General features: G+C 40.2%; 1 protein-coding gene across 1 annotated transcript; it reads left to right on the top strand.

The window, feature by feature from the left end:
* Window positions 1-14,865: 14,865 nt before the first annotated feature.
* Window positions 14,866-57,585, top strand: ITGB1 (integrin subunit beta 1). Its single transcript, XM_058821224.1, has 16 exons — window positions 14,866-15,027; window positions 34,997-35,066; window positions 35,304-35,389; window positions 36,863-37,085; window positions 39,068-39,238; window positions 39,549-39,787; window positions 40,993-41,148; window positions 42,154-42,249; window positions 43,015-43,104; window positions 43,744-43,884; window positions 44,004-44,206; window positions 45,206-45,444; window positions 46,917-47,139; window positions 47,879-48,111; window positions 50,188-50,354; window positions 57,402-57,585. The coding sequence occupies exons 1-16, from the start codon at window positions 15,019-15,021 to the stop codon at window positions 57,465-57,467; spliced, it is 2,412 nt and encodes an 803-aa protein (XP_058677207.1). The 5' UTR covers window positions 14,866-15,018; the 3' UTR covers window positions 57,468-57,585.
* The last annotated feature ends 14,504 nt before the right edge of the window (window positions 57,586-72,089 follow it).

The following is a 72,089-nucleotide window of genomic DNA, read 5'->3' on the forward strand; positions in this document are numbered from 1 at the left end:
AGGGCAGTTTCTTCTCTACTCACAGATCGGATTAGTCAGGCAGACAAGTCCATTCTAGTATCATGTAAGGATGTCTGAACACGCACCAGCAGCTTGTGTAGCTGATCCTGGGCTGGGGAGCACTCTCTGGAACTGCTGGGATTCCCTTTTACCAGCAAAGAGGCATCTCTGCCACTTTTTAGAACAGAACAGAGACATTGAATAGGAAAGATGGGTGATTTTCATCAGCAATTAAATTCCCTAGAGCTCCAGATCAAACAGCTGAACACCCAGGATGGTGCTGCCTGCACACTCAGGGCATACAAGCTGAAGCTGGGTGTCTAGGCACAGATCCTACTCTGCAGCCAGATAAGTGACTATGCAGAGCCCTCCAGGCACTGCAATTCCACAGTCTTATGTCTCCAGGGTTCATCTCTACAGACCCAACAGCAGATCAGATCCTTAGTCTACAATTCTCTCAGGGCATGGGCGAGCCTTTCCCTTCCGTCTTATTTTCTGTCTGTAGACTGTCATCATATCAATGACACCAATAACAAATTTGTTTCTTCCTAGAAAACTTCAGTCGTGACTCTTGGGTCACCTTTTCCATCCTTCTACTGCATGCTTCTATCCACAGAATTCCAGAGAACTTTATTAATGATGAGACAAAAGAGTTTTATTTCTGGAGTCTCGTCCACAAAGCAGTAAACCTTGGAGGTTTTTTCCTTGTACTTGTCCAAAAATACATTTTTGCTCTGGTTTTAGTTATTCTTGAGTCTAGAATAAAGTCTTGGATACTCCTAACAAATTCCTCTCCTTCCCTGATGTCAGTGTCCTTTGAATACTTAGAGGTTAATCCTCCTCTGTCCTTTTGCCAATGAAATTCTGAATATTTAGATTGTTTAATTTTCTTACATAGATTGAAAAAAAACTCAGCAGAGAGACAGAAATTTCTTCAGAAAATTAAGTGCAGATGAGAGAAATCTGTCAAATGCCCTCACAGACACAAAGGCTCCAAAATCAGCTGAGGTTGTGGTAAGCAGCAGAAAATGTATCTGGAAGCAAGTCTACAGGAAGAGGGAATACTTTATTGCTCAATAGCAGAAGAGGCTTCAGTAAGGCTTGCACACCTTGTACACTAAAAAAGAATGGTCATAGCACAGCCACTTGATCAATTTTGTGTGTCCAGCAATGACCAATAGCCTTGGGAAGAACCACAGCAAGAGCAGGCACTGTCACTTCCCTCAAAGTCCTGCTCCAGAGCCATCTGGCCCAGGGTCACAGTTCCTGCTCCTACTCCTGCCAGGGAAAGGATGCTAGCGAGTTCCAGCAAGCTGATACCTGCATCACAAATTTTGTGAAGGGTCAGAAAAGTGAAACTCTGCTTAAAAGCTCCATTAAAATTATTATTTAAGCTAAAACTAGTCCAAGGTCACACTACAAGGTAGTATCTCCTATCTCCATGCTTGGTGCCATAGCCAAAGATCAGACAGAGCTATTTATAAGATCACTTCTGCAACCAAGTTTTGCCAAAAAATAAAAAAATCTGCATTATTGAATGTGAAATGGTCTGTCTGGAATATCTCTTACTTGGCAGGAGTTTCTGAGGAAGCCCAGCAGATGTGGGCTGGACAACAGCAGAGGCAGCAGAACTTTACAGCCCTGAGATCAGGTACGGCTCTGAGCTGGCAGACAGGCAGGTCCAGCAACTTCTGGCTCACAAAAATGTTTTTAGCTGAGGGAACCGAGGGAAAAAAAAGCTGTTTTTTTTATTAATTTGTTTGGTTTTTGTTGGTTTGTTTTGTTGTTTTGTTTTTTTGGTTTTTTTTTTTAATACAGATGCATTGCAAATGGAAAGTCTTCTTTTTAATAAGTTGCAGTAAACTCAGTTGATGCTCAGCCCTGAAGTACATTTCTCCATTACTGGACTCGATTTAATGCAGCAATGATGAAAAATACTAGAGTTTCAGGTCTGTTGGTACTATTTCAATTTTCTTTCATGGTTTTATTAGAAAACTATGGGAGAAACATAATTCCTTTCTTCTTGCTCAAGAAAACAACAGACTGAGGACAGTCCATGCCAGCCATGCCTTTTCCCTATTCTTCAGTGGAAGATTAGCATTTTTGTATACTAAACTCAAGCGTTTTAATTTCTTTTCAAAAAGTTCCTGCCCTTTTTCCTTAATTATTTGTGTGTGACAAAGTCTGACCTGTTTTAATGAAATCCTGTTTTAAAAATATTTTGGCAATATTTAGTGGGAAAAGAGATCATAATGTAGCCACTCTTTTAACAGTCTTAAAATGAGACAATCCCACATGAAGCAATGCTGCCCTGCCTTGCAGAATCATTACCCAGAGGAAAAGCACACCACACCTATTGTACAGTTTATATCTTCAGAAGACTCTGCCTGGACCTTCAGGGTCTTATTTTCTCTCACTGTCTATAGAACTGAGGAACACAAAAAATAAGAAACTAGTTCTATGTTATGAAAATAGAAACTCAAAACAAAATATAACACAGAATAATGTATTTAAGGTAGTAGAAAAAAATCGGGTTTGTCATGTGAAATAGAATGGTTCTAAAGTACTCACATTTATCTTCTTTTTTCTTTATATTGGTATTATATTAATACATACTCTGACTAAGACACCAAACCTCACAGTGGACTCTAGGTTTAGGAGCTCAGAATAAAATGAGCCCATCATTTGCAAAAAGAGCTGCACAGGATATCTTGAAAACATCAAAACCATTCTTGATTTTGACTAATTTCCCTTTCTAGTATTGCAATTTTAGTGAGTCTATGAGGCCAATGGACTCTAGATTAACCAAACTATTACAACCAAATTGGTAATTACTAATGGTCATCCCTTCTGGATAAAGTTTGTGGACTTGTAAAAGAGCTAATGAAAACTGTCCACACAGTAGAAATGTGAAGGGAAAAGCTTGGAAGTCTGTCAGGGAGGAAACCACAAGATTTACACTTTAATAGATCCACTGGTTACAATGGAGAAGTGGATGAGGACAACAGCTGGAATCAGAGCTGACAACCTCGCAGTTTCCATGGAGTTTCCACCACATCCTATTATTTATTCAGAAGCTATTTTCCAGGAAAACAGCCAGCCAGCTCGTGAAAGTGTTTTCAACAAAATAATTTTCAAAGGATGGTGGAACAATAGAATAAGGAGGCCACAGAGAACAGGTGGCCAGGCTTTTCTTTTGGGTTATCCGAATTTGCATGTTTGAATAATAATTTCAAGTGGGTGGTAGTATACTAGAAAGTGGTAAATATGAAGTGTCTCAATTTTGCACAGCCAAATTACATTTTTACACTACTGGCTCATTTTTTAGCCCAGTTAACATGGAAACATGAAAGGTTTTTCATCTCATCACTACCAACTGGTGTACCTATGTGTGCCTCATAGTGTTTGGACCACATTAGTGGATCTCTAGCAAATGCAGAAGGAGATGAGACATGAATATTTTTGGTTGCCTGAGAAATATTTTTAACAGAGGAATGTATTTTGAAGTGGAGTTGGCCAGCAGCACCAGTAGCCAAAAGCACAGCAGCAGCTGAGCATCTGGAAAAACACTCAAGGACAGGCACCAAGTTTAGAGCAGCAGCAAGGCTGACAGCAGCAGCCTGGGATGAGGTTTGTGGGGAGACTGACCTGGGGTGGGGACTTGGGGCACCAGTAGAAAAGGGGTTGTGAAACAAAAAGCTTTGGCAGTTACCATGGGACAGTTCCTCGCTGAGATATCTCAAGCCAGGGGCCCAACATGAAGCAAATGGCACAAGGCCAGGGCTGCTGAGCCACGCCGGCAGCACAGCACCATCCCTCGTGCTCTCGGGAACAAGGTGCAGCCACCACAAGCACTGCAGTCTGCATGCTGCTGCCCAAACACACCACAGGAGAAGGGAAGAACAGTTTGGTTGCACAATGAATTTTGATATCAAACTGAAATGTTGCCATAGCTCATTTAAAAAGCAAACAAACCATAAAGATACAAGCACTAAGCAAAAGAGGCTTCACTGGTTTCTCATGAACTCACGTGCTCACTAAGGTTCATGTATTCCCTGGAAAAGTCACGAACAGCAGTGGCATCTCAGGGTCATATAGCAGCATAGTTCCAAAATAAAGAGTGACAAAATCCAAAATATCCAAAATAAAGGGTGACAAATTTTACTTATTCCTAGAACAAACACCAGTGGGGGTATGAAACATGGGAACTTAAATGCTAATAAGAAATTTGTTACTCTTCTCAGAGAATATTGCAATAACACTGCTAAAGAAATCAAAAGCAGATATATTTTTGTCCTGAATTTAGCCCATACAATTTGGCCTATAAAGTTTTAAGAAATAAGTAAATAGCTACATCATCTAGATGAGTTATTCAAATGTTCTCAACAAGTATTAAAACCAGAGAGTATAGAGAATTACCACTCTGATACAGTTTATAAAAAGATTTTTAGTGCAGAAGAGAAAAACCTTTATAAATCAGATACATACACACATATGTATTTGCATCTATGGGTATGTATATATATGTACAGACATAAATAGATCAAGATTCAGATTCCACTTACACAGTAATTAATCTTTTTTCCCCTCACTTCAATAAATGAATAAATTTCAATAAATTATATAATTTTTTTACTTTTATTTACCGGTACTGGAAAGAAAAGAAGATGCCAGTGGGTGACATCTAAAATTCAAGGAGCCAGACACCAGAATTCACATTCCTTGCTCAGCCAGGAAAGCACTCTGTATCATTGAGGGGACACTCCACCACTATAAGTGATAGATATAAGTGTAAGAATATGAAACCCTAAATATATTATACAAGAGAGTGCCATGTGAGTAAACTGGCAATGAACTCCTATATGAAATTAACTGCATATTTTGTAGTTGGTGGATGACTTCTCCTCTGTCGTACAGCAAGACATTTAATACAAGCACCCTGGGTTTTTCTTTTAGACATAAATTATCTCATAACTGACTATTTCTTTTACTAAGTGATTAAATGACTTCTGTGAGAAGAAAAATTATAAAAATTACCTAGTGGAAAAAAAAACTCTTTTAAATTTTAAATTAATTTTTTTGTATTCCAGGAAAAACTTATTTCCAGAAGTACCACAGTGCTCTGAAGACAGTAAGTCCAGTAAGATAAAGAAAGTAGAGGGGTACAAGTAGTTCAGTTTATGGATTTATCAGTGCTGTGTCATTTGGTTTTACTTCAACAACTGAATAAGAGCAAAGGACAAACCTTCTCCTGCAGGTGAAGTGTCGCAAACAAGTCTGCACCTTTTCCCACAAGTGACTCAAGTTCCTGTGTGCACTTAGAAGTCAAGGCTGAGAGTATGACTAAAGCAAAAATGTCCAGACAACAAGAATGACAACCTTCATTTTCACTTCAGTCCCTTCCTTTCCCAACAGAAAATAAAAATGCCTCCAAACAAAAATTTCAGCACTTGTACTCAGTTTACCTCCAGTAAAAGGATGAGGTGCAGCAGATAAAATTGTTACATAAATACCTAAGGCTTGCCTGGTATAAAATTAAATTTTAAATAAGGAAGAACAAGCAAGTCACTTGAAAGCCTTAAGCCTGTTGTATAAATAACCTGCAATGCTATCTAGAATCAGCTGAGCTGTAAGCATCATCTGCGCCAACCATGAGTCAGCTTGAGTCAGTTCACTGTACTTTTATGGTACTTTCAAAGGCAGAAAATGCATCTCCCAGCAGCATGAAAGAACTCTCTGAAATGTGAAATGAGTATTTGGTGGGAAGGTGTTCTCTACTATAAGATGGCAGTGAAATTAGTGGAATAAATAAAATGCCAGTGTACTTAACATTTCTGTCTCCTTATTTTTAGCCCAAAGAGAGGACTGAAATCAAAGCATGAAATGAAAAGCAAATCATGTGGTCTTAAGGCCAAGAATTTTAAACTCTTTGTGAACTGCTCCTTCTGCACAGCAATTCTCCAACTGTGCAAAGCAGCACTGTGGCAATATGGATTCAGCAAACAGGGAATGCTTCCAGCTGTTTGCATCCCTCCCACTCCCAGTATGCATAACATCCTGCCTGGTAGAAGTTTTATTTGTGTTTAAACATGATAAGGCTGATTTACATTAGAGGAATGTTTCTGATCAATCATTTGTGCTGAACAGCCAGTGACTAAGTGGAAATGTTTCACAGAGAAGAACTGAGTTAGAAGTTTATAAAACTCCAGGACGTGGTTTCTAATCTATTTAGCAGAGAGCTCACAACTTCCTGTGGCCGCCTGCACAGGACTCTCACACACTTCTGCCAGTGCTCAGATCCATTATCCACAACCGTGAGACATAAAAGGAGAGAGGGAGTGCTCTCCACACCCCACTTTGCCCATGGAAAGTGAAGTGCCAAGTTCAAACTGGTTGTTACAGTCAAGGAAGAGAGATGCAAGACTTTTCAGGCACTAATCTTCAGGCAGCATGAATCGGTGTCCACTGTTTGGGGTCAGCCTGGAATCTAAGGAGCTGCCTCTGGCTGGGATGGATCTCAGGGGAGGTTTGGGGCTGGCTGCTTGCAGGATGGATCGTGGCCTGGGCTCCTCTGTCAAACCTGGGAAGGTTTGGTGCTGGCTGCTTGCAGGATGGATCACGGGCTGAGCTCTTTTTTAAGCTGTCAATAGTGATGAGGCCAGTGCAGGTGTGGAAACCAGCAGAGGTGAAGAGCTGCTCTTATTTTAGCAAGCTGAGAACCCACTGGCCTGAGTACAGCAGATGTGTTCTTGAGGACGCCTTGCAGAATAGTTTCATAGTCCACAAATAGATATTGACACTAGTAAAACATTTTTGCTTTGATGTTTGAAAAATAATTAAAGTAAACTAACTTAAAATAAGGTGTTAGGCTTTTATGATGCTTTCATAAAGGAAAAAACTAAAAGGAGGAGGTTTTGGACAAAAATGTCACAATTTTTTTTTTAAATACTTATGCTGTCAAAGGAGAAACTATCAAAATGGATATATTTCAAAGCTAATTTAATATATACTATTAATCATGGCTTTTAAACTTAGTCTGTCAGATCTGCTTAAACAATGAAATTACACAGCACAGACCAATTCTAATTTAGGATTTACATGTTATCTCACAACTATGTCACTTAAGATAATTATTTAAATTGAACACCATCTGCTTTTCATTTTACAGCTTTTTACAAATCTCAGTTCTGGGAGATTTGTAATATGTAAATTTATAATATGACTTCAGCAAGGTCCCCGTAAACCTACAAAACTAGTAGTTACTGTCTTCAGTTAAGTCTAAATTTCTGTTTATAACCCCATTTTACCTATTATACAGCTTTGCTATATTAATGCATCAGGATGAAGGTATCTAAGGAAATAATTTTCCTGAAGTTGTGTGTTTTGCTCTGGAAAGTAAAAACAGACCTGCAATTTTCAATAGCGTAAAACAAAGATAACAAAAAATGAAGTTAAAATAATTCCTGCAACCTCTCATCCTCAGGGCAAAGGTCTTAAAGCCAAAGGCATCCCTGGCCTTTCTTATGACTGCTTTGTAAATCAAGTTACTTGATGAGACTGGACATGTATATTTGATAGAAACTAGAATTTGACATTTTCCAAAACTTAGTTTATAGCATGCTGACTCCAATGTAGAAAGTAGCTTGGTGGAGTTTTCTTGGAGCCTGCAGGTTCATTTTCAGAGGACATTGTGTGCCTCAACAGCTCTCGGAATTAATTTTTCTGAATGGGAACTGGGGACAGATCAGTGCAGCAGGAATGCAAGCATGAGGGTGTATGTGCCACCGGCAAAAGGAACAGCCCAGAGCCCACACTGCAGACCAGAGAAAGAGGACTGTACAAAACAGGTCAGGAAATCTGAAGGATCACAGATGAAAATGGGGAGATTAAAAGGGAAGGATAGGGTAAGATGGAGGATGGATCATACATGGTACAAGATTTTTTTTGTGATACAGACACCAGACAAGCAAAGAGAATTAAGATTTATGTTTACTAGTCTGAAGACAGTTTAATTTTAGCTAAACCTCAGATACAGCAGAAAGCCAATGCCACATACTCAAGTATGTGGTTACAGAAAATACCACAGATCTCAGGTAAGCTGCAAGGCAAAAGGCTGAAAGCCAAATGCCTTCCTACCATCTCAGCAATGGGACATCCTGGATGGCCTATATGTGCATTAGAATCATACTAACTTTAAAATACATTTTTAACCTGTACTAGAGTGATCAATTCACCTCCTTACAATGTTCAACCTTGTTCTTTTTGAGCTTTTCTCAAAATTGTTTGTGAATTTCTCTGTTGTATGTAAGTTCATCTACAATTATCTTTTCACTTTCATTCCTTGTTGGTTCATTACACCCAGCTAAAATCAGAATTTTGTGTTTTTAAATTCTGTGGCCAGAATATCCTACTGCCAAGGATATTAGCAAACTACAATTCTCCCTACCTGAGGATGAATTTCATCTAAGAGCCTGAACCTGTAAACTGAGAAACTCAGTTTTTGCTTGATGAGTCCTGTGAGTTACACAGCTTACTGCTGCAAAATAACTGCAACTGCTGCCAGAATCATAAAGAAGGCAAGAAAAGCTGGCTGAATAGAAAACAGAAAGTCAGAATTGCTTTGTATTAGACTCTGCTTAGATGGCAAGGTAGTGGGACAAATCAATACTCAAGCAAAACTGCTATTAACGTCCAGACATAAGCTCTTAAGAAAAAGAATATTGATGACACTTGTTCTAGAAAAATGACATCATATGGGGATCATTGAGAGTGCACAAGCAAGAGGTTCTGGCTGTAAATCTCTGGCATCTTCATCCAAACATCATTACTGCCAAAGCATTTTAGATATGAGCCTTTAAAAAAATAAGTTTTAAAAAAAGTCAATGAAATTATTTGATGAAACACAATCATGAAAATAACTTGAGGTGTTTAATAGTGGGGAGGATAAATTGAGGGTTTCAGAACAATCTCAACATAGGACTCTACTATTTGACAGAATTAGTATTAGAAAAAATATTCTGTTCTGCCCTTTTTTGCTATTGTTTTCCACTAGAACAGCCAATCACCTCATACAATAGTCATTCCATTTGCCCACATGTCTTTTCCCAGTGGTACCATTACTACTTATTTCCTTCAGACTATTTTTGCCTTTTTTTCTTGCCTACTAGTCTTGCTTGAAATATTCTGTTTTCCACATAACTCCTCTTTCCCCTATATATCAATGAACATTAAATCTGTCCTTATTCCTGCTCTCATGACAGACTCAGTACTAGCAGAATTTTTCTACAGCTGATACCAAAACCCTCCTTTCTCATTTCTATCCTTCCTCTCCTCTGCACAAGTCTAAATTTAAGTAATTTTATGCACTAATAACTACTGCATTGAGCTTAGAATGTTGCAGGATGTCCCTCTGGGCAAAACCGAAGCAGAAGAATTCTTCAAGGAAACTCTTGCAATCCTCCTTGCTCATTTCTTTGGGGGCAGTGGAATTCATTTTTCCCCTGAATGAGCATGAGCTGCTTGTCTAAACAGTGGGAATCCCCTGAGAAGGATGGAACAGAATATGCAGGCACGTGATCTCAGAGTCTCACAGGAAAAAAGCAGCACATGGTAAGAATTAACTAACTGCTGAATCTCAGAAATTTACTGTGCATTCAGAATTATCATCCTTTGGGGATATTTTTAATCTCCCAAAGGCATTTTTTCTTGGGTAATTAAACACTAAAATATCTTCAAGCCTGAAGTTTTTAAATCTAGTTCTCTAGAAAACATGATTCATTTCAAGCAACATAAGGAGCTGCAGAAGTTCTCTGCCCTGTTACCATGAGTATGAGTGTTTGAACATAAATCTCAAAGACTTTAGTCTCTTCACTTAACTCCTGCTCACTTTACTTTGGAACACAGGGGGCAACCTGTAGTTCATGCCTAACCATGAAAAAGGATTCCTGCCTTGCTTATTGAGGATCAAAATGTCTTATAGAATTTCTGCATGAAACAAACTGTCTTCACAATGACAGAGGAGTCCCACAAAAGTGCTTTCAAAGACAAACAAGAAGGAATGTGTATGCTAATGGCAGCAGGGACTGTAACAGCAACAGCACAGCCTACCCAAACATATGCAGAGGGGAGAGCAGCTCTTCAGCTGAAGCAAGTGCAGAAAAGGAGTCAGAGGAAGCATCGGAAGGCACAATGCAGCTGGAACAAAGCTGTCCCCCAGCCCCTCTACTCCAACAGCCAGAAGGGCACAGTCCCACCAGAAGGGCCATGTGCTCTGGTGACCTCTCCTTTCTTCTTGCCTGACAGCCACAAGTTGCTTTTTAAACGCTGGTGAGCTGAAGGAAGGGCTTGGTGGACTCTGACCTTTCCAGGCTCATGTTAAACACAGGACTGTCAATTGAACAAAGCAGAGATCTCAGCACTTATCATAAACCAGGTGAGAATACATCAGCTTTATTGCACCTAAGCGCTGAACATTGCTCCCGTGAACAGCAGGCAGACAATCTTGCAGGGCAAAACTTTGCCCACAGGATACAATCTGTGGCAACCTCCTGGCTGAACATTTGTGACTCACTTCACTGTTTGTGTGGGGCAGGAGAACCGGGCTCCAGTGTAAACACAGCATTCCATATCCTGGGCACACTATACATGTCTGACAGGCTGCCTCCAGAGAAGTGCTGCTCACTCCTCACGAGCAGCCAAATAGGGGCTGTTATCAAAAGCAATGACCACAACCATTTAGCACCATCACTTCCTGTACCAAGTGACCCTTCTAATAATACTTTCTCTGTGAATCTTCTGTCCAAGCCCCAACATCTCCTCCATCCTCCACTCTGGAAGGCAGAGCCCAGTGCTGACCAGCTGCCAGTGAGGTCTCAGTGCTCGCTGCGCCCCTTGGTGACTGCACAGCTGCTGCTGGAATAAAACAGCGGCTGCAGCTGCTGCTGCTCTCTGCTCCAAGGTCAGGCCAGGAAAACTGGGCGCTCCCACAGCCAGTTCAACCCAGGTGGCTGCAGTCTGATGTGTTCCCAGGAGAATATTCCCTGCTTTCTTCTCCTGGCTTCGTTGGCTGCAGTTTGATCTGTTCCCAGAAGACCTGCTTTCTTTTCCCGGCTTCATTCCTATCCTTGGGAAAATGACTTTGACTTCCTCTTTTCTCTCCCATCCTTTATCTATCTTTTGTGATCAGATCATGATTTTTTATCTCAGCTTTATAATTTGGTTTTCTTTAGTTTGGAAAAAAAAATACCTTAAGTAGGGTAGGATCATTTTGAAGAGGCAGGGAAGGAAAAGAAGTGGAGTGGAAAGGGAAAGTACTTGCTGCCAGTAACAACGTTTGTTGGGAAGGTGGGGCAGTGCAGATAAATTATTGCTCCCTGGGGCAGAGGTGAGAGAGATAACTGGTACAGTATGACATAGTAACGGTGCAAGTGTTAGTGGCTGGTGAAATTATGAAATTGCCTAATGGTTGCCCTGATGGGAGGCATTTGCATTTGAGTATTAATGTGCAAACTATGCACATTAAAACACATCCTGTGTTTGTTATCACTGAGGCCCCAGTTGAAAAATATCTCAACCCTTTGTAAGCTGCAGGAGTGGAGAAGATGCTGGAGAACAGGGTGACAGCTCCCTGGCTGTGTGGGCTTTGGGAAGTCAGAGTTCAGCAGCCTGGCAGCAACATGTGGCAAACGGGAAGCTGCAGCCAAGGAAATACCCTGATAACTGGTTAGGAGGTGCTGCAGCTGCTCCTGCCAACCAGTTCCTGCTTCTCTGGAGGCACCCAAGTGACCCCTGACTCCAGAGGTTCCCAGCCTGACACTGGGAGGGATTGCAGTAAAGCTGCCTGGCACAGGGACTGCACAGGGACTGCCTGGCACACTCAGCCCCAGCCCTGGAGCTGCAGCTGGGCACCCCTGATTTACACAGCTGGCTTCTTTACAAAGGCCGCACTGGACACAGCAAAACCTGCTTTGGGATTGGTGTTTGTGTAAAAGTTATAATAAAATCTGTATCTGCAAGGTAAGTTAATATAGTAGGAGTCCTAGTAAATATATGTATTGTATAAGTGGCCTTGCCCCAGTCCTAGTTGTTCTAAATGGGCTGCAGCTGTGATGTCCTTAATTGGGTGGCAGCTGTGGCTAATGAAGATAACTGGGATAAAAGGGGGTGGGTTGGCTGGTTAGGGGGAGCCTTGGAGGAGCCCTGATGAAGAAGCAGGAATAGCACTGTTGTGAATAGCTGCTTGTGTGAAAATCACCTGGAAGGTAGGGGACTCTAGAAATAATATAACAATATGAATAGAACAAGTGGTGACCCCGATGTGATAGAAGATAGGACAGCTGAGACCTGTGGCAGCCTGAGAGCTGGGACTCTAGAAACATAACAACAAGATGTGATAGAAGATAGGACAGCCAAGAGCTGTAGAAGAACATGGTCTTTGAGTCGAGGAGCTGTGACAGCTAGGAGCTGTGAGAATATGGCCTTTGAGCAAGGAGCTGTGTGTGCTGTAAATGGCCTTTGAGTCATGGGGAAATATGTGTGTTGTACATGGCCTTTGAGTCATGGGGAAATGTATGTATTGTACTTGAATATCTATACTGTATTTGAATATCTGTAAGTAAAAGAGAAGGGGAAATATAGTATGAGTCTCAGTAAAATATGTATTGTATAAGTGGCCTTGCCCCGATCCTAGTTGTTCTAAATGGGCTGCAGCGATGATGTCCTTAATTGGGTGGCAGCTGTGGCTAATAAAGATAACTGGGATAAAAAGGGGTGGGTTGGCTGGTCAGGGAGAGCCTTGGAGGAGCCCTGACAAAGAAGCAGGAACAGCACTGCTTGTGAGAAAACCACCTGGAAGGTATGGGACTCTAGAAATATTAATTCAACAAGTTAACAGTGAACAAAACAATTCCCAGGTTCCCACTCAATCCATGAAAACCCATATTTTCTTGAGCCCCCCTGTGCAAAACTGTTCATTCACTCTCCCAGATGCCATGTACACTGCAGTATAGAGACGCTGCATTAAACATTTTGACATCACCTACAATTGTGTCTATTGGCTCAGACACCTCCAGCACTTGTTTTTTGCCCCTGACATCTTTAGTACTTCACAAATGTTGGAAAATAACTCATGATTTTCATACCCATCTGTGCTCTCCAAAGGAGTCCAGAAAGCGGCCAAACAATTCAGTGATTTTATTTTTCAGCCATTTGTGAGACTTTTTCCTCTTGATTTCCTACTGCTCAGCACAGCCAGCCACTGGCCACTTGACACAATAAGCTCTGAGCAGAGCCTTGGGTAGCACTTGAACCAGTCTGTTGAGCAGTTTTATTTACTCCTCAGAGCCCCAGTGATCTCAGTAGCACATTTTTGCCACCAGTTCTTTGCAGTATACTACAGTGGACAGCTGCTCACTATTTGCATATTCTGGCAAAATCACAGAATATTCTGAGTTAGAAGAAACCCATAAGTCCATCTTTTAAGTGAATGGCCCACACAAGGATCAAAATCCACAACTTTGTCATAATTAGCACCAGATGTGATTTTTTTTTCCCCCTGAAATAAAGAAGCAGAGAAGAATACCATGGATAAAACTAATTTTTTATCTTCCAATCCCTAAATTTCACACATTTTTGGCAGATCACGACCCCTCTGGCATTTGCTTTTACTTTGCATGGTGTTAATTTTTTAGCATTTTTAAAGCTTTGGCTTTCTGGTGGCTTTCTTCTTTCCTGGCAGTATTAATATTATATCTTGATTTGCCTGTTGGAACATATAGTCCCTGCTGTCCTTCTCTGGATGTCAAAATTATTTAGCCACCATTTCATTTGTCCTGTGCTTGCTTTTGATGGAGCTGCTTGAAGCAGTAGTCTGTCATTTCAATCTCATTTTCCAACACCACTAAAACAGTTTTACAATTACAGCTGTGCCAGCATTAAAAGCTTCTGCTAAAACAGCTGTTATGAGACTGCACCCTAAACCACTGCACTGCCCAAGTGGAACACGGGGTTGAATCACAGGCCACACTTGAGTAAACTAGAATCATTCCTTTCTTATTCCAAAATGCAGCTAGAAAGCAAGCAGAAGGAAAGTGATCGAAATTATAGACAAGTTGCAGCATTGCTGGTTAAGTTAACCATACAAAAACAAGAACTGGCCCAAGCTCCAGTAGCCACACATAAAGGCACAGTGCTTAGAGCTCTGAGCCGCGAGTTGATAGCTTGTGTTTCCCAACACCTTACCTTCAGAAAGGTGTTGAATGGCACGCTTTTTCATTTTTTTTAATCGGTAATTTCCCAAGTACCTATTTTAAGGGGCACTCTGAAATACCAAGAGCATGCTCCGAACACCAGCAGGCTCCGGCCAAGGGATTTGGGGAAAGCGACTTTTTAGCTCGGAGCGTGTGTTAGCACCAGACAAGCCCACTCATCACTTAGTGACTTCCACTGCTCTTGGCAAAGCTGCCAGCAAGAGGGATAGGAATCCCTGTCTGCCCAGATTCCCCGCTGTCCCCACGCGTGGAACCAGGCAGAGAGGTGAGCAGGAGAAGAGCTCTGGACAAGGGCTGGGGTCGAGCAGCCTTTCGCCACCGCCAGGAGCGAGGGGGCCGCGGGGCAGCCCCAGCCCCGTCCGCACCCACCGGCCCAGCCCGGCAGCGGCCGGCCCGCGGGCAAACCCCGCCAAATAAGGCGCTGGCGGGCGGCAAGGAGGGAAGCGGGCACCGAGCCCTGCCTCAGGAACGGCTCTCCCGTCCTTGCCCGCCGCGCCGCAGACGCCTACCCGGCCCGCTTGACGGCAGCGGGGAGGAATGTGTTTCCGGGGCGGGTAGAGCGGAGCGCGGACCTCCCCTCCCCTCCCCCGCGGGCCGGGCTCCCGCAGCAGCTCGGAGCAGGCGGCGGCGGGCAGCCAGCCAGGAGCGAGTCCGAGCGTCCCGCCGCGCCCAGCCCAGCCCTGCCCAGCCCAGGACGCCGCCGCCGCAGCAGCGAGCCGGGCGGGCCGGAGCGCGCCCGCTGCCCGGAGCCATGGCCGAGGTAACGGGAGGACGGGCGGGGGTCGCAGCCGGCCGGGAGTGGGATGAGCGGTGCCTGTGGCCGCCCCGGGGCTCAGCGCCTCGGGCGGGCTCCGGCGGGCGGCGCGGGACTGCGAGCGCCGCTTCCCGCGCCGGGAGCCGCCGCCGCCCCGAGTGCGGGTCCCTCGGCGCCGGTCCCGGGCGGAGGAGGGGGCGCCGCCTCCCGCCGTGCCTGCCCGGCACTGTGGGCGGGAAGGTGTCGGGCCCAGCCTGCGGCTTCCTGTGGCGGCGGGACGGCGGCCTCGGGCCTCCCGTGCCGCCGGGGCCGGCCGGGCCTTTGTCCGGCCTTGGCCCTACCAGCGGAGTAGCGGCCGCCCCGGGCAGCGCCCCGAGCCCTCCTCTCCGAGAGGCACTGAAGGCGTGCGGGTGCTCTGCCCTGTGCCCGCCGCCGCCTCCCGCCGGCGGTGCCCGGGACGGGGGCAGCACTCGGCTGGGAAAGTTTCGGACTTCTTCCCCGGAGTGTGGGCGAGGGCGGGCGGCCGGAGGGGGACGGTTCCTTCTAGGGGAAGCGGGCTCTGGAGTTACAAGAATGGGAACGAAAAGAGTGAGGCAGTGCAGGAACTGAGTACCCCGGGTTTTGACCTGCACAAATCTGCAGAAAGCGAGCCCTGAGAGCGGGGTCTGTGCACTTTGAATGACGGGATGGTCGCAGTGCAGCGTTTGCCTGCTCGATCCGTCCAAACTGGCTCTGAGCCTCTATAGTTGCTAAAACTTGTGTCGGGATGGAGTGGGAATGCGAGGCCGCTGTACCGTGTCCCACATGGGGATTTCTGAAAAATCTTACAGCATTACCGCACTGCTTTGTCTCCTCTTATTGCCTTCAGTTACTGGTGGTTGGAAGGAAACATGGAGCGATGGGAAATTCATTCTGACTCACTGTTCAGGCCCATGTCAGATGTCTTTATGTTATGGAATAAGGATCTGACTGCCTGTTAAACTCATTAGGTAGTCTGTGACTGTTTATGAAAAGAAGCTGATCAGCGTTCATGTTTGCTTCTTCATTTGTCCTTGATAGAATACAGCAGTCCATTCATGCCAGCACATGTGCACATAGCTGTTGGGTGAAAAATGTTGATTTTTCTGGTAGATTTGCCATTGCTGCTACAGTCCTATTCATGCCAAGGTACACAAACTTTCAGGAGTAACGATTGTCTCCATTTAGATTAGTGGAACCACTCACGGCTAATGCTTCTTGTGTGCTAAAGCGTTGAAATTAAGCAGGACTCTACGTATGTGGAAAAAGATTTAAATAACTTGCACTCCTGGCACGCAGATCATTTGGTAGGTGATGGTAGCAGTGTGAGGAAAATTAGTTTTGAGAAATGAGGCAGCTTGGTGGCAGTGAGGGGATTTTGTTGTTCTTGGTTGTTTGTATGGGCCTTTTTAAAGTAGTATTATACTACTAGAAGGATGTAAATTAGACGAAATTAAGCAAGACTAAGAGCAAAGACATTGATTGTCCACATCCATCGCAGCGATGAAACCGACAAAACCGATGATTCATTCTCCTGTCACAAAAAGTATTACTTGCCTCTGGGTAATGATTAAGTAGCATTTTGCAAGCTTGCCTAAGGCTCTATTTATAAGGGTTGCAAAAACAGTGAGCCATTGGCAGTAGATTGGCAAGACAAGGCAAGTTTAAGATGTGAACACCTTCAACTTTTTTCCTTTTCAAAGATGTCTCAGCTGAAAGGTGAAAAGCTGACAGGCATGCATAATCTTACGTTAATCAAAGTTGGAGCTGCTAAGTGCTGTATCTGTTTGCCAGCCACATGATAAATGAACCATATTTATTTCAAAATGAAATGTCAGCAGTTAAAACTCTGTTGTTGTCTGTGGGTGCAGCCAGGGAGCTCATTCTGCTGTCTTTCTTCAGGCGCCTGATCTGTGCCGTGTCCCAGTAAGGCCCACCCTTGTGAAGGACTGATTTGGAGGGATGCTTGTTTCTCTAAGAACGTGCATGAATTTCTGATGGGAGTGCAGAATTTTAGTGTCTTGTCTTGAGTATTTTAAATGACTCAAGTGGTTAGCCTTACACCACTTCCTTTGGGAAGTGAGTCCCAAAGCTGAAAAAAAACTGTCTGAGAACTTTTCCTGCTGTTCTTTCTTCCTGCTTCATGATTCCATTCCTCTCTCTAAACCATTCTCTGTATACCTCTCATTGGGTAGCTCTGCTGTAGTTCAGATTTGAAAAAAGCTTGTTTGCTGTAGCAATACTCAGGAAGTAGATATAACTGGGGTGGCAGAAAGGTGAACTTGGGGAGAGCCGTGCACACATGGGGTGGACACGTGCTGTGGCCTCCCTTGCCCTGAATACAATTCCCTTGCTGCTGCTGGTATGAGTGCCCGTCAGTTGTTTGTAAATAGTTGTCATGCCTGCCTTTCCACCCAGTCTCGATTTAGTTGAATGATGTGATGCACGCTTTGCTTGTGGTTCTCCCAGCTTCTCATCGGTCTGCTACAGGCCTCCTGCTTGGCTGTGGCTCTTGGTGCTGAAACAAGGTGCTGATTGCTCCACAGGCTGTTAAGTACCTTGTCTTGATGGGACCCTTTGTAAGCAAAGGCTCTAGTTCCGCATCAGGCTCCCTTTCCTTTTAGTGGACAGCCATGCAGGGTCCCTGTTGTTTCTCTCCTGCTCGTGGTCCGAGGGCCTGGGTTTCTTCAGTGTGGACACGCTCATGATGCCTCCTGCAGCCTTTGCTGGTGTCCCTGTCACTGCTGCACAGGAGGTTTAGGGGTTTAATTCTGTGCTACTTTCTCTGGTAGTTCTGCCATGGTGTAGGAAGTGGGTTTTGTGGAGGAGGTCTGGATGAAGCTTGCTGGCCATTGGTATACCTGACCTTCCTCTTCCTCCTCATTCCTTTCCAAATGTGTCTTGCACCCCTTCCACGTAAGGCAGACTGTTGTAATCAGTGAGGCATTGCTCAAATGAAGTTAAATCAGTATTAATCACTAGCTTTAAGATTGCTCATGCCACCTCATGAGGCACTTGGAAAAGACATTGATTAGATAGATCCAGAAAAGACAGAACCCATACTTAACAATAGCAGAACCTATTCTGCCTCCTTTGCTTTTCTAGAATGTCAAGTGATTTATTTTTTCCAACTTTTTTTTTAGGATGGCCAATCCCCTTGGCATCCTTTTAATTCTTAGGGGCTGCCATCAGCCCTCTGAGAGGGAATCCTTGTTGGGAGTGTCTTTTTTTCTTTTTTCCTTTGCCTTTTAAGCTGCATCTATTGGTAGAGCTCATAAAGCAATTACATAAATTTAATCAATCTTAAAAATGTAATTAAGGCAATATGTAGTTAGATTTATTTTTGAAGTGTCTTTAAAAAGTACTTGCCAGTATGTGTACTATTCCCCTATGACTAGATTTTTAAGTCAGCTGCTATATTCTGTGCCTGGTAAAAAATTTCCGGTCTCCCAGCAGCAGAAAACTCCGAGTTCAGTCTGTGTTTTCCTGCCTCTCATCTCCCATCTGTCTTTATATTGCTGATTCTTCAAATTGTTTCACTCATCCCACTCGCCTTACTTTGAAGTCACCTTCTAATAGCAGCATTCTCACTGCCACTTTACTCCAGGTTTTTCAGCCTTCTCCTCTGGTGTAGGTGTGCAGGGATGTTTTTTAGACAAACACATCTCAGACCTGTACATGACAATAAGTTGTTGTTGTAGGGGAGAGTTAGCTGTTTTTTTCTGAAGAGGATGTTTGTTTGCTTTTCAAAAGGGAGGGAGTATCACAGATTTGAGAACAGATGAATAGATGAACAAATTCAGTGGCTCTGTCTCCTGGACAGATACTAGCAATATCTGTGTGTGATTTAATGCTCCTTTTATGTCAGAAAATTAAAATCTGTTGGATAGTTCTAGTGCTGCTGACTATTGTCATTTATGGTGACAAATATGTTCTCCTTTTTACTGTCTAGTTCCTCCTTGCTCTGCTCTGTGGTGTATTGTGTTGACAACTTTCTATAAAGGATGATGTTTCTTGTCATGTGGTAACCAGAGGGGACCACAATATTGACCAGTATCTGTCAGTTGTTGTGGTTATGGCGTTTCTGGGGTAGCCTACAAAGCCATTTTTGTGTTCACCCACAAATGGGAAGACATATTCTATTTCTTTTTTTTTCCTAATTTGTCCTGCATAGGTGTGGTCCAATAACCTGAACTCCTAAAACTGTAAGTCAGAATAAATTTATGACAAGACTTTTTCTCTGAACTTTTTTCTTTCCCAATATGTGGATTATTAGGGTAAGAACCAGTAAAAATATATATGGTGTCATTGAAAGAAGTGGTTGTGTGCTTTAGCTGTGTGAGTTTCTAGCCCAATGTATCTGAGCAGCAATTGTTGGGAATGTTATGCAGGAAATGAAGATTCTAACTTCTGTGAATGAAAAATGGGACCCTAGGCACCTTGTTATACATCACTAAATAATATTGCTTTTTTCACTACTAAAGGTGCTCTCTTTAGCAGAATGTTGCTATTAAACATCCTGTGTTTTTGTGATAACCACCTTCTATTATTTTTCTAGTCTTAAAGTAATCAGAGTGGTTAGTGGACTTTGTAGGCTATTGTATTTTCTCATTAATGGATTGGATATGTTCAGAAAGATGTTAACAAAATTTGCACTTAACCAAGCACATGGTAGGGGAATTAGCCTGATGAGACTATAATATTAATGTTTTCTTTTGCAAAAGGTCATAGAATTCCTACTTGGAATCATCTTTGGGGTGTCACTGAGCAGAGGCTCTTTAATATTTTAGTGATTTTTTTTTTGTGCTATATCTTTTTCATTTCTCTTTACAGTCAGATGCAAAGTGGCTTATGAAACATGCTTTCTGTCTTAAAAGCAGTTTCATGTATTTCATTTGTTTCTTTTTCAACAGCAGCAATGAAATGCCATTAGTATTCTTGTGGTTTTATTAGAGGGGAAGTTTTGAGTAACAGAACTGAGTCTGGAATCCTAACTTTGTTGTTGCTCATAAGAGCTGAGAAGATATTAGTCTTTTCTTACCATCCTATTCATTCCTTTCTGTCACAGAAAAATGTTCTGCAAATATTTGTTTAATTAATGCAGTTCTCACATTTTGTCAGCAAATCATTAGACTATAAAAGTCACTTTCTCAAAAATTCTGATCTGTAAGACCATGTTTAAGTGCAGATTCCTCTTTATAATGCTCATAAACTGCAACATATACAATACCTAATGCCAGAATTTCCTCGCTCAAATGATTGGCATCATATTTGTAGTTCTCCTATTTCTGCTCTGGGTTTTGTATGAGATCACATACTTAACTTAGTCCTAGTTTTTACTCACTTAGTTTTAACTTCTGCTCTTGGTACATTCTAGTGTAAAAGCAGGAAGGGCTGTTGTTTGTATGAATTCTTGTTGTTTTAAACTACAAATTTCTCTGTAGTATTTATACTACAAAGAAGTACCTGCATTTAATTTTCTATTATAGCTATTAACAATATATTTTAAATTGTGTAGATACAGAAGTAAAAGCATTTTTGATGTGGAAGCTGAATAGAAGAAGAGAAATATTTCTTCTTTTCTCATCCTTTGTGGTAGAATGAATTATATATTGGGCTGAACTGAACTTACCCTCATTCAAAGATGACTGATCTGTGGTTATTTAAAAGAGAAGAAAAATAATTGTGTCAGATTAATTTAGAAGGAGTCAGTATTTCACTTAGGAAATGGTGATGAGTTAAGGTGGTATCTTGGATATCAGTGCATACTTGGTCTCAGGAAAACAATTCTGAGACTGGGATGGGTAGTTTGGCATAATCTTGCCCTTGAGGTAAATATTGAAATAAGGATGTGTCCATTTGGAAAGGGGGATAAGGTGTTACTCTGGTGTTTCTTAATTTTCTTTGGTGGAATTGTAATTTAATGTGTCTTAACATGTGCTTACCTTGGGCAGTGGCACCAAGAGCCACATCTTCCCCTGGTGCAGGAAGCTGCATCTGATCTGTCCTCATCTGCTCTGGGTCCTTGTAGGCTGGCAAGACCTGCTGGGAGTGATGTTCCACAAAGCAGAGGGTGCTCTTCCAGTGAGCACTGGGGTAACCAGAGTGTCCAGGAGCATCCTGGGGACCATAGGAGGTCATTTGAAGGACCTGGCATTCCAGTAGCTTGGCCAGCATCCTCCAATTCAGCTGCTTAAGTATTGAATTGGCAACATCCAGCTCCACCTAGATCCTCAGGTGTTCCAAATCTTGGGTAAAGAGGTTTTGGATAAAGATGAGTACAACTAAAAGGAAGGCCTGTAGTGGAGACAGATATGAAAGTACGTCATCTTTTTGATGTTAAATCAAAGCACTCTCCCAGGTGTCAAAAGATGATACATTTTAGTATCTGGTTATCAATAAATTTGGAATAAATTTTGTATCAGGATGACTTCTGATACTGCTGACACATCTTTGAGAATGGAGTGGTGGCTGAAGGTTTTATGCTTGTCCAGTCAGCAAGTGAAATGCTCCCTCTTCTGCTAAGGAAAAGGAGATATGAGGAAATCTTTGCTATCACCATCCACAAGGTTGGCTAGGGTAAGCACGGTTGATGTGCTGCCAGTGAATTCTGGCTGGGCTTTTTTCTTATTACACTGATGTTTTATTTTCTTGTGTATTAGGAAATTAGTTTTAGTGGGCTTAGGAGAAAGTCAGTAATTACTTTCTCAGAGCTTCCTTCTGTGCTTTTGCAAGGTTGTATTTAGTGTGTGTTACTGTGCTGACTTTGTGATGCCGGGTGGAGATTGTCCCACAGCTGAAAGTCACGCTATAGCCCATCTGCATAGAATACAAGGCTTGACAGTTTTTTAATTGTCAATTTGCTGATTTGGGGGCAGAACAGATTAAAAATCTGTCTTTCAGTGACATATGAATATAACTTATGTGCATTTCCAAAACATTTGAAAGTGTAACGTTTTAGAAGGTAACACTTGTTCTGTGTAGTTCAAAAATGGGGATGATTTTTTGTGTTGTTTTTGTCACTTATATGCAAATACAAATCAGTGTGAGAAATTAATGTACAAGAAGTTCAGTGTAATTTTTCCTGGGTGTGGACTTCAGCATAAAAAAGGAAACGGCAAATTTCCTTTTTTGGAAGAACATGTTGTACATACCAGCTATAGGTTGTTAAAAATCACTTAATAAAATCAATAAACAGCAACAAACATTTTTCCCTGTTTATGTGTTATCTCCCTCCACTACACGTTGTTTACACAAGTTTTCAAAAACTAGACTAAAATTTTACACAGCTATGTTACAGATATCTCCTTTCAGTGAAAAACTCAACTCCAGCTTTAAGGAGTAACTATACTGTGTGAGATTAATGCCAGCATTTTTGCCATTGCCAGCTGTCTGGTTTGGATAGTAATAAAAGAGTTTGCACAAATACTGCCTCTTTTTGGTGCATAATTCACAATACAGTTTCACTTTCTAAATGAAGAATATCTGTATTTAATATGATTAACATTTGTTGTAGCTGGAAGCAATTTTAATGCTATGTTGCTGCAGAGTTTAAAAACAAACTCACTAGTGATAACTCAAAACTCTGCAGCAGACAACTGCTTTTCAAATTTATCTGAATTTCATGTTTTGTAAAATGAATTCATTTTGAGCCATGAATTCAACTAAAATTGTGTTTAATTTTCATAGGAATGTGGTTCTGCAGCAGTTGATACCAGTGCTAGGTCTCAACTTTCCCTCCTGCCAGTAGCTGTGCAATTTTGCCATCCTGCTTGCATCAGCTGTGGAAGTTATAGGGCTGTACATTGAGTTATTGAAATAAGTGTTCTGGCTGAAAAATAGCTTGGCCAAAAAATAATTTTCAGCTAGGTCAGTTGTTGCAGGTGGGAAATCACATGCAAGGGACGTGCTTCAGAGCCAGGGAGGAAGGGGAAAACGTGCAACTCATAGAGAAAGTGTGTGCCACTGTGGCAGTCCAGAGATAAGATGGCATAAACTGCTGTGGAACCTCACAGCATCTGCTCGTGCCTGCTTCAGTGCTCTTCTGACTTGAGTAAACCATCTTAACTTGCTAGATCAGGTGAGAAATCACTCAGCAAGGTGTTATTGCTCAGCTTGTTCCGCTGGCTCTGCTAAGGGGCAAAAGTGTTTTCTGTAGTTGGCACCAGAGAAATGAAGGGTGAAAAGTGGGCAATTTTAGGGTCTGGAGAAGTTGAGCTGTCTCCTGGGTTCTCTAGTAGCAAACTGGTAGATGTACTTGGCTACTATGAGAAACCTCACCTTTTATTATTTTTTGCAGTGCTCTTAGAAGCAGCTTGTGGACTCCAGGCTTGAAATCTGCTCTGGAAGGCAGCATAAGTGTATGAATAGGCAGATTGTTCTGGCCAGAACTGCTTTTTTGAAGTACTTTGTGATGAGCTGGGTGGTTTTGGTTTTGATTTTTTTTTAAGAAGTCTTTTAAGGTTGAAGTTATTTTTTTCCCTGAGATTGATGAGGTTTTTGCAAGTGCTCAAATTTTCATCAAAATCTGGATAAAGTTCACTGTTTTTTTCAGTTTGTGCTTCTGCCTAGTCTTTTATCACTACCATTGAATTAATAATAATCATTAATTATGTACACAAAAATATATAGCATACATATGAAAAATTAAATACATATAGAATTAAATTCTATTCAAAATCTCATAGATACAGATTTATAAGGCTGTATGTACTTCTGTGGGATGACCAGTTTTTTATTGTTTCTACATGATCACTTTTGTGGATGCTGGCATTAAGAATGTTGAGGACAAGGGTTGTTCCAGTACAAGTCTCATTCTAATTGTGTTTGAATAGTGAATCTTTTTAAAAACTTGTTGTTAAATATTTGAATATTATCTGTAAACATTATTTTATGTGCTTGCTATTCAAATCCTGAACTAAAATATGAACAAACAACAACAAACCTAAAATCCTTCAGTATTTTGTTCTTTGCTTCTGTTAATTTTTTCTGCCAACTAATTAATTCTGATAACCTGTAAAACTAAAATCAGAATAGTTCCTCAAATTGGCTGGGTGTGTTGCAGAGCATTTCTAAACAATTCATCCAAGATCAGCTTAGGGTGGTTGGCCTGACTGCCTGAATTTAGGCTGGTTCAGCAGCAGAGAGCCTTCAGTGTAATTTTGGAGGGCGGTCAGTCTGACAGCCACCTGCCCCTTCTTAGGAGCTGTTTGCTCAGCGCTCCTCTGCCCATGTGGAGGTCTGGTTTTCACTGAGCCTTACAGAAAGTGCCATTTGACACAGAGGGGAAAGGGATGGCCCAAGGTCCAAGTGGAGCTGGCTGGGATAGAGGTGAGGGAGGTCCCTGAGTTGTTAGCACAGGGGCAGAGGTTGCTGTTGTGGAGATGCTGCAGCACTGCTGGTTCTTTCAGCTGCAGTTTGCTTTCATCTGGGTTTTGGCTGCTGAAACTGTGCCCTGGGTGTTAATGATAGCTCCTGGTGGGTGAACTCTGCCATGTAACGACAGACGAGTTTCCGCTGAGCGGTCTCTTTGTAGCGTGCCAGCTGCCGGCTTCCTGCAGTACCTGCGGCAATTGCCAGCAGCACGTTTGCAATTGTTTTTTCTTAAAGAAATAGATACATGAGACACTGCATTTACTGAAACTCTCTAGCTTTTTACTTAAGAACATACTTGCCTCTGTTCTGCTTTTACTTTAACAGAGAAGCTTGGATTAAAGTAAGTTTAGCCAGATGTTGTGATAGTCATGGAGGCAGCACAGCCTCGGAAGCATCAGTTACAGTCAGCTGTGCAAGAGCTATATTTATATGCTTAACTAAACTTTTCATTTCCCTGTGTGGATAAATGTGAGGTTTAAGTTGCACAAAATTAAATAGTGTCTTTATGGGAGTAGTAAGTGGTGCAGAGTATGCAGGAATTTAATACACATGGAACAGACCCCCATGTTTTCTACTAGAATGGCTTGAATTGTGGCATTCTTGATTGTAATCTGTCTGTGATGGAAATGCTAAATGTAGCCAAGAAGTCTTGTAGGCTGGAAAAAGCTATGTAAACAAGTTAAGTATCCAGTTCACACTTTCTCCCACCAAAAAATGGTGTTATATTTAGACTAGAGCGGAGATTAAGTTGTTATGGCAAAAACAACTCATGGTTCTAAAAGCATGTGAAAAGTACTGAAACAATAGATTTTTAAAATTTTGTTTTAATCACAGTTGTGTGAAGAGATGCTTATAATAATGAAAATCCTGAAATATTTGTAATGGAAAAAATGTCTGCTGATAACAGCAAGATTGAGTGCAGTAATAATTCTTATAAATTTCTGGAGACAACATGCTTTGAGTCAGTAAAGTTGTGATGCTCTTCCAAACATAAGCTTCCAATAGTTCATGGAAAAGGGATATCTTTGACAGTGACAGTTTTAATGGGAAAAAATGACATACATTTGTTATTGGTGCATATTGTTGTATATTTATCCTTAAAGAGGAAAGTTTCTAGCTCTGCATGTATAGAGGTGCTGTAGGTGTAGCAAACACTTTCAACCGCAGCAATAAAAAACAAAAAAAAGTAGCAATAGGCCTGGTGTGTTTCAGTGGTTTAGGCTTGGAGAGGTGCTGCCTTTGCAAGGTGCTTGCACACCAGCATAAGCAGCACAGGACATTGTTTTGTCCTTTCCTGAAATTCAGAGTTTCTTTGTATCCTTGTATGAATCCTTGGGTTCTGTGGGTGGGATGCAATGACATAGGATTTCATAGGCACAACAGTTTGAGAAATGTAGAGCAAGTTGTAGTCGCAGACTGGATTGTCAGGGATGTAAATGTTATAGCTTAAACAATGTATAAGCCATAGGTAATCAACATGTAAAGCACATTGATGTTTTAATGAGGTGTAGCTGCAAGTCTGAGTGCTCTGCTGGACAGCATGCAGAGTTGTGTTTCTCTCCTAATTTAGTGTTGAACTTTAAGCACAATACACCTGCTTTGTTAGTCTAATTTTCCAAAATATAGCTGTCAGAGTTCATGCTGTAAATTGCAGTTTGTGGATAACTGCCTGGTAAAAAAATTTAAATAAAAAGGAACATTTTTGTGAGAGAGTACCTGACTTGGCTCTTGAACTGTTTCATATATGTGGTCATCATGCACAGGTTGCTTGTTCTTGTGAGCTGTGTCAAAGTACTACCTGTCTTTCAAGCACTGAGATGCTTCCCAGAGTAACTCCTGAACTGTGGAATCTTGGCTTCAAATTATGATGCAACAGGTCAAGAAAGTGTTATACAAATCATCTCGTCATGTGCATACAAACCAAGCAAGGGACAAGGATGGTTAATACAGCAAAGCAGTGTTCTTAAATTGGTAATGATTTATGGTATGATAGTACTGTGAAGATCTAGTCATGAGTTACAAGCTGTCTGTGCATGGCAGTGTGCACGCACACTGTTTGAAGAAAGGCTCTCCTTTCAAAAGTGGTGCTGACTAACCAGTGTTAATCCTGCCTGCACTGCAGCACTCTCCAAAAAGCCTGAGAACAAGGGGAAGAGATCAAGGTTGCACTTGGGGTTTGCTGACTAGAAAGATGAAGGCTCTTTGTCAGTAGCTGCATCTTCAAGTTGCCTCTGTGAATCTTTTTTCTGTTCTTCTGCCTTCTCTCATCATCGTCAGCATGACATTCTGACATGTGTGGGTTCTGAAATAGAGATAGTTAATGAAAAGACAAATCGTGGTGTGATTCCTGGGACTGTCCTGTACAGGGCCAGGAGTTGGACTTCAGTGATCCTTGTGTGTCCCTTCCAGCTCAGAGTATTCTGAGAATAAATTGAGTGGGCTTTAGTAGCAGTGTTCTTTTTTACAATTTGCTATGGCACTTGTTTTTCTTGTGATGAGTATTACTTAGGTGTGCAGCCAATTGCAGGAGTTTGTCATTGAGAGAAATTGTCAATAGATTTTGCTAGTGAAAACACAGAAATACAGTGAAACACATACAGAAATGCAATGAAATCAGGCATGGTATGTAATTTACCCTGCCTTTACAGGTTTGCTATGTTCCATAAAAGTCTACATTCTGTAGGTTTTTCTGGCTTTCTAGAAGTTCCCTGGCTGTCTTTGGTTCCTTGTATTTGGATCCTTGTATTCACTTTTAATGTAAGTTCCTAGAGAAGTCCATATAATTTGGATTGGTCAGGTCTGCAAGTAAAGAGGGATTTCAGCCCAGCGTGCACAGGTCAGAGTGATCATCCATGACACAGGAGGTTTGCAGTTGAGGCTCTCTTATGTGTCTGAGTGTGAACATACATCTGTTTTACCTCAGGGTAGAGCATTTGGTGAGAAAGGAATATTAAGTTCGTACTCCAGATTATGAACCCAAGTGTCTGTTTTTTCTCATGTACAATATGCTGTAAGTCTGTGAATATTACAGGGAAAGTAACTGGAACCCCACTTACACCTTTTTATCTAGCTCTGCTATCTCTACTGCCCTTCAGTAGGTAAGCTAGAGACAAAACTATCAGTTTTTCTGTCTCTGTGCACAACAAAAGGTTTAATTAAAGCTCATAGTAGTATATCCTGTAGGATGATAGAGCATTCCCAGGAAATGGGAATGCAAACCCTTTGGGGCTGCGGAGGGACTGGAACCCATTTACCTTACTTCCTGTGAATGCCACAATACTGTAAAATATCTGGGATCCATTACCACCTTCTGTCATGTCCCAACTGGATCTACAGCATTTTATCTTTCTCATTGTGCAGAGATGTCAGATACCCAAAAACTTTATCATCTACATTTGTTCTGAAACCTCTACCTGTATTTTTTCTGATTATAGATTAAATTTATGTCTTCCATCAAGAAAAACCTTCCCCACAATTCCCTGCAGTCAGACACCTAACTTGGGCAGATTTGTTTCCATTCCATAATTCAAATCAAAACCAAAAAGTAGTTTGCATAAAAATACCCAGTCTTTTCATTCCATTATTTAGAACTGTCAGAAAATTGAGAGCTCCTGTGAAACCCAGAAACAAGCATGAGCAAATTCTATGTAAAAGCAATAACTGGTCAAACCATGTGAGTGCTTGTGAAGTTAGTGGTTCAGTCTTGAAGCAGCTGTGTCCTATATAAACTAACAAACACCCCGTACTCTGGGGACACAAGATGATACAATGAACAGCCCTCCAGCTCTGTTCTCATGAGCTGTGGCCTCAGCCTGCTCCTACTTGTACATGGACATTTTCATTTATTCTGCTGAAGAGGCCATGTGTTGTAGGTGCCCATGCTGGGATTTCAGCAAAAGACACAAGGGTATTTTAGAACCCAACACCTACTGATTTTTCCCACTGCATTCTGTCCTTTTTGGTGAATTTTAAGCTACTGGATCTTGTGGGAAAATTTTTAGAGCTGTATGAATCAACTGTGGGTAGTAATGTAGTGTAACTCAGAGTCTTAGCAGTTGCATTACTGTTGGTGTTTGCCTGCCTTACTGGGCATGGGGCACGGCACAGGAGTTTCGGTGTCAAACTGGTACAATTGTGGTATCTCTTCTCATGGTCTGGGCATGCACAAATGTGTATTCTCATCTCTTTTGGGACTCTCAACCCTGCAAGGGAATCTTCTGAACTAGCAGTGACATACACTAATTGTGGCAGGTAACCTTACAGAACCATACTGGAATGGAGGAGCCAGTCTCCCTAACCTAAGCAGAAAATCAGCTTTTTGTAGATTTTAACTCTTGTAATTGAAAGTTAAGTCTTAACTAGTTTATTATATATTATTTAAATATATAATGCCCTGCTAAAACAGTGTTTAGAAAAGTGATTTGGAGACATGTTTTATTCCATTAACTTGGAAATAACTGACAGAAGTTAAGTCCAATGTGAAATACTGTTGTTTCTTTTATGCTGTAGCATCACAGTAGCTGAAGTGTGTATGCCTTAAAGTTTTCTCAGGAAACACTTTGAGTAAGCAGTCTTGATGTGCTGAACTTTTTGTGTAGAAGTTATTTCAGTGCTAAGGAATTTTTTATTTTGCACTTCAGTCTGTGATAACATCCCATTCTTTCCATATTACTGCAAGCAGTTCAAAAACTTCTGCGTTTGTGTCTGTAAAGTTACCAGGGGCAGAAGGAGCATTGTGGTCTTGAGCCGTGGTGTGAGGCTGGTAGATAGATAGGCTGTTGTAGGAAGGCTTACCTGTAGAATTCCCATTTGTATTGGTGTGTTGCAAAGCCCTGCTCTGGGGACTGCACTTCTGTTGTCCATCTTGACTTGTCCCATCAAATTTACTTTCCCTGTGTGGGGATGTTCTGCTAGTTCATCCATCATGATGCAAGGTCAGGAGCTGAACCTCTGTGAAGGGCAACCATCACAAGGCTCGTCTGCATCCAGGGAACAAATAGTTCTGTAGGCTGAGTTTAGGATTGGGTTCTTTGATTAAAATTGCTGGCAATTCAAGCAGCAGTGTTTATCCCAAATATCTGCTTGTTTATTGAAGAATGCATCACATAGTTTCTTAATGGTGATCCTGGAATTTACTGTGTGGTGTATTCTGACTATACTTCAGTATCACAGTAACACTGATTAAGTAAATAAGATAGCTGTGAAGGTCATAAATGAAGAATTACCAATTTAAGATTTGTGGGAAAATCTATTCCTCGGACTTGAAAACTAATTCCTTAGTGTAAAACTTTTTTTTTTTTTTTTTTTTTTTTTTTCTTGGTACTGGTGCCTTAGTAATGTGCCTCTCTCAAAACAGAAAAGAAAGATACCACTTTAGTGCTTTCTTTTATAGTGAATTGCTTCTTTAGAGTGAATAGTTGTACAAGCAGATATGTTTAGAGTTGTTTCATATGCAGGCGATTTGGGGATTGTAATTAATTAACTCCCTCTGTTGAGGGAGTTCTGCTGTCAAGAGTATTTGCAGGTCATTGCTAGAGGTTTGTAGTCTTTGTGTCATTGTGTCCCATGTCACTAAGGTTGTTTGCTTCTTCAGGCCCTTCTTTTCCACCCACTTTTTTTTTCAGAAATATCAATGGGATTCATTCTGCCAGTCAATAAAATTCACACTGAAAAGCATGGCCCTCCGCTACTGCTAGGAAACCTTCTGGAGAGAGGGAAGAAGGAACTGTTTTAGCAGGGTAGCCACCGTGTTCTGAAACAGGCATCTCCAGAGACTGTTTCATTCTGCTTATTTTAGAAACTTGTCCCTTCCTGCTCCCTTTTTAACCAGAGCCTTCATGCCTGGGGGTGGGGGCTTGGCTGTGTGACCAGTGTAGTCCAGCACAACCACTGGCTCTGGCTGAGCAGCAGGAGCTTTTGCTTCCCGTCCCCTCCAAGTTCTCTTTTTCTCCATCATCATCTCACCACTTGTCCCACACCAGGAGAAGTGATTTTGTAGCCAGGTGGAAGGAACAAGGCACTTCCTCTGTTGGATTAGTTTCTTGTTCCAGCCCTCCTGGTGGCCGCGGTAATGCTGGCATTGATCAAAAAGGATAGCAGTGAGAGTAATCAGCCAGGAGGTTGACTAACAAGAGGGAATAATCAGCAAGGAGAATGGGGCAGCTCTCTTCAGTGACTTTCCATCCTTGCACTACATGAAAGTGGCTGTAAAGGTAACATCGGCTCCAGGAGGAATCAATTCTGTGCCGCATTTCTGAACCAAGATTGAGACCCATGAAAGTACAGCTCATGCTAAGAGGTGTCAGGCCGAGGGAAGCACGAGTACGAGTCCAAAAGTGTGAGTTGTGTATTCATTTCTAGGTTTATAAGTGCAATTAGAGTGGTGTGTGGGGCTGTGAGTCAGTTGGCTGTCTGGATCCTGCTTTAAAAAGGTGCTGTCTGCACGACAGCTCGGCTCTTACTGCACACTGAAATGTTTCCCCCGTGCTCTGGTTGCATGTTTCAGTAGAAAGCTTTGCACTAAGGCAGAGTTCAGAATGCAGTAGGGGCAGATGCCATGGAGTGTTTTCCTGTGCTTGCCATCAGCTTGGTGCATTCTGCATCACTGGGGGAGATGAGCAGCTCAGCTGAAGGGAATAATACTGCAGGAACCCAACACGTCATTGTTAATATTACCTTAATATCTGTGTAAACTGTGGCCTGTGGCAGTGCTGAGCTGAGGAGTGATGGGAGGAGAGCAGCATAGCCATCAGTGTTTAATTTGAGAGGATTAAATGTGTGTACAACTATTACCTTTCTTCCTTGATCCTATTTGCCCAGTTAATTTTCTGTAGGGATGATATTGCCATTCTGATAAATAAATTTTAAAAGGCTTCGGTACTGTGGAGTAGTCAATTGATGATTAGCAGAATGTGAAGAATTTTGCAAATTCAAAATTCTATAGAGAAATAATCCTTCCTTCTGTTGTCACTTAATGAGTCTCTCATTTCAAATTAAAAACTCCAGAAATTTCCATTGAAGCTGTTTTTATAAATAAAAAATTTTCTTCAAGCATTACTGTTTGTCAAGACAGTAAAAAAAAAAAAACTTGGAAAGCATTGAATCTAAACATTTAAGGTCATGTCCATGTTTGTTTTCCTAAAATATTTAACAAAAATAGAGTATGGTTCACAAATGTGCAGAAATAATTTTAAAATCAGTTTTTCAACAGCACACCATTTGCTGCCTTTTAGAAAGGATCCAAGTGGTGATGCAGTATTAAAGAGATTTCAGTCTCTTGGCTTTGAGTTGCTTTTTTTCAAGGAGAAAAAACCCACTTTTTCAAGGATTCTGGAATCTTTTTCAAGGTGTGAAGAATGCATATTTTATGATTGGCTTTTTGCAAATATTAAAATGAATATTGTATGTGTGGTTTTAGAAAGTAATGCTGTATTAATTCTCTTAAGTAGTGTGTTAAATATAATTTTAGGTTATAAAAAATGTTAAAATAGAAACTGTGCTATGTAGGATACTTTTCTTAAAGAAAGGACTTGCAGCAAGATAGCAGCCACAGGACACCTAAATCTTTCAGAGAAAAAGAATTTATTGCCCTCTTATCAGAAGAAACGAACTTCTTCCCGTCTCGAAGGCACTGTCAGGATTCAGAGGAAGAAGCTGATGATGACCAGACAGAATCCTGTATTTGAATGGAATTTACGCATCATGTATGAAGTGTATGAATATGCAACAGGCTATTGCTTTTAAGGGTTAATCCTTTGTTAATGGGGGTCCTTTTTAAGAAAAAGCTACCCAGACGTCCGTAACTCTTTGTTTCTATTGTCTCATATTGTCCGAATTCAAATTGTCCATATTATTATTACTCTAATTGCATTACTATTTTTATAACCATTTTATTACTATTAAACTTTTAAAATTTTAAAAATACAAGTGATTGGCATTTTTCACAAAGGCTTTAGAAAGGGTGGATCAAGTATTATAGAAAATAGTTAAATGTGGCATAAAAATATTAATTCATTGTAACAATTGGGGTTTTATTCAGTTGCAGTCATCTCTGGTTGAATACTGACACGACATTTAGTTGTAGCTTCACCAAGGGTTTCCAAAGGCTTCCTTTGCCCAGCCGGTGTACTGGGAGTGATTTGTTTGGGTTTATTCCCTCGATGGAAGAATCTGCTGGGACTTGCAGGGAGTGCATTCGGCGCTGCAGCAGCCGCAGGAGGGTGGGAGGACGAGGGCGTGCATGGCTTCACTGGCATGGGGCAGCAGTCAGAGCCGAGTCCCATCAGCAGATCTGTGCTCCCATTTCCCAGCGCCCGGCAGCTGGAAAAGCTGTTCGGCTGGGGAGGCAGAGGAAGAGAGCTGGAAAAGCTGTTCAGCTGGGGAGGCAGAGGAAGAGAGCTGGAAAAGCTGTTCGGCTGGGGAGGCAGAGGAAGCGAGCCCTGGGAGAGGCATTGGCGCGGCCATATATGGGAAAGGACATTTTCCTTGTTAGCCTTGCCGGGACTCTGTTCCCAGAGCTGCATTCATCATGCGGATGCGCTTCCACTGGAACGTTTCTCTTCCAAACGGTCTTAATCATAGCTTTAGCACTGTGTCACATCTTTGCTGACTTATTTATATAGTCTGTGTGGACTTGCTATGCATCCACTCTTAGTCTGCCCTAAAAAGGTGAGCTGTTTGTAATTTTTCTTGTCTAGGCTGACAGAAAAGATGGTGCTCACCTGGTGCCAGCAGCTTGGCTTTTTTCTTACTGAAAAGTCCACCCCATTCTGGGCTTTTTGTACTAAGAGCAAAACTGCTTCATGAGTAACAAAATCACTTGAGGGAAGTGAGGTTTGCTGAACACAGCATACCTACCATAAAACCAGGAAAGAAGAACCTGATAGTTGAGCGACCTGGTAAGGACTTGCTGTCCAGACTCCTGGTCTGGTAGGTGAGATCCTAACCATGTAACCACTGTCCTTCCAAGCCTTGTTTCAGTCCCTTCATCTGTCCTCCACCTGCTCCCATTCCTGGGGTCACCATTCTCTCTGATCGAGGTTTGTGGTTGCACAGGTTGAATTTAGGTGATTACTTATAAAGGGACTTAATAAAAGTGTTCTGAAAGAGAGTTTTTGTGAATGAAGGACTGGTCACTTGCAACAGTGTGCAGAGAGAAATTCAAGTTGTGTATATGCAGAGAGTAGCATTCAAAAGTTAAGTAGGATATAATTCATGCTTCATTTTTTCCTCTTTTTTAACCACTAATTTCTTTTGTGTTTATGTACAACATCTGTCAAAGTAGTTCAACAGGATATTCTAATTCTGCTGTGTCTAAACTCCACTGCCTGTCCTCTCACCATAGCATCCACTGAAAAGTGAGCCAAAATGATTTATCAGAAAAATATGAGCCATCTAATACTGTTGTTGGATACAATTTGTTAGCAAAGGGTTGGCTTCTGTTTGAAATTTTCCCCATTGGATTTTGGAGCAGCCATCCCTTCTCTGATAGGTCTGGCTGGATGTGCAAATTAAAAACTGTGTTTCAGTGTGCAAAAACCAAAGCTCAACTGCTGTACTAATTGAGCACTGCTTACTTTGTTGCTAATTTATACAAAAAACAGTATGGCTTCTAGAAAAATGACATATTCTGTTTAGGAGATTCTGCCAAATTCACTTTTCTTTAACTATACTGCAAGATATTTTTTAGGACAAAACGTTATTAAGAATACTTTTGTTTCCAGGATGACTGGAGAGGCTTTAATTAGCAGCAATATTTTAGGGTGTTCAAGGAAACTGGCCATTATAATCTTAAGTTCTCAGAACTCTTATAATGAATAAAAGAGAAATATAATTTAAAATAGTATCAAAATTAAAAAATCACCTGACCCTGCCTGACTACCTGCTATTAAGGTAGGAAACAATTTAGAAAAATTTAGCCTTTCATTAATACTTATAGTACTGAACATTTTTTTTCTTTTATATGGGTTGTATCCATTAATTTTCTGTTCTCTAAAGAAAAAATGGGTGGATTTTTATGTCAGGAATGCTTTATTGTGCATATTTTGAGATGAAATTTCTATTTTGTTTTATAAAGTGCAAATCCGTAAAATGTCTTTTGAAGATTATAAAGAAAATATTTTGTAAAAAACATGTTTTGGTGTTTATCTTAAAACAGAGGTGTGAGTGTAGAAACTCTGTTTCCGTCCTGTATTGCTGTGGTAGCTTTATTTAGAAGTCTCTCTCTGATAACATTCAGAGCATAAATATTTTTTATAAGGTGTTAAAAATTTGGTCTGGGTTCTTCCTCCCAAGTCAACAACGTTTCCAGATTTCCCATAGCTTGCTGGTTTACCTAGCAGAAGAGCATTTCAAAATAATTTAAGAAGCTACCCCTTCTAAATACAGTGTAGCCCACACACACGGTTTGTATTAGGGCAAAACTGTCCAGTGGTACAACTAAGAGAATTAGATTTGTGTTTGTTCCGTGTTCCTTGTCTCCTCTGAAACACTGTTGTATGTCCACAGCTTCGTGAAATTATAATAATTTTGCACTTACTCATTAGAGTAAATCACCCAGTTTGGTTTCTGTTTTGTCTTCCAGACTAATTTCAAATGGCTCACATGTGCTGGCGTCCTCTGCTGCTTGATATGGAATGGATTTGCCCAGCAGGGTAAGGCACTCGATTGCACTGCAGTAGTTAATAAAACTGTATCTGTTTAGCAGTTATTTATGTGGATAAATGCATCCTCACTAGACAAATGCTAATGGCAGAGATTAACATATCTCATATTAATAACCTGTAGTTGGAACTTAGTTTACAAAACCAGAGTGAGCCAAAGTGAAATGCTGGTTTGTTGTTGTAAAAGACCTTTTTATACCTGAAGTGATGGATTACGTTCTTCTCTAGGTGGAAGCGACTGCATAAAAGCAAATGCTAAGTCATGTGGGGAGTGTATACAAGCAGGACCAAACTGTGGCTGGTGTAAAAAAACTGTAAGTGCTGCAAACATCTTTTTATGGTTCGGTTTTTCCCCTTGGTTTCAAACTTTACTAAATACTTTACCCATATAGAAATGACTGTTTTCATTAATAGTAATTTCCTGTACTTCTTCAATCCGATACTTATTTGTACTTTAACAATCAAATGCTGTGATTTTTCTGATTTGAGTATAAACATTTTTCACAATGTGTTTACTTCTCCTTTTCTAAATCCTAAGTGTATACAGACCCTATAAGCCATCTCATAGTTATTTAAAATCACTCCAATGTGGAATCTGTCTGAGTATGCTTAATTATAGTCTTCCAGTGACATTAGAGTTAGAGCTAATTTTAGACAGATGTAAGTGGAGTAGGGAAAGAGATTGAAGGGGATTTTTCTTCTAAAAGAAAGATTTTCAAATTTTACTTTTCTGTTGATAGACCTGAGGAGTAAGAGATAGGTTTGTGTGGGTGGCTAGTTTGTTTCGTTATGAAGCAAAAAGTGTATGTTAAGAAAAATTAAGTTTAGGAAACTGCAAAATATAAGATATAACCACTGTCTGCTGATGTATCTTCTTCAGGTTAGGAACAGAAGAAAATATTTTCTATACCTCTTCTTTGGTTTGTTATTGAAACTGAGAAATTTTCCTTTTTCTTGCTAGGAGATGATAATTTATTTTTATTTCTATATATAGCCTACTTACTCTTCCCAATACCAGCTTATAAACTCTCAATATTTAATTAAACTGACTGATTTTATAATGTCTCCTTGAGCTATCAGATTTCCTGGAGGTCTGTGGCACCAAAAACTGACAAGCTTTAGTATACATTTATTTATATGCATATTTTAGGGGAGGGAGCAGAATCAGAATTGCCAAGTTTCTCAGTTAGAAGCCTTATTTATTTATATTTGAGGTTAGAGGTTTTTAAGGTTTGATGTAATGATAATTTGTTGTTCAGAACAAAGTTAAGGGTTGTTTTTGCTTATGGGTGTTACTTTCAGATTGAATTTCCCCAAAATAAGAGTTGTCTGTCTTTGCCCTGCTCTGTCAGCTATTACTTTGTTGTGGAGTACCAAGGTATACTTATATAATCTTAATTAAAAAGGAAAGAATGTTAAAAGCAGGCTGTATGAGTAGGTTCACATTATTGGTACTATGTGAAAATGAAAGATTTTTCTACTCGCAGTCACTTCTAGAGTAGCCAGTTTAAACAGATGTCCCACTTCTGGTGGAGTTGGCATTGGGCTTTATTTTTTTTTCCCTCTTGCATCTTATGCACAGATAAGTATAAGTAGATGCAAACTTCTGGAGTAAATATTAGCCATTGAATATATGTAGTATCATTTAATATATTTCAAGACCATGTGTTTTATTACTGAACTTTGGAAAAAAATAGATGTGATCATTGTAGGAAGAGCAGTTGTGGGTAGAATATAACAACTTGCACACAGCTGTAAAAGTGATTCTCTTTTGCTTTGTTTTCTAGGACTTTTTGCAAGAAGGAGAGCCAACATCTGCCCGCTGTGATGACTTGGCAGCACTGAAGAGTAAAGGCTGTCCCATGGAAGATATAGAGAATCCCAGAGGCAGCAAACAGGTGCTCGAAAATAGAGAAGTAACAAATCGTAAGAAAGGTGCTGCAGAGAAGCTGAAACCAGAAGCCATTACACAGATCCAGCCACAGAAATTATCACTGCATCTAAGAGTTGGTAAGGACAGTTTCGTTCCAGTTTTGGGATGATTCTCTGTCACCACCATGCCTGCATTTTTTTATTTGTGTCTGTAACCATTTTGTTACAGAAATGACTATTTTTCAGATAACGTGAATGATAGCAGAGCCATTCAGTTCAGCTCCAGGTGTTTAGATACTCCAAATACTGTTTGATTTTTGAGAAAGATTAGATACTATCACTCGTTCTATTTTCCCAATAGAATTTAGGAGAAAATTGATACAACATGGATTGTTAGATATATCAGAAAGGTAGAATTGTTTTGTTTTCAGTATTTTGTAGTTGATTTTCTACAGTGTGCCTGTAGGATGAAAGTAGGGGAGTCAGCAAAAACTTCAAGTTAGTGGAGCATTTCCTTTTGCTTGAAGTTCTGCTGTTTCCTGAAGTCTGCATGTCTGAACAAAGTGGTTTTGCAGTTATGCAGCACAGTTTTTGGATTGCTACGTAAAATACCTTCCAGATGCTAAAGATGTGGGCACAGAACCACAGCAGTGAAAACACAAAGTAGTTGTATATAATTTCTAGCCTCTAAAGAGAATTTTATCTAGTTCAAATGAGGAGAGTGGGGAGAAGCAGGGCTAGTGGCTCACTTGGACACAATGAAGATTGTCCTCAGGGAGAGTTCTTAGATGCTGTAGGCACATGGAACAGCTGCCTTGTGTTTTCCTGGAAGATGAGCTGGTACTTGGGGTCAGCTGCTTTCTGGTACTTGCAGTAATAATTGGAAGGTGATGTGAAGCAGGCTCAGCATGATGTAGAGAGAAAAGTAATGAAAATTATTTTGCAATTTTGGTATGGCTCCTATTTATTTCTAATGTGAACTTTTTTGCTTCAAACCAAATTATTGTTCCTCTGCTGACACAGAAGTTTCTTCATCAGAACATAGCAGGGACCTGGACAACCAGAATCTAATTACCCAAAAGATGTTTGTAAGCTCTTCCATTGGTATTAGTTCTCTGAGGGACTGAGAACTGCAGAGAGAGATACTTACTTTCTGTGCAGGCTTTTTGAAATATTAGCTAAGGAAAATCTAAACAGATTTTTGTGCTGGCTTTTTTCCCCCTTTGTTGTTTGGGGATTTTTTGGTGAAAACCATGTTACAATGGCTGTGTGACTTAGCCATTTAATGTTTTTCTCACATTACTAATTTTGCTGATGTTTAGCAAATGTTTCCTAATTATTAAGCAAACTTAAGTAGCAGCAATACTGCCATTTAAGCTCAATGACTGAGGGGAGGGGGCAATCCTATTGATTTAATTCCATATTTCATATAAAATAGGCAAAAGAATACTGTTCCAGTTTCTGGGAAGAAGGGGTATGTGGTATGTATGTGCAGTCCTTCTGCACTGTCTTTCAGCATCAGAGTGAGACTACATTCTTCTGTAGGTAAAATGCAGGGTCTGGGCTTACAATCACAACAAATACTGACTTGCTGTTCTCTCACTGCCATTTCTGTGCTCTGAGCTTGGTAGATGCAAAGTAACTTGCAGTATTCAATCCAGAATTAATTTTTCTTTTATAAATCTATTAAAACAATGTGGTTTTTTAACTTTTGAGAATTATTGAAGTCATCTTGGATGAAAATAGATGTCAAAAATTTGTGCCATTAGGTGTTACAGGAATCTTGTTAGAATGACTACAACTATGAAGATTTGAAATTGCAGCAATTATAACAAGCTTGGGTTTTGGCATGATAATTTTTCTGTGGGGAGATAAAGCACCTCAGAAATACAAAGTTGAACATTTGAAAGAAAGACTTGTTGAAGTTTTTTTTAAATCATAATTTGTTGTTAAGCATTTCAGTCAACAGGAGGAAAAAATAACTCACCTTAATAACTCACCTTTAGCAATTCAAAACCTTCATAAGGATTTACAAGCCTTTCCTTAGAAAGGCATTTTTCTTGCCAGTGCAGTTATGGAATTTTTAATGGTTTCTGTTTGTTGTTTAATCTGCAAAACAGGGGAACCCCAGACATTTTCATTAAAATTCAAGAGAGCTGAAGACTACCCCATTGACCTTTATTATCTTATGGACCTCTCCTATTCTATGAAAGATGATTTAGAGAATGTGAAAAGTCTCGGAACAGCTCTGATGTTTGAGATGGAAAAAATAACTTCAGACTTTCGGATTGGTAAGAAAGATTTGCCTATTCTAAAAATACAATAATTTTCTTCTAAGTTTCCTTCCTCATGTTTTTTACATTATTGTAAATGAAGAGTATTTTTTTTCAGTTTAGCAGTATTATGGCAGATGTTTTAATACATAGGACCCATTGAACAGTGTAAAAGTATTTGGCATTGGTGGAGATGGTGAGACATAAACAAGTATAAGAGCTATTTCTGATGTCAGTACAGCTATAATGCATTTGAATTCTGTTGTGTGATAATAGAAATGAGACTTCCATTCTTCAACTTACAATGATTTTGTTGTTCTTGTCTTAGGCTTTGGCTCTTTTGTGGAGAAAACTGTGATGCCTTATATAAGTACAACACCAGCCAAACTCAGAAATCCTTGCACAGGGGACCAGAACTGTACAAGTCCATTTAGCTATAAAAATGTGCTCAGTCTTACCAGTGAAGGAAACAAGTTCAATGAACTTGTAGGTAAACAGCACATTTCTGGGAACTTAGATTCTCCTGAAGGCGGATTTGATGCAATAATGCAGGTTGCAGTTTGTGGGGTAAGTGTGTATTATCTTTTTTTACTATTCTATTAGATGAAATTGTTTGCATGCAGCCATAGTGTTTTATGGTGGCTGATTTTTGAATATGTCACCTCCTGTGAGCAAGACAGGGTAGGTGAGGAAGAATTCAGTGAGTGAATGAAACTGGGAAATGTGAAGGTGCCAAACAGAGGTTGTGATCACAGCACATAGGGACAAAGCTTTTAAAGTTTGCTATAGAAGAAGACTCAGGTTCTGCTTAAAAGTGTATGAGATCCTGAGGTAGCAAGTATTCTCAGATTATTTTAAAGGTCTGTAAGCTTCTTGTGGTTGCAGAAATTTGGTGTGTTGTGACTTTTACTAGTTTGTCAAAGTAGATGGAAAACTGGTTTTTTACTTACTTTTGAAGGCCTAAAGATTGCTTGTGTCTGACATTTTTTCAGACTGTTCTATGCACCTGTACCAAATGGATTTCCAAAAAAAGCAATACCCAAGTTTATTGCTCTGTTTCCATATTATTTTTGCTGTTGATCAATGGATTGAAGACTTTCTGAAATGATCTGGAGTCTTGATTTAAAAGTGCAGTGTTTATCATAAGCCTTATAGGTTTGTTTTGGTGGTGACTTAGTATATGACATTTTCTGCAGGGTCATCTTTCATTAAATTAGCTACTGCTTCAGCTCCATGGATAAATTTTTAAAATTAGAAAAGGGCAATTTATGTAATTAAACAGTTGTGGGCCAGGATGCTGATGGGCCAGTCCTCTGGCAGGCACTGTGCTGGTGCAGATCTGCACTAGGTTGGCAAAGCCTGATGGTTCTCCAGAGTGTAATGCTGGGCAGTTCAGAACTGCAGCAGTGCTGCACACCAGTGTCCTGGGCTGCCTGCTCCTGGCAGGGGAGTGGGACTGGCACTGAAGAGCCTGATTTCTAAACCCTGTCACTTTTCAGATACTCCACTGAGAACTGAGCAGGGTCTATTTCAAAAAGAATCTTTTTTGCCTTTGATGAAAAACCTGCAGCCAATATTTTGGAGCAGACATTAAATGAAATACAAGTGTTTCCAAGGTTTACATGAATTAATGTTTTCCAGGGTGACACTTCTGCAATGTGACTTCTCCTGAGTCTCTAACTTTCCATGCACTTCTGTCTCAAGTGTTGGTTCCCAATGCATTAAAATAAATTGGTACAAAGTACCAGAAATATGTTTGTGTTTTTCCCAAGGAACAAATTGGCTGGAGGAATGTTACAAGACTATTAGTGTTTTCCACGGATGCTGGTTTCCACTTTGCAGGAGATGGTAAACTTGGTGGAATTGTTCTGCCAAATGATGGGAAATGTCATCTGGAAAATAATGTGTACACAATGAGCCACTATTACGTAAGTCATTATATCATCTTCTAGGGAAATGAATATTTTATGATGCTAAAGCTCAAAAGAACTCATTGGGTCATCTGATACAGTGTCAGACCACTATGTCTTAGAAAATGTATCTGTTTACACTAAGTTATTTTAGTTAAACTAAAGCAAATGTGCAAGAATTAATCTAGCCTTAGTTGGAAAATTTCAAGAAATGGCAGCTTTCATGCTATGACTATATGTTGCTGGATTTTAACCTTTCTGATGACTAATAGTCCTGTATGCTACACTGAATCACAGAATATTCTGAGTTGGAAGGGGTGCACAAGGGTCATAGAGTCTAACTCCTAAGCTGGACTTGTATGCCCACTGGAAAACTGATGATTGTGTCATTAGTTTATCATTTCACCAGTCTTCATTTTCAGAATAGTTTACTAGTGAAAAATACTGTAAAATATCTGCTTGAATGGTTTTTTAAGACTGAAGTCTTCTCATGCAAAGTTTATGGTAAGAGTATGGTTAACATTGTCTTCGTGGTTTATTGGGAGGGAGATCAGACAAAAAATGCAAAGAGAAAAAATTACCAGATGGGGTAACCACAATAAACTTCACCAAGTTTGTGTGTTCATATATTCATAACTTGGAATGAAAATACCACAATAAAAACCTAAAATTAATTCAGTTTTATTTTATCATTTCTTTGTGAAACAGTACAAAAAGTAGTGGTTTTGAGGGACAGAGGATAATTTTCTGAGGACATTGAGATTAAGGATTTAACCTTTTGTGTGGCATGGAATGTGATAACATCCATGTGAAGGAACACCTATCTTCATGAGGCATATATGAAATCTTACCAATGCCTGTTTGTTTCCAGAGGTTGTTTTGCTTTAGAACTGTGACATGAAGAGTTAAGAGTTCTGTGTATGTTTCTAAAGATGGTTTGTATTTATGATGTCAGAGTATTTTTGATTATTTTCTAACAACATGTCTCAAATTTGAGTTTAATTTTATGCTTGACTTTTTTAGGATTATCCCTCTATTGCTCATCTGGTACAGAAACTTAGTGAGAACAATATTCAGACAATCTTTGCTGTTACTGAAGAGTTTCAGGCAGTCTATAAGGTAAAGAAATTACTCTGAAGTCATTAAAATTTACTAACCTGAAATTAAATTAATTTTGTGGAAGTAAGTGATCATGGAAGTAGTACTTTGCTACCCACATACTTTGTTATTAAGCTTTTTTTATTTCTTCAAATCAAAACTGACTCTCTGTGTAATTTCCAATAAGAAAGTGCCCCTTGTCCTAGCTACTCTTTATAGGTATGACTGAGTGGAGAACACATTTGCAGTTCTAATTTTTGTCAACCTTTTTACATCAAAATAGCTGAGGGGGGTGTGGACACTGAATCAGGGGACACACTTATGAAAGAACATATTTTGTCTCTTTTGTTCTATTTATGTATCCCATGTTTAAAATTAACTAAACTGCTGGATGTGATTGTGCAATAGGAAATGACTTTGTAAAGGACATGCATATTTTTCCTTCTTTTAACCTGTTTTTTTGGTTTTGGGGTTCTTTCTTAAACTGTATTCAAATTTTTGTTGGAAAATGATGCCTGCCTATTTTTAATGTATTCTAAGTGTGATTGAAGAGAGGTTGTGGTCAGCTTGTACAAGGCTTAGTATTCTCTTACCAAATGCAGAGTTTGTGCCAGAAAGGCTGTGTATAACCTCAAAAATTGTGTTCATCACTGGCAACACAGCTTTATTTTCTGAAGTACTTGACTAGTTAATCCACTCATGCATTATATCACCATTTTTATTGCGAATTATACTCTGTTTGTTAGTAAGACTGTACTTTTCCTTCTTTTTTGTCAATATTGAAAGGAACTGAAAAATCTGATACCAAAATCAGCAGTGGGAACATTGTCTTCAAATTCCAGCAATGTGATCCAGCTGATCATTGATGCATACAATGTAAGTTCAGATTTTATGTATTAATTTTTCTTGCTCGTAAGTTTTTCAAGCAGAGACTCTAAGGTGGATTAGTTAGTGTTCTACACTGTAAATACACTCCATTGCTGTAAAACCATACTAAACATTAAACCTCTGTGGCAGCAAGAGATTAGATGAGTAAAAAGATGCACTCTTAAAGTCATTTAAAATGGCATTACAAGGAAAACTTATCATCAACGTTTTCCCTTTCAGAAAATAAAATTCATAGCCAAATCCTACACTGTTTCTTCAGCTTCTTCACTTTTACCTTCCTTCCAATTGTTAGCAAAAGAGGCCATTTTGCTGGGTTTGGCCCCACAATATTTTCTTCATTGCTGCATTGTGTGTAAATGAGGCTCACTTCTCCTGTGGAGGATGTGGGATAAACGAGTGCCTGGGGGAACCTGTCCTGACCTTGTAACAAGCTCAGACATGGGAAGGAGTCACCGCAGAGTGACTTTGGGCAGCCCTGGGCTGGTGTTTCTCAGCACATTGGAACTTAAATAATTCCAGTGTGCCTCTGGGGTTGGTGCTTAGACTGGGCATAGTTGTATAATGTCTGCTCTTCAACAGAACACTTCTGCAATTCAGTTTGAAGTTAGGTAATAACTGCTGTTTCAGTCCCTTTCTTCAGAGGTTATCCTGGAAAATACTAAGCTACCAAAAGGAGTGACAATCAGTTACAAGTCTTTCTGCAAGAATGGAGTGAATGACACACAAGAAGATGGAAGGAAGTGTTCTAACATTTCAATTGGAGATGAGGTAACTCAGAGCAGTGCTGCTGCTCAAATACAAAATGCATTTAAAATGCCCAACACAGCATTTCTTTTAAATAGTACAGACAAAACTCCTTGTAGTAACATGACACTCCTTTTTTTTAGGTTAGATTCGAGATTAATATAACAGCTAATGAATGTCCAAAGAAAGAACAAAATGAAACAATTAAAATTAAACCCCTGGGATTCACTGAAGAAGTTGAAATTAATCTTCAGTTCATCTGTGAGTGTCAGTGTCAGAGTGAAGGAGAACCTAATAGTCCAGCCTGCCATGCAGGAAATGGAACATTTGAATGTGGTGCCTGCAGGTAAATAAATACACATTTTCTTTATTTTGCAAAAGAGAAATACGAGCAAGATCTTTGTTTCCTTAATTAGGGTTTACTTGAGTTCACTAATTTTATTTTTTTTTAAAGAACAAGAATTGCTGTTAGAGCCCTGTTTCTTTTAGGATACTCTGAAATACTGCCATATCTCTGCAAATAATCCCTATGCTTAAATATTGATCATTAGATCAGCATTGTTTTATGAGTCAGAATTCAAATTTGGCCTTGTGTCAGTACTTTAAAGGATACAGATCAGTTTTTGGTGTTCCTTTTTAAAATCAAGAGAACAGATTTTCCCATCTATGTGTGGAAGAACTTCTTGTACTTGGTGTCACTGTCACTGGTGTCCACTTGGTTTCACATGGGTGAGAACAGGCCTGTGGGTAAGCACAGACTTTTGTTTTGTAAATGCAGCAGTTTCCCAATGATCTGTTGTCTCTGATGGACACCATGTATCAGTCTGTTGATCACTGATGGGAACAAGAGCAACCTCCATTTGCTCATCTGTATCTTACCCTTGATGATGAGAAGTGCTGATCCCTGAAGTTCTCAGTTTGGCAGCTCTGAAGATCATCTACTCTCCTTCTTAATTGATGTTCATAAGAGCCTTTTCATTGAAATACCACAGCAGCTACAGGGAACAGTTGTTGTCACTTGAGAAATAATTACTGTTCTGTCACATGAGAGAGGGATTAATAATGATTATGTGACAGTTTAGTTAGAGGGAGTGACACATAGTCTCTCACCTCGAATATCAGATAAGATAATCAGCATAAAAGCAGCTTAGTCCAGTTTGCTCCACTGCCTTCAAGAACTGGTACATAGGTGTCTGCTGGAAACCTCATTTGAAGATTAAGTTGGAATATCCCTTGAGAGAGTAATCACTTTTAGTGCTGTTCTTTGTGCTATTCTTGTGGTCTTTTTTTTTTTTTTGTGTCTTTCCATGAAGGTTACGTTTTCAGCCATGCTCTTACCTTGCAGATGTAATGAAGGACGAATCGGAAGACTATGTGAATGTAGCACAGATGAAGTAAATAGTGAGGATATGGATGCTTACTGCAGGAGGGAGAACAGCACAGAAATCTGCAGTAACAATGGAGAATGCATTTGTGGACAATGTGTGTGCAAGAAAAGGGAGAACACCAATGAGGTGTATTCTGGCAAATACTGTGAATGTGACAACTTCAACTGTGATCGATCAAATGGTTTAATCTGTGGAGGTGAGAGATGCTTCAGCTTTCTGCAAGCAAAGCTGATCAGCAGTTCACAAGTCTGTCTTCTCTTCTCTACCCAGCAGAGTAGGCATACTTAGCTAAAAGATCAAAGCCACTTGATAGCAGAGATGAGGATATTCACAGATTTAGTGATTACAAACACTTGTCTGTTAATAAAAGAGCTCTCTGAACATGTAGTCTGTTAATGCACATCTCACCTTCCTTCAATCACAGCTCCAAGAAGGGTGTAAAGTGAACTTGACTCCTGCTGTTTATTACAGAATTACTCTCAGGTATTTCAGTAAAGAAGGCTGACAGCTGTCCTGAGATTGTAATGTTGTACTGGCTCAGTGTAAGCACTGTGTCAATAGAAAAAGAGAATGGCGTCAGCTTACTTGTAATAGTGAGTGCTTGACTTTGGTGCTTGACAGGATACCAGTGAACTGCTTGACACTGTTCTGAAAGGTAAGTGAAGACCAGAATGTGCAAGATCCAGAAAAACACTTTAAGCACTTCAAGCAAGACTTTGATGATAGTTAATTCCTGAAATCAAAAGCAATTTAAAAAGCCATTCAGCAGCCAGTATCTAAATTATTTTGCTGTTTTGCTCGTGGAAGTATCTGGTAGGAGCATAACTCAGCACTACCTCAGTGTTATCTGTGCTGCAAAAATAAAACAGAGAAGCCAGTAAGCTCTAACTGAGTGATGAGAATACCTCATTTGTCTGATTTGCTCAGAATCCACTATTGCTCTGCAAAGGATGGGAGCAGTGGTGGTGATGTTCCAGAATACACGGTGACAGGAAAGTCTTGACTGAAACACTTCATTCATTGGACAGTGAGGGGTGTAGCCAAAGACCTTTCCTTGTCATTCAGATCACTATAAAGGCATCTTGTTGCTTGTGCAGAGAGTGTAAGGAGCATGAAGTTGGGTTGGGTGTGTGAGGTCAGAAGTAGAGCAGCTGAACATTGGTGTACTGTGGAGCCAAAGCTGTTTCATTTTTCTCTGTTTTGAATACTCTGTTAGTGCACTCCTTTAAGTCTTGCTTTATACGTTTGTATAGTGATAGATATGAAGACAGGAGCATGGAATTTATCTGTAGTGGTCTACATCCATCCATATTTTCATATAGCAGTCAGTGCATGCCAGATTGTGAACTGAAGCAGTGCTGTCATGCTTCTCCACCCAGGGGATATGGTCATCACATTATACTATTCTTGATCTGATACTCCTCCATCTTGTTATATTGTTTATGAAAAGAAATCCAGATGTATGGGAGAATGGGAAAAGGGGACAAATGCCTGCAAGTTGTCTTTCAAGGAGCTAAAATTTATTTTGTACCTCTTAATTCATTCTTCATTGTCTCGCCATGGTTTCTTTTTCTTTTATGTACCCTGAGGTGGTGAACATTTATTTCTCACAGTCACAGATGTTTCTGTATTAGACTTGATCTCATTGCAATACCTTTCACTGCACAGGAAATGGAATCTGCAAGTGCAGAGTGTGCGAGTGTTTCCCCAACTTCACTGGCAGCGCCTGCGATTGTTCCTTGGATACTACACCGTGTATGGCATCAAATGGGCAGATTTGCAATGGGAGAGGAACCTGTGAATGTGGCACCTGTAACTGTACAGATCCCAAATTCCAAGGCCCCACCTGTGAAATGTGTCAGACTTGCCTCGGTGTCTGTGCAGAGCACAAGTATGTACCCAGAAAACCAAGTCCCAGCTTCTGTGTGTTTTGAGTTTGTGATATGTGAGGATTTTTAAAACAAAGCTTTTGATAGTTAAAATTTCAGCTTTTTACTTAAATGAAATACTGAAATTACTAACTTGACAGTCAATAACTAAACCTAGACCTGTGTAAGCCAGTGAAATTTGCATCCTTCCCTTTGGAAATCGAGGTTTTTAGAAACCTAGCATTTTCTGCATGAAAACTTTGAAATATGTTTAGGATTAGTGGCTAAGAGGATTCCTGTGCGACTCACTTTGTGCTGAGAAAAAAACTTGGTATTTTTAGTAAAAACATCCTGTTCAATTGCATTTTTCAATGAATTATTCAGTGATACCCCACTGTAATGCCCATCACTGAGTTTGTTCTTTTTAACCTGTGTGTGTTCCACTCTGTTCTTACAGTGCCTTCTCTGAGAGTATTCATTTCCCAGGTAGAGGTGTTGAAAAACTTTGGGGTTTTTTCTCTCCTTCAAACCTGTAGGACATTCAGGGAAAGAGGATCTTATGAAAAGGACTTTTGTTAATCTCAAGGTGTATAAATTTTTTGACTGGTACAACTTTATTTTTTTCCTAACCTTTATGGCAAAGTGGTTGGGGTTTTTTGGGCTTTTTGCCCTGTGTTTTCTCCATAACATTTCTTGAGATTAAATGCTAGAAATCTTCCATGCACACATTCAGAAGCACTTTTCTGTTTTGTTCTTGCCCAGGGACTGTGTTCAGTGCAGAGCTTTTGACAAGGGCGAGAAGAAGGAGACGTGTTCACAGGAGTGCATGCACTTCAACATGACGCGCGTGGAGAGCCGCGACAAGCTGCCGCAGCCCGGCCAGCCCGACCCCCTGTCCCACTGCAAAGAGAAGGACGTGGATGACTGCTGGTTCTACTTCACTTACTCTGTCAACTCCAATGGTGAAGCCAATGTCCACGTGGTGGAGACCCCAGGTAGGATCATGATGTTCCTCCTTTGTTGTTGATTTGTGCAGTTGTTGGCTGCCTCTGGTTGGTTTGGGTGAGTTAAATGCATTCAGAAACGAGTGCCTGTCACCTGAGTGACAGTTGTGCATGTCCAAGTGGAAAAAAAAGTAGAAAAAAAGTTTAGAAAAACATGTGTTTCCTTAGATCTAGATTTTTCAAACCCTTGGGCTGATAGAAACAGATTCTTTTTTTTTTTAAACAAAAGGTAAATCAGATATGCATATTTGTTGAAACATTTCCTGTTTGCACTTGATGTACTCTGACTTACTTTATCTCCCCTGTAGCAAGTCCTATTTAGATAAATTGGATAATTTTTTTAACTATGCTTCTGTCATAAACAATGGTGTCTATGGGGTTTTGTTCCTTCTTTTCTTTTCCTTTTCTTGATAATTTGGGATCAGTCTGCATGAAATTGTGTACTATGCTGCAAACTGCTTGAATTTTTTTATGCTGAGAACCTTTGCTTTTACTTGACTGTGGTGCCTTCAGTAATAGATCCCAAAATAATTTTGTTTAGTTAATCCCTAATAGATCAATCTTATGATAGGAAAAAAAACGTGAGACCAATTCTATAGCTCCATCAGTAATTTATCTTTTCTTTACCAAGAGTATTGTTAGTTTGAATCACTGGATATTGCATCTAACAGTGCAGAATTTATGGTTCTGTACATTAGCAGTTTGCTGATTTTTAAAAGCCTGATAGAAAATGCACACCTTAGAGATTTAGTGCTGCATTATATTCTTTAAGCATTTTCAGAATTTATCATTTTGATGATCATGACTTAACACAGTCCAGTGACTAGCAGCTCTTAGAAATAAATACTTCTTCAATTCAGAATGTTTTAAATTCTCTACAAAAGTAGTCCACAGTATAGAGGAGGAACTTGAGCTCTCTCTCCTAGGACAAGCTGTATATGCCCTATGCTTTTGGGGCCTGACCTTTTCATGTACACGAGGAGGCACCTTAATTTGTGCCATACAAGTGCTGAAGGAACAAGCTCTGGCCAGTAGAGCTGTGTTCTGTGGAGCAGACACTTGTTCCTTACTGGCTCCCAAGGAATTCCTGTTGTGTCCCTTCCCACTTTCCCTGACTCTTGCAGAGGCAGCTATGAAGACAGGGAGTGTGGGGGAAGCTGTGTTCTATCCACAGTTGTTCTGTTGCACAGGACTTGCATTCATTTGCTTCTGACTCCTTCAGTCTGTGCACTCAGCTCTGCAAAAGCCTTTCTTCAGTTTGTGATTATTGGGAATTTTACGTTAATAGTGGAGTTGGATTTTAATTTGGAGGATTATTATTTCTGTGTCAGCCACTTTAAATCACCTTGCACCTCATCACAGTCTACAGCTTCCTCATGAGGGGAAGAGGAGGGGCACACACTGATCTCTGTGGTGACCATGGCAGGACCCAAGGGAATGGCCTGAGGTTGTGTCAGGGAAGGTTCAGGCTGGATATTAGAAAAGGTTCCTCACCCAGAGGGTGGTTGGGCACTGGAGCAGGCTCACCAGGGAAGTGGTCACAGCACCGAGCCTGCCAGAGCTCAAGAAGTGTTTGCACAATGTTCTCAGGCACAGGGTGTGACCCTTGGGACATCCCTGTGCAGGGAAGGAGTTGGACTCAATGATCCTTGTGGGTCCCTTCCAACTCGGGGTATTCTGTTTCTGTGCGTGGGGCCTGTTCTGCTGGTTGGCATTTGTGCTGCCACAGCTTTGACTTGGAGCTCTTGCATGTTTAAATACAGTTGCTAGTTATTTTACTCTTAATATTGTAAATAATTAGCTTAAGGGGTAAGCAGTGTATAGACTTTATCTTCAGAACAGGTTGTTCTGTTGCTAAGATCAAACACAAATTAGAAGGATAAAAATAAGCTGGAATGTTACAGGATGTACATATTCCAAAAATTCTGTTATTTGAAAGAAAAGTAGTATTGGCATATCTGATATTTAAAATATTGGCTTCAGTACAAAATCAAAGATTAACAGCTTCTGGATATACATTACCTTTACCATTTTGGAAAATCATGTTTCCCTTGCTTTGTTCCCCAGAGTGCCCCAGTGGTCCTGACATCATTCCCATTGTAGCTGGTGTGGTTGCTGGAATTGTTCTTATTGGACTTGCATTATTATTGATTTGGAAACTACTAATGATCATTCATGACAGAAGAGAATTTGCTAAATTTGAAAAGGAGAAGATGAATGCCAAGTGGGATACGGTGAGTCAAGAAGCTTTTCTATGCACAAAAGCTACAATAGTGGAGGAAAAATAGAAGATTTTTGTTCATGTGCTTTAAAGTGTTTCAGATTATAACCAGTCCTCTTGGAGAGGTGTTTCTTGAGGCAGAAAAGAGAGTAGTTGCTCAGGTTTAAATAACATTTCAGAGAGGAAATGTGATGGTGACAGAACAGTTCAGCTTTGCAGTTCTATCACACTTTACAGCCTATGATTAAAACGTTTATTACAAAGATGAGTCACTTCTGTAGAAAGCGAAGAAGAAAATTTTGCACTGAGTGAGGAAATCTTGTAAATGCTCACACAGGGTTAGTTGGGAGACTTCCATAAAGTTGCAGAATCATGGCTGGTACTGGTTTGTTGAAATCTCCCCAGCTCTTTGTCAGCAGAGAAATGTGCAAGGAAAGCAAGCCTGTGGTCTATGGCTTCCACAGGCTACGGAGTCGCTGCCTCTGGGCAGGGTCAGGAGTCTCTAATCAAGAGCCCCTTCACCACAGTTCTCTAGAAGTCAACACCCCCATGGGCTTGATAAGAAAATATCTTTTTAAAAAATTGTCCTAGGAAGCCTTTTGGTTTTATTTAAGAAAATTGATTATTCTCACACTGGGGAAAAAATTACTAACATTTTATTTTATATATAGCATGATTCTTTTTCAGTGATATTTGAGAATGTTGCTTTTTTTTTTCCTGTTGAATTATTCGACATTGACCATTTCTTTTACTTCAGCAAGAAAATCCAATATACAAGAGCCCTATTAACAATTTCAAGAATCCAAACTATGGACGTAAAGCTGGTCTCTAAGTCTCAGTTTGTATCTCCTTTCATTTTCTTTCCTTTTTTCCCCCTTTGCATGTACTTCATACTCACTGTGTGTCACAGTCTGTTAATCACAGTTTGAGTCTTGCTCAGTGTATCTTACTTCTGCTTTGATTGTGGGGCTTTCAAGAATGCAGCTTGAAAATTTTTAACTGGTTTTGACAGTGAGATTGCTTACTAATACTGCCAGTACTGGCTTAAACTATACTACAAGTGATTCTTAATTTTTTCTAGATGTGTGGATACATAATAGAGCAGCTCCTAGGATTGAAGAATATTTTTGGATTGTAGAGAGACACACAGGGGATGCTTTGTCTTGTAGTTCTTCAAATCAGCAGTCAGTTCGCTTAAAATCAATATTTTTGCTAAGCTAGATTAGATACTCCTAAAATATCCCAGCCTATAAATATCCCTGTTTTTATTGGAATACCTCTGTGAACATGCAGAGTAGCATTACTTTTTTCTGTCAACTGCTTTGACTTATTAACCTAGTGTAGATGTAGTCTGTAATTAAGGTATGAAATGCATATACTCTACTAATTTTATAATTAAATATGCACCTTATTTTTTTCATCCTTATTTCTATTGAAACTGGCAATATCACAGTCCTTGTAACCTAGCCAGCTTTAGGGTGTCCATAGATATGGAACATTAATAGGACAGGAGGAAATATTCTTGTCCCCTCTAGATGCATTTTTCACTCAGTTTCTACTCCCTCCTAAACTCAGCCTGAGCACCTCATTTGGTTGGAGCTGCTGAGTTCAGTCCTCTTCACACCCAACACCCCAGAGTAACAGCAGTGTCCAGGAGAGGAAGTCAGGGAAGCACAAGGGATGAGCTGATGCCTTCTGCAGACTCAGACTGCCCTTCCATGAGTGCTGGAGGTGTTCTCCTCCCTGGGACCCCCAGCTGCTGGGGAAGGAGGGAGAGGGAGGCTGACATGGGGAATGGATGTCAGAAGAGCACTAAGAGAAAGTAATGCAGAGATGAGACTAGAGGGAGGGGAATTAAGAAGCTGTGAAGGCAGCACATCCATTAAACATCAACGGAGTTTTTCAGAAGCCAGTGGAAGGGAAGGATCCATTGTCTCTAATTTTATACTGCCTGCTGTCTCCCTTTTTCAGTGTTGCATTCAAAAGTTTTTTGTAAAGGAAAAATAAGGGGAGAAAGCAGAAACTGAGAATATTTAAGCTCTTACTGTGACAACAGTTCCAAATACTTTGTGTAGCATTCCAAGCCCTTCCTGATGAATACTTTCCTTTTCTCTTCACAATCATTTCACTTTGCAGTGTGTCTAAAATGGATTGTAAACAACACATTCCTTTTGCCTGCTACATCAACCACATTCACCTCCCTTTCATTTTTCTTCCCAGAGCCAATTATTCTGGGGAGGAGATTGAGTTTTTGGTCCTTTCTAACACTTCACATACTCCATCTGGTTAAGTCTCTGTTACCTGTTCTTCTGCCATTCTCTTAATTGTGTACTTTCTGTTGCATGCAGGACAAGCACCTAACAACCCATACGGTGTGTAACTTCCATTCTGTGCTCTTGTTCTCTACCCTGTGACTCTTCAGGATGTAATGTTTGGTGCTGCCATTTCTCCTCAAAATGTATTTCCTGCCAAAAGCTTTTCTCTGGTGTAAATGGAGAGATTGATTTCTGCCTTTTTGGCTCGCTCAGATACAAAGGTTAAAAGTGTGAAAAGGGTGTGCTTTGGGTTTTTTAAACATGACTTTGTAATTGTTGATACTCATAGAAATATTAGAAGTCTGGGGAGAGAGGGAGGTGGGTTTATTCTTATGGAACACCGGAAAGGAGGAAGTCAGAATTGTCAAAGTAGGTGAGCCATGAGATGTAAAACAAGGTCCTGCTTTTCCCTATAGATAGATTTTCTGGTGGTCTTAGATTATTGCCATAGCCTCTCATTTAGATGAAGAGTTGCTTTATAATATCAAGGCAGGAAAGTCATCTGAAATCCCATTATATGAAAATCACACTGTAGTAGATTCCCTCCAGGTGTGTGCATCCACAAATTAACTTTGTGCAGTTTGTGTGACCCTTCCCCTGTCCCACAGCCATCATCCACACACGGGCTGGGGCTGTGTGGTGAGGGAACTGCAGCACCTGGAGTTTGCCATGGACCAGGTACTCAGGTATTTCCCTGGTGCTGCTCCATGGTGGTGCAGATGATGCCACAGCATCCCAGTGCTCAATGCTCAAACAGCTGGGTTTGCCCAGGTTCTACCCCAACCAGCCATAAAAAGCTTTGGTGCAATCATGCTTGTAACAAGTCTAAGGATAAATTTCTTCTGGACTAAAAAGCTGTGCTACAAATTTAAAACACGGAGCTGCTATCTGTAGTGAATGCCATTACCACTCCTGCATGGGGATAGATTGTGCATAGCAAAGCATCTTCAGAAAGATTCCAAATTCAGTCATCTTGAATTTCACAAGTGATAAACACATTTGTATTAGACATAAATAATAAAATATGGGAAATTTAAGAAATTTAGGTCTCTAGTAATTTGGTTAGCCTTATTAGCAGCTACTAGTTAAAATAAAATAAAAAAAAAAAAAAAAAAACCAGTTCAAAGCGCTCAAAGTCGCAGAGACTTGTCCTTCTCCTGAGTTGGGTTTTATGCCTGTGACTTGCCTTGCTGCTGAATGATGGAGGTGCTCTAGGTGTGGGAGCAGAGATACCGTGTTTTCAGTCCCTTTCCTGTGAGTTGTTGTGTTCAGTGAGCGCTGGTTTGTGGCCCAGGGATGGAGGGATGGACGGACGAACGGGCGGATGGACGGAGGGATGGACAGATGGACGGATGGGGCTGGCGGCGCCCTCTGGCGGCCGCCCGGGCACGGAGCCGGCCCCGCGCTCCTGGGAAGCAGCGCTGGGACAGCGGCGGGGGCTGGAGCAGTCACAGGCAGCTCTTGAACAGCGTGTGCATGAGCTTTAACTCCTTTTCTTACAGTGACTTAGGTCTTAAACCCACCATGGAGGTAATTCAGTGGCTGTTGGAACACTGAGCCCCTGCAGCAAAAGGAATAAGAAGGTTAATTGAACACAGAACTATTCTGTGTGATAGTTTCATCTTTATGTAACACTGGACTGAACTGTTGTCCTTTGATCACTCCAGTCTTTTAAAGACTTTTTAAAAGTACCTCCATCTTTATTTTGCTCAGTATTTCGCTGAGTCTTGTATGTGGTTACTGTTTGTTAGTTTTAATTTTGGTTTAAGTGTGCATGGAGTTTTCATTTGTAGGGGTATGTGGCAAATGTGTTTTCCCTAACTCTGCATGCTTAAACCAGTGTATTCTCTGCAGTGCCATGAAGAAAAGGGAGCATTCCAAATCATACTATTAGTCTAAGACGTCAAGTTTGGAATCCCATGTTTTAGTGGCCAATGAAAAGACTGGAATGCTTCTAATGCTTCTGAAAATATATACTCTCTGCCAGCTGTGAGAGGCCCTGAGTGAGGGGAGCATCATGTTGGATTAGTGGATATTTATTTTAATGAAGAGCTGTCTGCAGGAGACCCTGCTAAGGCAGGCCCAAGGCAGAGTGGTTGTGGTGGCTGGAGCAGCCAGGGCTTCACCAGAAGAGAGCAGGGAAGGAACCTGCAGGTCCATCAGGTGCCTGTGTTGCAGTTGTAGGCAGTAGAGCCTCAGGAGCCATTTAGCTGATCAAATGTCAGGTTGGGTTAAGCTGAAGAGTTGTGAATATTGACTAAATCTCCATTATTTGTAATGGGAACTGAGACACTGACCTGACATGGGGAGACAGCCAGTCGAGTGCTTTATCCAGTGACCTAAATCCCACTGTGTGCTTCTGAGAAGTGCAAGTACAAGGGGAGGCAGGACAGAGTTTCAATATCCTTAAAGGGCTTATGCTAAATCAACAGCATGAGAACTTCAATTCTGACTTCTCTTCAAAAAGCAGTGTAGTAGAAAACTTGCAATCTTGCTATTCAAATTGTATGTTAAGCCTGATTTCAGGTTCAAATTAGTTCTATGAGTAGCACCTAGCAAATTTTGAAGTTATAGTCCTTACCTTTAGACCCATTCCTAGGCTATCTGGTAGAATTTATCTCTCTTTTAGAAATTAAAAGATGTGAGTGTATAGCCCCTGTATGTGCTGGGGGGAGTCTGTTCTGTAAAATGTTGGAGGCTAAGCATTACACACAGCACAACTATTACATAACACCTTGCCATGGAGGAGCTGCACAATAACTTCTACTATGATACAGCCTCTCATGCTTACAGACTTCCTCTGCATCATAAACTTTATTGGTTTATATTTGTATTTTTAAGAATTCTCTGTTAAAACTTGTCAAGGAAATAAGCAATGTACATTGCCAAGAACTTTGAGGCATAAAGAGATACTTCAGTACCAGATTAAATCCCTCATCCCTACGTGTTTTTCCCGTTTTGTTTGCATGTTACTATTGCAAACCTTTTGCTAAAAATATTAGGGAAGGTCATAATTTTGCATTGATTAATTAGTCTGTGTGAGAACTGGTGACATCACATGATTGTCCATGATTTAAAATTGAAACAACCCCAACCAAATGTTGCTCCTCATCCCTTCCCAGACCAGTAGGTGAAACACTTCTAATCTAGACAGCATTTGCCTGGGAGCTGATAGAAGGGGGAAAGGACTTTTGCTGTTCCACTGTATTTGTGAAGCACAGCCAGCACTGAACACCCCGCTCCTCCTTCAGGTGACACCTCTGCCCAGGTGACATTGAGTCAGATCTTGAGAAGACTGAACAGAGAGCTTTGACTTCCATTGTCTGGCAGTCCAGGCTCTGGCTGGACAGGTCTCTTGGATCTAGGCAAGATTGGATGTGCCTTCTTGCTCTTTGCATGCTAGAGAAGCTGGCTGTGGGGAAAAAAACCCTTTTTCTGTGAAAGGAACCATGAGAGCAGCTGCAGCCTCTGGTGTTGGGGTAGAGCAGTTACTCATCCTGTGCTGGGCCTTGCAAACAGAAGGCAGCAAACTTCCCAGGCGCCATGATGAAAAAATTTCACACCAAGTGAGGTTCTTGCTTGCCTTTGGCACATTCTGTGGTATTCCAAGCTGTTTTTCCAGGTTTATGACCCTGAAAAATAGACACCTGGTGTTTGTGCATCGTTTAATTGAGTGTAGGAAAAATTGGTTTAACCTGAAATATTGTAAATGGAGTTGAGTCAGTCTGGTTGTACAGCCCATCTCAGATTGGGGTGGGGAGCTCTGGAGGGACAGAGATTCCCTCACTGTGCTGCAGGGCAGATCCAGCCCTGGCCAGGCAGCACTGGAGCTCACATCCTCGCTGAGCTCAGTTTTCTCAGGAGGCAGCTGTGTGTGCACAGAGAGCTCCATGCTGGCACACAGCATTCACTCAGGCTGAGGTTCAGGCTGCAGCTCCAGGCCCTTCTAGCACTGGTCCTTTCTCCTGTGAAGATTTATTTGTTAATTTTGAGTTCATCTGAGGTGTGCAAGGATGTCATAAGTGAAGTAAGATGTGCTGAGATAGAAGGAAACCTGGGGGAAAAGGAAGCTTAAAATAAGCTTCATTTAGGGGGTTTTAAATCTCATCAAGAGAGATGTAAGCAATTGTTCTGTAGGCTTGCCTCATATCAGTAGAAATAATTGTTTTATTACAGCATCTGCACCAGTGCAGAAGTTTCTTTGTTTTATCTGTACATTTTCCTCTTAAGGGGGTTGGGGAGATCTGCAGGAATAAAATGAGAATGACAAGTACTGAATGTTCACTGTAAATATTGACTGTGTATTAGCAAAATACTAGCAGTCTTTCCAAGTTGTTTCTAGAATTCAATTACAATGTAAGATAAGCTGTTTAAATGTTTATTATAGCAGAATGTGGCCTGTGGTCAGTCCTGGTGTCAAACATTGGTGTTTATAATTCTGTTCTTCTCTATAAAATGCCCTGGGCTGCAAGCCCTGGGTGATGCCTCAGCCCTGAGGTTCAGCTGCCTCCAAGGAATTCTGTGGTGCAAATGGAACAGGATCCTGCTAACCCTTTGCTTTATTTATTAGCTGTGCATGCCTTTGTTCAAGTTACTAGAAGGAAAACTAGTTTGACTTAAGCTGTTTGTGTATACAAGCAAAGCATTAATGGGTAGTTTTTTATGCTGATTTTTATGCTTCTTGCAAACACAGATCTTTTTTCATATCTTTAAATGTTAATATAATTTTTTTTTTCTTTTTCTAGGGTGAAAATCCTATTTACAAGAGTGCAGTGACGACTGTGGTCAATCCTAAATATGAGGGAAAATGAACACTGCTTGTATAACTTCACAACACTGTATGCAGTATAGCAACTTTTGTAGTCACAATAAGATAGATTTAGGGCAAGCTGCAGTGATTTTACTAATGAATTACATACAGGTTTGTTTTCCTGTGTGAAAATAGACCTTATGTAAATTTTTTTTTTTTCTTTAATTTTTTTTTTTTTTTTTTTTTTTTTTTTTGCAAATAAGAGTAATTGGTGCCAGAGGTGGGACAAAAAAAAAACTTGAGACTGTGTAGCCTAGTCAGCCCAGGTCACATGGTGCCTTTTTGACCTTTCCCATTCCCGTGTTGTGAATCCAGGTCTTGTGCAGGGCATGGTGCTGCATGGCAGGACTGGGAGGGAAGGGGTTAAAGCAATCAGCATGAGGGCTCTGCCTAGCCATTTAGTATTAAACTTTTTAGCTTTACAGGGAAATCAGGGCTTGAGTTTGCAGATGTAATTAAACTCATGTAGCATGGAGCTGGTGGTTAATTGGTCTTTGACTTGCTAGATGAATGATTAAGTGTTTGGTAAGTTGAGTAAGCTGGAGGGGAGCAGTGTACAAGACTGAAAAGTGTGTGCATACTTATCTTTGATTTTCAAGTTGCATATTGCCAGGTTATGGTTAAAATGAAAAGTTTTGAGAAGAATGTTAAGAAGGAAAAAATAGCTTTAAAACACGTGCCATTACTGAAGAAGTTGCTGACTGGTAACTTACTTAGTTTTTCTTTGTAAATTCAAGCCCTGGGTGGCAGTATCATGAAGTACCTTACCAAGACATCCTCAGATCACCTAAGGGCCTTAGTGAAGCTGTGTCTTTATTCTGTAATGTTTCTTTGCTTTCAAGCCTGGTGCTTTGTCACCTTCTAATCTTTTTAACGTATTCGGTTGCCATTATTTTTGTAATATTTTTGTATCAACACAGGCTTTTTTTCCTTTTTTTTTTTTTTTTGAGCAGTCTTAGCTGTAAATTTGCCTCTACCCTGTAGCTAAGATTGCATAGTTTGTCATGTGAACAGTCACACATCATTCTTGGCATGTGCCATGTATATTTGCCTTTGCAAGACCATTCAAACTGCATCATAGTCATATTCTTGTTTTAAGTGCCTTTTTATTTTAACAGATGTTCACTTTTTACAGTGCTATTACTGAAGTTATTTATTAAATAAAAATACCTTAAAATACTTGATCTCGTCTCTTTATCTTGTAGAAGTTGTTACTATTCAAAAAACCGGAGCATTGCATCTCTGCAAGGTAGTAATTGTAATAATACCAAATATGCCCTGAAAGGAGTTAATGTCACACAGGAAGCTGACCTTTAGGAACACTGACCCCTATGCAGTATTACCAGTGCTGTCAAATTAGGCCAATATTTAATTACATGTGCATTAACCTGTCCACTCATTATATTACATGTTCTCCAGTTTCCTTAACAAGTCTGGTTTCTAAATGCTTTTGTGGATTGATAGGCTGCTTTCCCACAGAGATGCTGAAGGCTTTGAATTTAAGTGGCCCATTAAAAGAGCTTTTCTAAACCCTTGTCTGAACTGGGTTTCCAGCAGAGGCTTCCAGGCAGATGGATGCTGCTTAATATCTCCAAGTGAGCAGTTCTTAAATGAGAGAGAGCAGCTGCCACCCTACAGGATCAGATTCAAGATAAGGGTCACAGATTGTGGGATTTGCTTTAACCAGGATTTTGGATGATGCAGCTAAGAGAGAAGATGTAGTTCAAATAGGATAAAATCTGGATGCTGGGAGCCAGGAGTAGTTGTGAATCCTCCTTGGTTTGTAAGCAGTGTCCTCAGGTACTTACCTGAATTCTGCCAGTGGACAGAGCAGTGAACTCCTACAGTCAGTAGCAGTGCATCAACCCAGAAGACTGATCCCACACAAGCCACATGTAAGGTCCCAGCAGTTTCTCTGTTTTAAAATAATTACAGTTATTATACCCATAGTCTCACTATCCTTAATCCATCCATCTCCTCAACTCCTGTCTAGTAACTAAAGAGCTAAGCTAGAATTGTGTTATGGCAGTTGTAATCATCAGAGTTTCTTACCCTGGATAGAAACTAAAGACAAAAATACAAGTCAGCTAAAGAAAATAATTCTCTGCAATCATGTGGTTCATTGATTAACTAATTTTGCAATGGTATGTTGAGCCTCCTACCTTAGAATTGCCTCTAAGTCTGCTTGGAAAGTAGCCTTAGCACAGCCTTGAGCACCTACACATGAGGAATCTGGACTGATAAATTGATGCTCTGGGGATGCTGATGGGTTTGTTCCTTTTCTGCAAAAGCTACAATACGTTTTCTTTCCCATAACAAATAAAAATGCATTCTCAGAGGAACATAGAATGCAAGTAGGATAAAAAGGCGAAGCTTTTAGTTAAGTAAAGTACTGATGAAGTAGAGATGGTGAATATGTTCTAGCTACACACTTCTCTTTAGAGGGTGTTTTTGAAGCACTTCTGATTTTCTTTTTGAAAAGTCAGTTGCTGCCAAAGCATTTATCTAACAGAAAGAAAATATTTATTAGCAGCTGTGAATACAACTATCAGACACAGATTGCTGCAATGTAACTCCAGTGAATGTTCATTAATTATAATAAATACATTAACCCCATCTCAATAAAATGGATAAATTTCACATAGAAAAAAACCACTGTAGGACATAATTTCAAAGTACTTTTGAATGTTTTTAATGAGGGTGCTGACATAGCATAGTATCAGAATAATAATACAATCAGAATAATATCAGAAACTCTAAAAATATGACAATTGCTAGTCAAACCATCTACTGTAGTAATGCCTAACTGCAAAATGGGAAAATAAAATTAATTCAAGGAGGTAACTATAAGTATGTTTGAGTGGAGCCACCAAATTTTTCTTGGGCACCAGAGAACCTGTTCAAGGAAGATTTTAGAAAGATTACACAAAGAGAAAGCTGGATTAAAAAGCCAGTAAAAGCAGCTGATCAGAGATGTCCTTGAAAAAGCTGAAAATATGAAAGAAATTTAAACATTAGAAGTATGCTAAAGAGGATTTAGTTCCTCATGAAAGGCACAAGAAATAATAAATAGACTGTAAAAAGAAGTCTGACACTGAGATTAAGAAGGACAGTTGGAGTAAAAAAATGACAGAATATGTAAACTCATTCTTTGCTTATATATTTCTTATGGAAAAGTTTCATGAGACAGCCAACCTAACATTCCCCAGCAGAGGGCAAATACCAGAGAAATTATTCAAAATATTTTAGAAAGGAATCAACAGAATGAATAGGAGCAAAGTGCCAAAAGCCAATGGTAATCATTTGAGAAGCCTTGAAGAACTCAAGGATGAGTGCCTGGTCTCATTGCCATATGGATGGGAAATGTCTAACACACATAGTCTCAATTTTTAAGAGGCTTTCTGGGACTTAAAATTTTAAAAAAGAGTTACCAAGATGTTTCTACCACTGTCTGGTAGGAATGATAAGTGCACACAGGGTAAGTGTGACAGGGTGGAAGAATCAGCATGGGAAGAGGGATGTCCCATCTCACAGATGTGCACTTTGAGGGAATCAGCAACATGCAAAGAGGGCATTTCATACAACTGAACTTCCAAAGCCTTCTAACAATGCTTTGCATCAAGGACTATTGCAGAAACTGCCAGGGGATGTGAAGAAAGTCTTCAAAAGAATAAACAGCTATTAAGGTAGAAGGTTAAAAACACAGCATAGGAAGTCAGTTACCAGTTCTCCAGCCTGGGAGGTGACATGGGTGAGTTTTCAAGCTGCTGGCAGTTCCCCTCTCAGTGCAGTCCAGGACACCACTGCCACCTTTGCCTTGGGGGCACTGAGTCACTCCCTGGTCCTTGTGCAGTCACCAGGAACAGCAATGTTCCTCTGCAGGGCTGCCTGCCACACACTGAGCCCCAGGGTGTGCTGGGCCTTGGGTTTTCCTCCCCAGGGAATGGCCTTGGCACTTCTCTTTATCGAATGTCCAAAGGTCTCTTCCATTCCCAGTGTGCCAGGTCCCCCTGCAGCCCCAGCCCTGCAGAGAGCCAGCCACTCCTCCCAGTTTTGTTCCTCTCTGGAGGTGCTGAGGAGGTGCCCTGTCCTTCAGGCCATTCCAGGGGATGCTGAGCTGGGAGGGGCCCAGTGTCCAGCCCTTGGATCCCCCACTGGTGGCTGCCTCCAGATTGGTGCCACCAATCTCTGCCCCCTCAGCCCTGGCATTTCAGGCAGCTTTCAACCCATCTCAGTGCCCTCCTGTCTGCCCTAAACTCCATCACCCTGTCTGCAATGATGTTGTGGCAAACAGTGTCAAAAGCTTTACTGAGAGGGAGATAACATCCACTGCTGTGCCCTGGGAAAACCAAATCCATCCATTTAAACCAAGTTAAGGGTACAAACAGGTCATTACCTGTGTGTATTCAGGGACAGTCCCTGAACTACCTGGTGCCTACTCAGGAAATCTGATACAGACCATCACTTTAATGCTCAGTAACAGTCAATAAAACACACAGCATAAGTAGGGATTCCTAGAAAAAGTAAAAAGCAAAAGAGAAAACAGTATTTTTTTTTTTAAGAAAAGACTGATGTGACTAAATGTTGAGTATCACTTCAGTTTCAGCCTTCTCAACAAAGATAAAGTATAATGAGAAAAGATACAAAGGAGGATAACGTAACAGAAGTTGCACACCAGTTTCTGTACAGGGCATTAAAAAATACAAAGGGATTTTCAGCCTGGAAGAGACAACGAGGATACCATAGTGACTTACTGTGAGAGGCAGTGGAGAAGGTGAATAGGGGAAGACCAAAGAGTTATCAGACAAAGACAGCCCCAAGAAATATATCTAAGGTACATCTTCCCATAACCCATAAGCTGTAAAAGATTCTGACATGCTGTGGGTAGTATGTATTTAAAATTAGCAGATAAAGTCACAAAAGAGGAATTCATCATGGGATATTAGCTACAGAACCTAGCAAATATTGCTTACCTTGAAATTGGAGATTATGCTGGGAAGAATCGATTTTTTTCTCTACACATTTCCATGTGAGCACAGATGGAGAGAGGGCACTGGATTACATGAAGCCTTAAAGTGGCCCAGGAAGGTCAGAAACCTTTATGTTCTTTGGTATTTACCATTCATGTCCCAGCACTGACCAGCTGTAAGAGCCCCAGCTTCTCGCAGAGCTTTCCAGTTTGATTCCAATCTTGTAAGCAAAAGCTTTCAGTTACCTCCTGCATTTTCTTTTCTATCACAAGAGAAATACTTAGCAGCAATAAGTAGAAGTAAATTACATTTACTATTTTAAAATATGAAACAAAAGAAATAATGGACATATTTCAATAAGGCTGTCTGTCCTGCTCCTCTGTGTCATGCTAATGGGCTCATCCAAACCTCCCTCCCAGAACAGAAAACAATAAATTCTTTAATTTCCAGGCTCTCCACTGAAGTACAGCTAGAGCACTTTCCCATAAATCTCTCAGACAGCAATGCATGTAGTGTGTATTAAGGGATCTGGGAGCTGTTGCAGAAGAGACTCCTGGCAGTAAGAGACTCTTCACTTTAGTCTGATACATCAGGAAAAAATATCCAGGCTGTTACCAGTACCTGATTAGGGAGACACCCCCAGCCCACTGCTCCACATTCCATTTTTTCACATGATGCATGAATTCTCCCACCAGAACAGAAAGTGCAGCCATTTCAAGGCAGTTTACAGACTCAGGAGTTACCAAAGCCACCTCTAACTTGGAAGCATCTAAATGCATCTTACATTTCTGTAAGAACTGGTGTTTCAGTGAAATGATCCAAGTGCCAATTCATTTAATCCCCAAACGGAATACAGTCATTCTCTGCTTGTGTTGGAAATATTGTCTACAGTGAGCAAACAGAAAATACTAGAAATGAAATTTTATGGCCATTATTTCCTTTCACTGGCACCTTCATCCATACAGGACCCAGAGCCCTGAGCCCTCCCAAGTACAATACAGTGCAGTGGCTGGAGAACACCATGGAGTAAAAGTTTGGTGGGACTCCATTCCCTGTTGAAGCTGGACCACTGTGCAGTCAGAAGCCTGGAATTCTTTTGGACAGCTGAAAACCAGGAAGGCATGTTACTCTGTAAATAAGTAATTACTTAACACGTTCAGCTTTTGCTGTACTGCTCTCTTGGGCACCTGTTTTCTATGGAACATTCTGCCTTAAGTGCCAAATTGGTAAGGTCTGACCTTGGCACTGATTTCAGGGTCCTGCCATCAGGTTTTCCTCAACTGATTCCTTTTGAGATGGAAAATTAAAATGAAGATAACCTGTTTTCATTTTACACTGGTAAGGAACACACCACAGAGCTGACAAGTATTCAGCTGGAATTACTTGGCAGAACAGTTAATTCCGTATTTATCTAATTTTGTAGTAAAAATATCTTTCTGCAAAACTCTACTAACTTGCAGATCTCAGCTCTGCCAGCATTATAACTGCTATTAATAAAAAGGGTACCTTCAGCACTGCTCAAAAATAAAAATTAGGTTGGTTTGCATCTTATCTTCATAAAACAAGAATGAGTGAGATCAGCTATATTTTCTTCCCTTAGAATCTTTTAACAGGGCAATATTAATAGAAAACTATCTGATATAAAACTGATACTGTCCCCTATATTCTTTTAAAACACCAGCAATATATTGGTTTTAAAACACCTGCACAACAGTAGCTCCATTAGAGCTTCATGGAAACTCTGCACAGTTTCAAGAACGACCATAAATTATCTGTCCAAGCAGCTCCTTGACCATTGTTCCCATTTGTTCAGCACCTTTCCAAGACAATCCTCAGCTCACAAACAAGCACTCTGCTCATGCCCCTGCAGACTGGGGCACTGCCTGTGCCCTTGTAGTAGAACATTTTATAGTGTAACAAGGTTAATATTTCTTTCCTGTTATCTGAAACATCCCATCAGTTTCATTAGAGTTTAACAAAAATCAGAAAATTGGACCAAAAATAGTATATTTTTTTTTTCTGAGCCAAGATTTTCCTGCTCTTGGAAAATCTTTCAAAGATTTATTTTTATTTTAGTAGTTCCCAAAGAGATATTATCAGAATTTATAGTCTATCAACAGTTTTATACCGAAATGGTTTCTCATAACTACAACATTTTATCATCAAATTTTAATATTAAGTTCATATACTAAAATGTCACTGGCTACATAACAATTGCAGAGAGTAATTAGGAGTTATATTCAGATATAAAACATGTCCTAGCCAACACCTAAATCACAGCACAGTTTTTCAGGGGCTTGCAGAAGGAGGGCAGCTGCAGCTGAGCAGAGAAGATGAACACAGCCCATAAAAGGGTTCTGCATCTTCAGGAACTGCAAGGACACAAAACAGCAACGACTGCAGTGAACAGAACACAGAGGAAAAGTCTACATAAATTAGCTCTGCCTCCTGAGCCTTAGAACACTGGTCTTCAAAGGCCAAACATCACAAAATTGTATTTCAAAACTCACTAAGAACTTCCAGGTAAATTTCATTAATATTAAAAATACCTCAGTACATATTTGGATCATTAACTTTATTTGTTCTGTTCTATTAATTAAGTTCTGAATTAGAAAGAAAGAGACTGAGGCCTCTATGAAAAAAAGAATTTAGAATCCCCTGACATCTTTCCATCTTCACAGGGCAAAAGACTGTTAAGGCTAATTATCTTTTATAGATAATTATCTACATAGATCAGTTTAGAATATTCACATTTCATCTGACGTATTCCAAATCACACCCACGTATCAATAATATGTATTTTCAGTTAAAATAAAAATGAAAAAATAAAAAATACTTTAAGTAACCATCTTAGGACTGTCTACCAAAGCCACAATTTTTACTGACTGTACACGCAGATGAATGCCCACTCTCTGACCCGTGTGCACTTGGCTGTTCTGCTGCAGAATTCCTCACTTGCTGCAGGTCTTTCCATTTTTCTTTCAGACTTGCTGCTAAAATTCTTTTCAGCTCATATCCTCTCTTCCCTATAGGAATTGAGAGAATTATTTTTCAATTTAAAGTTTTGCAAGCTCTTGTAATGTAAGATTTTAAGATAGAGTGCTTACTGTTGAAAAGTTGTCCTTGCATTCTCATAGTAAATACAGTAAACTGAAATTTGACACAGAAAATATTTAAAGTGAAGGTTAAAAAGGGTCTATAAACTGAAATTTAATATGACAAAGATATAATGCAAGTGTGTAACATCCTCTCTCTGTACAGCTTAGGGAATAAAAGCACCTGACTCCTACCTGCTGAAATTTACACCTTTGATAACATTTTTCATTTATAGTGACAATCTAGTATTGCAGATATAGATCAGAAGTTTATTTTTATGCATCTTTAACTAATATGCTCCTGGCTTATCAGTCTTTTAAGGGTTTTTATTTTAAAATGTTTAAGTAGCTCTTAGACAATATAAAATATCATTCCCCCATGTCAGAAGTTCAGTCAGTGTCCATTTTCACTTATGTCAAAACAGATATTCCCTTCAACTTCCTTTTCTTCACATCTCAAGGGAAAGAATTCGAAACATTAAAAATGGCTAAAAATAATTTCCATGTTTATAAAAAGCCAGTCCTGCACTCCTAGTCCTGAGAGATATGAATGTCTCCATGATTCTGCTCCATGGACACACATGAATAAATAATCCAGCATCAGACTGCAGCTGTGTGCTGCCATTTGTGCTGCCTGCTTGGCTGCCTGCCAGACCCTCCCTTTCCTGCAGGTCCTTCAGATTTCATTCCAAAACTGCAAGAAGCCTTCACTGGTTTGATAGCTCCTTCAGATAGAAAACTATGTTCATAATTTCTTTAAAAATTTAATCCTAACAGAAGGATCTTGAGCTTAAATTTTATGTTGGAAATAACATCCATGATAAATTATTAAGCCTGTACCGTGAGTGATGTTGAGAAAGAAATTTCTAAGCTGTGAAAAGAAAGCTCACATTTAAACAATTCCAAAATTTAAAAGTGCACAGGGACTGGCAAACAATAACATTTCTATTATCTTGTTAGCTCTTGCCTCCTGAATATGTTGTAGTTGATATTTAAGCCCTTCAAAACACAGATTATCTTCCTGTTTTTATCACAATGCAGCTGTGATTCTCATTCCAGCCTCTAGATCATAATAAATTATTTTCCCACCTTACACATTTCAGTAGCAAGAAGGAATAATGGTCAGACATAGGCCTAGGGTGAGTCCCTGACTCCAATTAAACCAGTGACCACATTCCCATTACTTGTGCCTGAGTCCTGTTGTACTTTCAGGGATCCCCAATGAAGGGAGGAATGATGAATCTGACTCCATGTTCTTAGAAGGCTAATTTATTATTTTATTATCTATATTATATTAAAGAATACTGAAGTAAACTATACTAAAGAATACAGAAAGGATGCAGACAGAAGGCTAAAAAGATACAAATGAAAATTGGTGACTCCTTCCAGAGTCCCAATAAGCTTGGCCATGATGGGCCAATGAGTGAGAACACTTAGAACAGAAACCAATGAAACAATCCCTGTTGGATAAACAATCTCCAAACACATTCCAAAGCAGCAAAACACAGGAGAAGCAAATGAGATAATATTGCTTTCCTTTTTCTCTGAGGCTTCTCAGCTTCCTAGGAGAGGAATCCTGGGCAGAGAGATTTTTCAGAAAATGTGACAGTGCCCGAGCCCAGCCCCAGGCCCTGAGTGCAGGGAGTTACTGAGCCCTGCCTGGTGCCCCTGCCAGGGGCTGAGCTGCCCTGCCCAAGGCTGGCCCTGGAATGGTGCAGCTGGCACAAAGCTGAGCCCAGAGCTGTGCCAGACCAGCCCCTTCTCCCCAGGCTGGGCCCTGGGAGTGCCAGGGAGTGCCCAGCCCCTGCTGGGCTCTGCTGTGGGTTTGGTTTGCCTGGCCATGGCCTCACTGTGCTGTCCCCTGCCATGGCCTTGGGCCTGCCTGGTCACTGCACCCCTGCCTGAGTCACCGTGCTGGGATTGGGCTGGGCTGCTGCTGCCGGCCTCATTCTGACCTTGACATCAGGTTATGTCTCACCATTTTGCACTTGCCTCATGATCTGGACTGTCTGGGGACACCAACAGCCTCAACCTGACCAGCTCAGCTTGCCTTGCCCAGCTTCTGTGGGACTGTGCCCCTGTCAGTACCTCCAACCATCTGCTGTCATTGTCATGTCCCAGAGGGCCCCCCCATGTGGGAACACCTACTCCTGCTGCTCCTTGAGATGCATAATCTCCCTGTCCTTCATCCCCACACTTCCTTTCTTTTACCTTCTTCCAATTTTTGATGCCATTGATCATTCTTGCCTTCCTGGCATTTTACACCCACTAGACGTGAAGATTGTCTTTTTTCACTCCAGTTCTTTTCAAAGCTGTTCTTGTAGCTGATCTTTTCATGAGGATTTTTGCTCTTTCCCCACTCTCATTATTCCCCAGGGCAGTATCTATAGCCTTTTGCTCACCTTACATTATGCTGTCTCTCCAAGCAATTTCATCACCTGACACATCCTCAGTTATCATCTCCATGCTGATGACTAACAAATCAAGCTCAGCATCATTACTTGTTCTTCCAGCAATATTCTCCATCTGTCCTTCTCTCAAATTGTGTAATATCAAGGTTTTATCAGCTTTGACCAATCTTAAGAAAAAACTAGTATCTTTCTTCCCAAAAACTTGCCATACCTTTACTTTCTGCACATTTAGGTATGTGTTCTCAGGATACTTTCAAAATTTTTCCTCATACTGCTCTTAAAAAAGAAAATGCACATGCCATTTTGGGATCTTCATCTACTCATCGTCCTGCTTCCCTCTTTGTCCAAACAGAAGCGGCTTCTTCAAATCCTAATAAGATGTTATAAAAAAACCTTTTAAGTACTCTTTCAATTTGTTCATGCAATACCTTTGCCTCAAGACTGAATCATCTGAATTCTTCCACCAGGGCCCATTTCCCTTTGATATCAAACCTACATTTTTCAGTATTGCTTTTAAATGTCCATGTGACATAAAACTGCATGTTAAAAAAAAAAAAAAAATTGAACACTATGCAAGATAAATTATATGTAATTGCCAAGTAGAAGAAATATCTGAGCTAGTTTAAAATTAGAAGCAGTGAAGTACCCTCAGTGGTACTGAGCTTCTTGGCAGGATGCATTAGCTCATGCACAACTCTGTGCATTCATGGGCACTCTTCCTGTTCATCTCTATAGCTCTACAGTTCTCTCACAACATATTTGCTCATTAAGCTTGATGCCTATTTATATTTTGTACATCCTGCCAGTATTCCCAGTCTTGTGTAATATGTTTGACAGTCTGTCATCTATGTGTCATATAAAGTGGTTTACCCTATTTAAGTTCCTCTTAAAATAATTCTACTTTTCACAGCATCTCCATAACTTTCCCAAGCATCTGTTTCTTCATCCTGAGACTGGGAATGGCCAGAGCAGTAACATTTCTTGAATAAGTGCATGAGAGGTGGTAGAGTAAATTAAACAGGGACCTAAATAATAGAATACAGATCTCTGTATCTCTGCTGCATTTAGCAGTGCTTCTGTCTATTTAACTGTCTTCAAAAGCTCCTCTGCCTTTCAGATCTTCTGTACCTGATGACAGCTTAGCAAGTTTTGCTGTGCCAAAGCTCCACTGTTTCCTTGCAAAGATAAAAGCTGCTCAGAAAGATGTTCAATAGAGAAAACATCTAAACAGTGTCTGCTTTTCCTCCGGAAACTGGCACACGGTGTTTTCTAAAAAGAGTGAAGAAAACTTTCTACAACTCCTAAGAATTGGCCTTTCTGCCATTTCTTGCTGCAGGCTGTGCAATCCCTGCATTTTCAGTCCGTGATGAAGGCAATGCAAGAACCAGCCCAGACACAGGAATTTGGGCCCATTTTGGATGGCACTTGCATAGCACAGAGATTGGCAATTTCATCCTCAGATGAGAATTATACCCTTCACTGTGGCATATCTTTACCTCATCCTTTATTATATCCTTACCTCATCCTTTAGCAGCCATTTCATGCAGATAGATGAGGAAGTGGCACAAACTTAAGATTTTATGGAGCTGGTCAGGTTTCAGTAATAGCAGAGGGAAAAACCCACAAGAAGATAAATAGCACCTCACTGGGGCAAACTGTCAGCATCCTCATGCCATGTTTCATGTTCTCTAATCAGGACCCTTCATGAGCAGCTTTCCATTTAGCAGTTTCCAGGGCAGCTGCTGCTGCCTGTTGGATTTTACTCACTTGATTTATTGATGGCAGTCTTTTGTCATCTAGTAGAAGTTCTAGTTCCTTGGGAATGGTGAAAAAAAGCAAAGGTTACTTTAGAAAAACCCATAAGCTTTAATCTAGGACATAGAGTAACATATTTAAAACTATGTTCTATATTTAATTCTATGGTCTTTTAGGACTATAGGATCATAAATATAAGTACATAATACATTACAGCCTTGATAATAATGTATATTAAAGCTACTGCATACTTTCCTGCTGTTATAATAATGAAGCTTTAAAATAGCTGAAGCATCACTTAGTACAAAACAAGATCAAAAAAAGGATTAATATATATCATGTTTCTGTTGTTGTATATTTACCTAAAACCCAAGATTTAAAATTTTGCTATGTTACAGACTTATTTGCATGATGAGAATATGTTCTGAAGCAGGCAAAACTATCTGCAGACTAAGACTCATTATTTCTTTTTACAGAAACAAAACCTCAAGGTTCAGGAGACAGGCATGAAAAAAGTTAAGACAAATTAATTGCCAATGTGGAAATATCAGTGCAACATCCAAACAGTACCTTTTTTTTTTTTTTTTTTTTGCAGTCTGGAAAGACTGAGAACACAGATAAATTGCAGGTTTCTTGGCTGGAACCTATTGAACACAATTATTTCACTAATTTGTACAATTTTTAAACGTACTTATGCTGCCATATTTTTAGCCCACAAACAAGGAGCACCTAAGGCTGACAGTCATTTCAGGAACTGCAGCAGGAACTTTAAAAGGCCAGGTGTGTCTGACTTCTCCTGCTCACCCTGCAGGTTCAAAGCATTTAGCAATTAAGGAGACATAATGTAGTAATTCAAGGAAGACTGACTGCCACAGAGAATAACTCTAATAATTTATGGAGTTACTTTGAAAGTAATCATTGTCATTGCAGGGACCCTACATTATTGTTTGTCTGGACCTAATTTAATTATGGGTATTTTCTCCTTCTGGTGCAGGCTCCTCACTTGACAGCTATTACAAAAGTATGAGCTTTACTTGTGTAAATATTCTCCATACAGCAAAAATATTTTTAATGGCAAAACACATTAATGCACATAAATTTTCATATAATTGTCACCACATATTATGTTTTACAATTATTTAACATTCATACTTTCTGTATGTCAGCATGATCTTTAATATATAATCAGCTCAGCTGGAAACCTGTTTTTTGGTATAACACATTCCCAGTGCAGCAGAGAGAAATGGTCCTTGATATTGTTAAACCACTGGGTTTGGGAAGCAAATTCCAAGGTCTCTGGTGATTTTTGTCATGATGGCAACAGTTACAATCAGGTAGTCTTCTTTCTAAAGAAAAGAGAGCATTTATCTTTAACATCTACTACTTCCTTTTAAAAAAGTCCATGGAAGATTTTCTTCCTCAAGTAAGATGGTTTCCAAAGTTAGATTCTATAATGAAAGATTATGACATTATATGATATTGTATACATGATGTTGTTATTACAACACTAGTCACCTGATAAATGCTTTCATTTTAACATATCCAGGTCCTGAGTAAACTCATTCAAACTACAAATTAATGAGCTACCTTGAAGAACTCAGAAGCAGTTAATTAATTTAGTAGAACTAATTTCAAAACCGATAAACTTAATAATGTTTCCCTTTTCCCCTCTCAATTTTATTTATACAAATTCACAGAACCTTATTTACAATTCAATTCCTTCTTCACTTTATTCCATCAACTTTTTCAAGATTGAGAAGTCTGATATGAAACCAATGAAATGCTGGCAGTTGATGACTTCAAAGAAATTCTTCAATATTAGGAAAACTACAGAATATCTATTATTGTGGAGGTATTGGGGTGTATTTTGAACTGCTGAATGTGGGAACAAATATGGCAAAGAAGAGAGCTCTCACACAGTAGTGCTGGATGGGCTGTGTCATCTTCCAATGCTCAAAGGAAAATAGAAATAATGAAAGTTTCCTGTAGCTTCCACTGCTGCTTTTGGATCATATTCTTTGTTTCCTCATGGCTAGCAAACATGGAAGTATTTTGCTCCAAAATTTGTTATTGATTATATTTTAATGTTTTTAAGGGTAATCTATAAATTTCAATTTCTCTGTTAGGTTTTTACCTCCATCCATCATGAGGTTCTTGCAGATGGCTCTGGAATCAAATACTGCAGTATAAATGTCATGTAACAGTCCAGTACATTCCGCTACAGCCTCTGTTACTGCATGTAGAGGAACTGATGAAGTCCAAAATATTTGCATGAAAATATTTTCATGCAAAAGTCCCCAAAAGCTAAACATGCTGTGTTCAAGTGCTGAAAATTAATTTCTGGGAGGGTTATATGGTTCACTATGGTTTAAGGAAGCAAAACTCATCAATA

The sequence above is a fragment of the Ammospiza caudacuta genome, chromosome 1 (genome assembly GCF_027887145.1).
Source record: "Ammospiza caudacuta isolate bAmmCau1 chromosome 1, bAmmCau1.pri, whole genome shotgun sequence".
Taxonomy (NCBI): Eukaryota; Metazoa; Chordata; class Aves; order Passeriformes; family Passerellidae; genus Ammospiza; species Ammospiza caudacuta.

Coding starts and splice junctions, on each gene's coding strand:
- ITGB1 (XM_058821224.1), top strand. Junction 43,885..44,003: donor ACATTTCAATTGGAGATGAG/GTAACTCAGAGC, acceptor CCTTTTTTTTAG/GTTAGATTCGAGATTAATAT. Junction 50,355..57,401: donor TGAATGCCAAGTGGGATACG/GTGAGTCAAGAA, acceptor TTCTTTTTCTAG/GGTGAAAATCCTATTTACAA.